This window comes from Cnephaeus nilssonii, assembly GCF_951640355.1.
Source record: "Cnephaeus nilssonii genome assembly, chromosome: 8".
NCBI lineage: Eukaryota > Metazoa > Chordata > Mammalia > Chiroptera > Vespertilionidae > Cnephaeus > Cnephaeus nilssonii.
In genome coordinates this window covers 16,226,733-16,298,821 of record NC_137079.1, presented here as the reverse complement: position 1 = coordinate 16,298,821, position 72,089 = coordinate 16,226,733, and the positions used below count along the sequence as shown (strand labels likewise).

At 40.8% G+C, this 72,089-nt stretch overlaps 1 protein-coding gene across 1 annotated transcript; it reads right to left on the bottom strand.

Annotated features, from left to right (window-relative positions):
• Positions 1 to 44,654: 44,654 nt before the first annotated feature.
• On the bottom strand, positions 44,655 to 63,539 carry ERI1 (exoribonuclease 1). The gene is made up of 7 exons (XM_079778964.1): positions 63,295 to 63,539; positions 60,328 to 60,506; positions 58,618 to 58,828; positions 57,113 to 57,196; positions 53,402 to 53,511; positions 51,360 to 51,474; positions 44,655 to 47,914 (listed from the first exon to the last, which is right to left on the bottom strand). Exons 1-7 carry the CDS (start codon positions 63,400 to 63,402, stop codon positions 47,672 to 47,674), a joined length of 1,050 nt encoding a protein of 349 aa, XP_079635090.1. The 5' UTR covers positions 63,403 to 63,539; the 3' UTR covers positions 44,655 to 47,671.
• Positions 63,540 to 72,089: the final 8,550 nt, after the last annotated feature.

Below are 72,089 nucleotides of genomic sequence, written 5' to 3'. Positions count from 1 at the left end.
CTAAAATTTCATATGTTGAAGTCCTAACCCCCAATGCTCAGCATGTGACCTTATTTGCAAATAGGATCGTTGCAGATGTAACTAGTTAAGATGAGGTCATACTGGAATAAGGTGGAACTCAAATTCCAATATGACTCGTGTGCTCATAAAAAGGAGAAATTTGGAAACAGACACACACAGAGCAAACACCACGTGAGCATGAAGAAAGAGATTGGAGCGACGTGTCCCCCAGCCGAAGAGCGTCCAAGAGTGCCAGCAAACCACCAAAAGCCAGGAGAGGGGTGTGGAACAGGTCCTCCCTCATAGCACTCAGAAGGAACCAAGCCTGCTGACACCTTGAACTTGAACTTCTGACCTCCAGAACTATGGGAAAATCAATCTCTGTTATTTAAACCACCCACTTTGTGTTACCTTGTTATAGTAGCCCTAGCAAACTAATACAAATTATATCTATAAATATATGAAGCACCACGTCTCAGGAACTCAAAATATGAGGAAGTAAAAATCTGAATCCAGTTCTAGTGGCAGACCACTACCCGCAGTCCTGGCTTCTTCCTGCCAGCTCACAGCCACCACATTTATCCTAATAGGTTGATAAGTGTGGGAAGAAAAAATTGCTCATTTGGTGCCAAGTACACTTCAGTTAAGTCCCATGTTTGTTTATCCACAGCAAGAGAAAATCTCTATATGCTAGTCTCTATTTCCCATGCTTGGCCATGTCAATTTTCCCCCAATAACTACTAACACCATTACTTACCTGACCAATTAACTAGTTTGTGGATATCAATAAAATATTTGCTTGTTCTACTGGCCACAGGTACACTGGTGAACCTGACCAGTCATCATAGGTAATATGGTGTAGATAGGGCGATCCTGAACAGAATGAGGGCTGATACCCTTCCAATTTCTCCTTAAATATCCAAAGCTCTTTCCAACATCAGAAATGAACACATGCTACTGGGTCCTTTTTTGGGGTATTTAGGAATGTCTGTCTCTTTAAAACTTGTGTATGGGTTCTGAAATACCATTGCAAGTTCAGAAATCTGCATTGAAATCTCAAATGCACATTCGCATTTTGGGGAACTTGGACAGTTTGTTCCTACGTGCTGCTATATACAAACCAGACAAACATTTTCCCTTGGGATTCTTTTGTAAAATCTCAGAACATTAGACCTTGACCTAAGAACCAGTGTCGAATTTATTTTCCCTGATGGATTCATTTCTAGAAAGGCAAAGTTCAGACTTCAGCAATTGGCACTCAAATGCACACACAAGAAAAAAAACAAAAAAACAAACCAAAAAAAACCCTCTTTGTTTGAGCACAATACCACCAAAAATTATTAATTAAAAATTCGAACTTTCTTTCTTGTATGTTGATTTAGTGGAATGTTGGAGAAGGGCTGGTGGGAGATAGAATTCATTTTCTGGGTATTCTAGAACAAAATATATTGGCCTGCAGTGTTATTTTAAACTTACACATGAGAATAGGGGAATGCTGTAAATATAAAAATCCTTGAGGTTTGAAAAACTTTGTTTAAAATCATTTGTGCTTTTTGTTGAATTCTGGACATGAATGCAATCTTTAGCTCCCTAAATGCTGAATATTAGAAAGTAATATTACACATTATAAAAAAATTAGAAAACACAGAAAATAAAAATTACCCTTAATTTCACCACTCAGAAACAGTTTTGAATATTTCTTTTCTATATTACTCTTAACTCGCCTCTCTTAAATTGTAATTATACTGAACAGTTAGGGTTTTTTTTAATGTGTGTCTTCCACTTACCATTACTTTGAAATCATTTTCTTATTTCACTTCTTTCTTTTCTAAAGCACAATCTATCACTGATGATAGGTGTCATTATCTATCGAGAAGGACTGGGGTCTGAGATGAGAGGACCTCCTCATTAATTCCCTTTTGCACTATTTAAACTTTTAAACAATGTGCACGTGTTGCTTTTCAGATTAGAAAATGAATGCATCTAAAACACTATTACATTGGCTATGTAATTCCATCCTATAGATGTACTTAAACATATTTAGATATTTCCCATGCTTGGCCATGTCAACTTTCCCCCAGTCTTTTACTCTAATATATAATGCTACAGTGAGTACCCTTAACATGCATGCTCAGTGGCATCATGGATTACTTCCTTTGGCTGGATTCCTGTAACTAGAATTATTGGATCAATGCATGGGAACATTTAAAGGCTTTTACATATTCGTGCAAATTGTCTTCTAAAATATGGCACCAAGGTGCCCTCCCACCAGCCAATACGCCTGAGCTCACCTCACCTGGCCTCTCATTGCTCCGGGACCCACTTTTTCTCTTCCAACATATCAGGAGGAGGAGGAAGTAGTGGTATTCCTGAATAACTGGGTCAAGCAAGTGTCCTGGGTCCTTGGATTAGGTTTGCTTACTAAGAGGTGGGACTTTCATAATCACTCTAGTGTGTGTGATGCCTCTGTGTTAAACACAGGCATGCAGATGGGAAGTATGATATGGAGTGAGACTGAGTCAATTAAAAAAAAATGCAAGTTGTGATCTTATCTTGCTGCCAGTCATCCTTCATTCAAAGGCAGCACACCCTCTTTCCATCAGTTGTGTCAGATGTTCTTATGGGTAATTTCAGGGAACTCTCATTGCTCACATTCACATCCTCCTCCTCTGGACTTCCTAGTACTTGCATTCCACTAGCAAATGCACCTGAATCCAACTCACCACACACCTCTTATTTCTTCACCAAAAAGTGAGATGGGTTCTCCTACCTAAACTCCCTCTTCTTCCTAATGGTGTAAAACAAACCACAAAAACCCAAGGATTTGTTTGCTACCCAAAACTTGTCATTGTGAGCTGCTGGTGAGGACGATGTAGGAAGAGCAACAGAGGGATTCAGGGATGTGCGCAGGACTCAGGTGATGACTAAGAGAAGAACCAAGAGTCCTCCCACCCGAGTCGGTGGTGCTTCTCTATGTTTCCTCCTCACAGGGAGACGTGAGCATCTTCTTGCCCGGAATTTTACGCCTGGAGAACCAATGACCCACCAGTGGTCCATGCAACATACTTTTCCAAACCCCTGCATCCAAGTCTTTCTCAGAAAAGAAAGATGACTCTAAAGCCCCCTGTAGAATAAGACCCAGGCTCCATGCTCGTGACCACTGTGTGCCATAACAGGAGAATAATCTGGAAAACCCGCTGGATCAACTGTACCCTCTTTCTGTATGTTTTATAGGCAACAAGGGGGCATAGGTCAATCAAAGGCAGAGGAGAAAAATGAGAATGAGGTAGGAAATATATTCTTCCCACTGCACATTTGAGGAAACAAACATTGTAATGCTATTGCCACGTGGTTGAGCTGCAGTTTGGTCCTAAGATCTGGCTAATTCCAAAGTCTGGGCCACTCCATTCTAGTCCAAGTGCTGATCCTGTGGATTAGGACATAACATAATTTTGCACCTTGGGGTGGAAGACAGAAGGAACACCTGTTAATTCACCCGCATGACCTAGGAATGTGCTCAGTCTGCTTTGTGGAAACGCTCACCTCCACACGTCCCCGACAGAGCACGTCAGCACCATAAGACCTGAAAGAATAATGTGACTGTGAGCAATGGGACCGGTTCCCTGAAATCACCCATGAGAATGAGCCTGACTCAGCTGGTAGAAATGAAGGTGTGCTGCTTCCAAATAAAGAGTGACAGGCAGCAAGATGAGACCACCGCTTCCCCTGCTGAATGGGCTTTGGTCCCACTCTGCACCATCTCACCCACCACCTATATATGTGTGCGGGTGCAACCCAGAGAGAGATCCAGTATTGACCGCCCAGCAGTTTACACAGACTTCCGCTTTCATCACTGCCCAGACTTCCTCCCCACGCCGCTGTGGTTTGCTGATCTCCGCTCCTGCCTCCTTTCTTTCCTCTTTCACTTTCATCAAAAAGATGTTGAGAGTTTGGGCAGGATGGGCACAATTGGGCTAAAAGGATCAAATAAATGCAACTTCAGCAACATGAATTAGTTGAATGTTTACTAATAATGGAAGTGGGAAATTAAGTCACTGAATGGCTCATTTGGCCTGAAGTATTCAGATAACACTCTTTTCATTTTACTTAGAGTCTCAAGCCCAGAACAGACGCGGGCGCTGGGATAGATGCAGAGAAGAGGAGGTGTCGCCTGAAATGAGCTCCGCTTTCTCCAGGGTCAGAAAGCCTCTTCTGAGCCTGACCCCACCCTGAGGAGCGCACAGCCTCTGCTGGCCTGGAGAGCCAGGGTCAGCAACAGTTTTGTACGTGATCGCTCAAGAGACCACACACCCTGGAGTGAGTCAGGCATGTACCTCTGCGTACCTGCCTGAGTCCTAGACATTCTTCCCAAGTCTGTCAGGCTTGGTGACTAACCTGTCCCAGTTTGCCTCGGGACTTTCCCAGTTTAGTATCGAAAGTCGCCCTTCCTAGGAAATCTTTCAGTCCCTCACAAACTGGGGTAGCCGGTCATCCCAGCCAGGAAGTGAGGGAGGAGCAATTCTCCAGTGTCGTGCCTGCCAGTGTCTGCCTCTTCCCCTCTCTACAGAAGCAGAGCAGCCTGTAACTCTTGTGGGCCTGCTGCGCCCAGTTAGCTGCAGGTGAAGGGCATTTATGTCAACTGGGCAGAGAGCAGGATATCCAGATTTAGCCATTTAAATTTTGTGTTACTGCTCTGAACTGTGATGTGTGTATGTGTGTGTGCACATGTGTGCTTTAACATACATACACAAGTAATACATGATCATTGTAAAAAATTTTAAAATAAAGATAAGACAAAGGGATCAAAATTATTCATAATCCTACCACCCAGCAGTAACCAATTTGATAATTTTCATGTGTACCCTTGTAGGTGATAATGTAGGCATACAGATAGGAATAAATAACAGTAAGTCCATTCCAGAAAAATATAGTAACAAAAAAATGATGCTTTGAGCTGTTGTTCACTCAATAGTATGTGGCAATAAATATATTTTTACAATATCATTTTCAATGGCCACATAATATTCCATAATATGTTTATACTACAGATTACTCAACCAAATCGATTAGGTAGGACATTTAGGCTGTTTTCAATTTTTCAAGGTTATATATACAGTGCTGAAACCAAAATGCTTGTTGCTATATCACTGAACACATTCTTTTTTATTTGTTAGAATAAGTTCTTAAAAGTGGAATTGCTGGGTCAAAGAAATTGCATTGTTTTCAAACTGAAGTCTCATGCATGGGCCCTTAAGGCAAAGGGGGCTGGACAATGTAGTTGTTTTTTTTTATTTGAGAATCAAGCAACTAGAGAACTGAAAACATAGAGCAGTGTCGAGAAGGTTTGGGGTAGATAGTATGCATACAATTCCATTACTGGGAAAGAAAAGGTACAGTGAGAAACAGGAAGTTATAAAGTCATAGAGCTCCAATTATCTGGGATTTGTTTCAAAATTATGTGGCAGGGTGGAGAGAATAGGGTGAGGCAGTACCGATTATAAGTAGATGGTTGTTGAGGCTGCTGATAGGTACATGGAGGGTCCTTGTTCTTTCTTTAGTGTGTGCATGAACCTTTTTATAATAAAAAAGTAATATTTAAAAAGGCATCAAAAGCAGAAAAAGAGTAGAACTAAGCAATTATTTCTGAACTCTCCGTGGTATGCTCTGTCCAGGGAGCATATATGATGTAATAAAAGACCTTTGGATGGTAGTTATTCACATAGCACAATCATTGTTTAAACAACATTCCTGAAGAAAAAGATAGATGACTTTTTCACTGACAGCAAGTCAAGATAAGGCATTATTACCACAGTCCTTGTGTTTGCTTCATCTGACAAATACACCTTGACCACTAGTTTCTTTCAATGGAGCAAAAAAGGGTCAGAATGACTAAGCTACTCTCCAGGTCACAAGCAAATTAAACCAAAGAAACCCAGTTAAATTTGAATTCCATGTAGATAGCAAATACATTTTTTAGTATATGTGTGTCCCATGTAATATTTAAGACATGCCTATAGTAAAAATGTATTTGTTATTTAATTGCAATTCAAATTTAAGTGGGTATCCCATATTTTACCTGAAATTCAAATTTAAATAGGTATTCCATACTTTATCTGGTTAACTCTACTTTATTTTTTTAAAATATTCTTATTGATTTTTAGAAAGAGATAGAAACATCAATGATGAGAGAGAATCATTGATTGGCTGCCTCCTGCACACCCCTTACTGAGGATTGAGCCCGAAACCCGAGCAAGTGCCCTTGATTGGAATCAAACCCAAGACCTTTCGGTCCACAGGCCGACACTCTATCCACTGAGCCAAACCAGCTAGGGCTGGCAACTCTACTTTCAATGGCTTAGCAGGGGTCCTCAAACTTTTTAAACAGGGGGCCAGTTCACTGTCCCTCAGACTGTTGGAGGGCCGGACTATAGTTTAAAAAAAATAAAACTATGAACAAATTCTTATGCACACTGCACATATCTTATTTTGAAGTAAAAAAAACAAAACGGCAAAAACACCCGCATGTGGCCCGCGGGCCATAGTTTGAGGACGCCTGGGGAGTTTCCCTCCTCCCCACCATTCTCCAACTCACACAACACCTTATCTCACTCTGAACTGTCTAAACTCAACTCCTATAATTATGACTCTCCAGGTATTTCACCACCAACTTTTCTTTTATTTCTGGCATTTTTTTCTGACCCTAGTCAAGCTGGACTGTCAGCCTGACCTTCTGGCCCTTGAAGTGGGAAGGAGAGAAGCCATTTGCCTAAACGTTCCCAAGCTCTCTCTCTAGATGGTGAAGCTAGTCTTAGCTGTCCCACAAGTTCCTTTCCATAGCCTTCCAACAGGGCTGAAATGAAGATCCCTGAGATGTATGGGTCATGCCTGTGGCTGCATGCTCTATACCAGCTGTCACCAACCAGTGGTCCGCGGACCATTGGTGGTCCGTGAGGTCCGAAAGGTTGGCGACTACTGGTTTAAGGAAACCTTTGGAGCAGCGGTCGCCAACTGGTGGTCCATGAGGTCCGAAAGGTTGGCTACCGCTGCTCTATACATCCAGATGGGCACCATGGAATCTGGACTTCAAAGAAAACACTCTATCCACTGAGCCAAACCAGCTAGGGCTGGCAACTCTGCTTTCTATGGCTTATAGAATGCAGGAGTTTCCCTCCTCCCTACCATTCTCCAACTCACGTCACACCTTATCTCACTCTGAACTGTCTAAACTAGACTTCTATGCTGAAACTAGACTTCGTGCTGAAAGGCGGGAGATACCCCCTCATTTACACTAACTCTGTCTCAGTTTGTCATTGCAAGTTCTGGGCTGTACAGTGTTTGTAACGGGGAAGGCCCTTTTGTCTTGCCTTGCCTATTGGTCACTTGACAACTCGCTAGCATCTCCGCTGGAAGTGAGCCAGAGGAAGGAAGTGATAAAATATCATGAGTCAACATGTTACTTGCCAGAAGTTCTGGTAAAAGGAGTAAGAGGAGTTTAAAGGAAAAGACATACGTAGAAAACAAGAGTTTGGGGGGGGATTCTGGGGATTTCTTTTCTCCTGTTCCTCTAAGCCAGAGACAAAGCAAGGGTCAAGTCTCATAGCTGGACCTCTCCTGGTGGAAGTTCCTAGACAGAGACTACATTTCCTTTCCTGGAGTCATAGAAAATGCCTGCCCTTCATGACTTCTGCTCTGAGGTTAAACAACGTTTAGAGTTCTTGTGGGGGATATACAGATGGGCTAGGACAGTGGTCAGCAAACTGCGGCTCGCGAGCCGCGGTTTGCCCCTCTGTTGACTAATGAGTTTGCCGACCACTGCATAAGGCATTACCCTTACCCAGAAGTTTTGACTTCAGGTTAAAGACATTAGTACATTATTCAAATATTTTTTAAGTGTTTTTCCCTAGGAGGAAGGCAGAATTCTTCATGAGATTAGAACAGCTTTTGTTCAGAAAAACAATTTAAGTGGGTATGCCAGGTTACAAAACAATAGGTACTTCAAATGTGGGCTGATGAGAAGTCTCAACAAAGAACTGAATTATTTGCTTTGCATAGAACGGGATTTTTTAAAGCATTCCCCTTAAGTGAGGAAGACAGGGTTTTAGTGGATCACAGAACTAGGGGAGAGAGGTGAAGAAGTGGGTGGCAGAGGGGAAGAAAGATCTGAGTGTTATCAGTACGCAGGGCCCTAGAGGGAAGGGTGGCCAGAGAAAACTTGCCGTGCCAGCGATGGCTAGGGGATTCTAGGACAGTGATATCTAGCATCCACTCTGAAAAAAATATTATCTATTATAGAAAATTTCAAGCATATACAAAAGTAAACAGAGGAGTATAAAGAACCTCCATGTAAACAGGCCCAACTTCAACAATTAACTCACAGCCAATCTTGTTTCATCTAAAATGCACCATCCCTTCCCATAAATTACTGTGAAGGAAATTCCAGACCTGGTATTTCATTGGTAAACATTTTAGTATAGCATTCAATTTTAAGTAGTAACCTATGCTGGGCTGTACTGTTGTTGGACATTAAATGAAAATTCACACCAGAAGGCTCCTGGAGACATGGAGGGCACATCCATTCAGATGGCAGGCTGCTCGGGTTATACAGACATTTGGACTTGAGCAATTCTTTCTGCTAGCTAATTCTGTACACATTTCAAATGCCAGCCACAGCCAACATTTTGCATTATCCGCACTAGCTTAAAGAAACCAGGAACCTTTTACAGTGTTGTTGTTTGTGGTGGTTTTTTTTTTTTTTCTCTTTAGAACAATACATTGGTTCAAGGAGAATGAAAACAGTTTATAGCTGAATTCACATCAGTGTTTCCAAAATAAAATGGTCATAGGAACTCAAGTCTCCAAGTCCGTTTTCTAGACTAAGGTTAACCTTGCCCTTTGGGCCTTCATTTGTGCTCTCGACACTTAGTGATCGCCCTGGATTGTTCTACCTGTTTATCAAAGGCCTGCTGTCAGCGTTTTTTGTTGTTTTTTTTTTAATTAATGTCATTTCTTTCCTGAATTAAAAGTCATAATAAATCTTTTCCCCCTCCCCATGAGTTTTTCTGACACCCATAAAGAATTTTCCTGTCAAAGTCCTGTCTTCTTACCTCCTCTCCTTAAAGCTTCCCTTGACATCTGCCTTCCAGGTAAGACAACACCCTTCAGAGCTCATAATCTTGCCAGTTTAGTCTTTTAAATGGTTTTTTCAATCACCAATAAAATCTTTGCTCACTCAGCACTCTAAGCCATCCTCTCCTCTGAGAACTGAGGTTTGCATACTTGCTAAGGATCCCATAATGCCGCCTAGCCTCTGAGGTGCCAGGGCCCCACAGAGAAAAGATAATCCTCTCCTGCCGTCCTGGTTCTCAGACTCGAGCACGTAACCGAATGCCTGCAGGGCTTGTCAGCACAGACTGCTGGAGACCCGGATTCAGCTGCTCTGGGTGGGCCTGAGAACGTGCATTTATATGCAAAGATGAAAATGACCTTGTCTCTGGCTTCTCCGAGATTGCAGTGTGATGGGTAAATCCCTCCTTTCATCCAGGTAGTACTTTAGAATTTGAAAATTGCTCTCATACCCCATAGATTTTTTTTAAAAAATCTAAACCACACCACAACCCTTGGAGGGAAGTAGGATCCAGATTTAGGGTCAGAAAAACCTGCATTTGTATTCCAGCTCTACCAAATATGAGCTCTGTGATGCTGGACAAGTTACTTAAACTCTCAAAGCCCGAGTTATCTGCAAGAAGAATCAAAACCTCCCAGGTAGATAATGCCCCGTTTGTGAAAATGCTTTCCAAGCTGCAAAGTGTTCTATGAATACATAACATTAGAAAACAGACAGCCTGTGGCTGGTGTCAAATCGGCCACCAGAGCATTTTGGGAGCACAGAAGAAGCAGTTGAAGAAGGGTGTTTTTATTGTTTGTTTGGGTTTGGATTTTTTTGGCATTTCATATGTCCCTGTTTTATGAGAGGCACTGTGTTATTGACAAAGGAGAACTGAAACAACTATTAAATAGCAAAGCTACTAATTTTAGACTGTGGACAAACCTTCTGGGCTGTGTGTCCATGTTCTCATCTGCTACTCCTCACCCATCTCCTTACCCGGGCTGCTGCAGGGGGAGGGGCCTCCAGGTCTCCCACCTTTATTGGAGCAGCTACTGCTCCAAGGCGCATGCCCTTCCCACATTCCTCGCTGTCTCCTTGTACCTGCAATCCTCGCTGAGGCCTCAGGAAGAATGCAGTCTGACCAATGTCCTTAAGGTTGAGATGCAAACGCATCGCAAGGACGTGGTTCTCTTTTCACTAGAGGGTACAGGTCAGCATCCTGGCATTCCTCCTCCCCTCTTTTCCCTGTGAACTGTCACCGTCTACTTTGGGCTGTTTCACAATTTGCGGAGCAGGCAGCGAAGGGGCAGGCATCTCGACATAGGGCTGACGTTCTTGCACAAGGGGAGGCATGCTATTTGTCTGCTTGAGGCATTTGTGAAAAAAAGTGGAATTGCCTCTAGGCTCTAAGTTTTCAAAAGACAAGGAATTGAGCGGATATAGACAGTATTAGGAGATGAAGGACACGAAGGAAAATGCATGAGGAGTTGGAGGGTACAGAAAAGTGGTTACTCTCATGACACAGGTGGACGAGGAGTTTAAAGCCACATTACAGAAAGCTTTGAGTAGCAGGAAAGGAAGGGAACACGATTCAGTGGGTAGCCAAGTAGTTCAAATCAGCAACTCAGTATGCTCAGATCACGAACACTGGGCTGTGGATTGGGGAATGAGGAATTATAGGACACACTTTCCCTCTCCTTCCCTTATTGCTAAACACGCCTGAATGTTTCAGCCATTTATCAGGCTCTTCTAGCTACCTTCTCTGGATATAATTTTCTTTTTCTCATCAAAAGAGAAGCACATGGCATTACCAAAGGCACTTGAATAATTTAAACAAACAAACTCTTAATGGATGGATAAATCTAATTCCCCACCCCCGGCCTCTTTATCTTACTGGGTAACTTTATTGGGAGTGCTTGAGAGAAGGTCAAGTTCAAGGTCCAAGTGGGTTCTCACTTGTCTATGATGTCACAGCTTGGAGCGTTGGTCACATTTAAATCCTTCATCTCATTCTGACTTGGGATTGCTCTGATTTATAGTTGAACCTGATACGTTGTGTGTTTTCCCCCTTAGGGAAGTTTATGGATGCCAGCCTGCAATTCACACCCTCTCTGCTGCACCCTAAAATGTGTCACATGATTGTTTGCATTTTCTTAAAAGTTTCTTTTTTTCCTTTCACGGTAATGATAGTTAAGCTCTCAAGGACCATTACATTGTTCCTTCCTTTCCATTTTCCCCGAGCTGGAAAGGTTAAGCTGTCTGTGGCTGATGAGTGCATACCTGGGGGATCATTTGTGGATTCACTAAGCCCATATTGTAAGTCTCTTTAGCAGCAACACAACAGAAAAACACTAATAAAGTCCCACTTCTCCTAATAAAGGGCCGGTGCTATTCCAAATGAAAACCATGATCAACCACGCTGTACACACACGTCCTACCTACCACCTACGGTTTCCACGGGAGCTCTCAGGAGTTCACAGCACCTCTGGATGTTTCATTATTGTGTACAAAACTCCTCAGTAGCTTCTCAGTCCCCAAACCCTGCTAACACTTTCCAGTGTGTGCCTCCGTCATTTCCTCTTACAACGGAACACGGGCGCCCGAGGAAAAATAAGAACAGATTGGATTTTCCCTTTGTGTGGAAACACATTTCATTTTGCTTACAAGAGCGAGAGGTCTGCCGGAGTTCGGCTGATGAAACAAGATGTTTTGATTTGAAGAGGTTCTTCTTTCACGTAGAGCGGTGTGGAGGCAGAGGCAGGGTCATTTGAAAACAATTTGTATTGCCTGTGACTCATTAGAAAGGATGTCGCGTCCTGGCATTTCATCACCGAGCAGGGAACCATTCCCTTATAGGGCCGCGGGCTCAGATGTGACTCAGGAAAGGGAAAGATGGACTTCTGTGGGAAATCTGTTTGCTCAGCCAGGACCCAGTGAATGCAAGTAAATGTGCGACAGCCTCTGCCGCTGCCGTGGGTTACTTCCCGTGGCATTGGAGGAGAGAACGTGGCTGTGTGGCTCTGAAGATTAGAAAGACAAGGAAATGCAGACTTTTCCTTAGAAGGACTAACATAAACCAAGAAGACTATGCCCTTTGTTATTGTTTTTTTACTAGTAAACATGTTTTTATTGATTTCAGAGAGGAAGAGAGCGATAGAAACATCAATGATGAGAGAGAATCATTCATCGGCTGCCTTTTGCACACACACCCCCGCCCCCGATTGGGGATCAAGCCCACAAACTGGGCACGTGACCCGATGGGAAATCAAACAGTGACCTCCTGGCTCACAGGTCGACGCTCAGCCACTGAGCCACACCAGCAGACTATGCCCTTTATTATTAAAGCTTCAGGAGTTGTAAGGCGGGGGGGGGGGGGGGGGACATACAGAAAGTACCCATATCTATGTGGGCACTATAAAAATAAAGCACATGTTTACTGAATCATGGTCTTTTATGAAAGCCTCTGAACGTTGATATTTTTCATGAGGTGAGTTATTAATAAGTGAAAGACCCTAAAACAGAAGTTTTATTAGACTAGTTTTATCCCAGTCTTCACAGTCCAGGGTGAGAACAGGTGATGTATGTCTAAGCTTATTTAAAAAGTAAGAGGCTTTCTAATACCACAAATACCTCACACCAGAAAAAGATTATTCAGTGACATTTTAAAAAATCTGAAAACATATGTCTTCATAGAAAAAAAATTGAATATACAATGATTAAAAACCTTGTAATTTATTTTTTTAATTTTAAAACAATATATATATGTTTTTATTGATTTTTAGAAAGAGAGGAAGGGAGAGAAAAAGAGAAACATTGATCAGCTGCCTCCTGCATGGCCCCCATCAGGAATTGAGCCAGCAACGCAGGCATGTGCCCTGATAGGGAATCGAACTAGTAACCTCGTGGTGCATGAGTCAGTGCTAAACTGCTGAAGCACACTGGCTGGGCAAAAAAATAACTTGTAATTTTTAAAATGAAAAATTCACTAGAAAACCAAAAAAAAAAAATCACGAACACTCTTCTATTTGTATTGACTAGTTTCTACCATGCTCTGGTCTCCACCATGATGTTTTCTAATGTGCCCACCAGTGATGAATAGGGCTCCCCCCCACCCCCCCACCCCCGCCCCCCGCTTCTAAACATCCCCGCACATGCCCTCTCTCATGCTATCCCTCCCGGGAAGTATTCAGAACCATAAGAGGCGGGGACAATACCCTTCAATAGAAAAGAAGTCTCTGTTTAGAGAATACATAATGCCTTGCAGTTTGGGGATGATTTGACAGATTAATGGTACTATAAGGTGGTTAAGATCCAGCCTTCAGTGAAGATAAATAATATCGACTCCCTGTTCTTCCAAACCCAAGGACAGAGCTGTGATACAGTTCATGGCTGAGAAGATAACCGATATTCAAAGTGACTGGCAGCCAGACAAAGGATTATACGTTTGTTCCCTGATGGATGTGGTAGATACAGATGAAAAATCCTGAAGGTGAGCAGGGTGGACGGTGGATGTGAATGAAAGAAAACCACAGACTGAAAGTGCAGGGAAGAGCTGAACAACAAAAGGCTTTTGTGCTGCCAAGAGGCAAAAAGATGAATGCTGTAGTCTGACCTCCACGAAAGGACTTCAGGCTGAGGAGGGTCTCCCAGCTCTGGGGCAAGATTTTCAGTTGGCGCGAGAGCACTCTGTGCGAACCCCGTGCTCAGCCTCCCTCCGGGGAACCGCTTTCACCGGCAGGTGGTTCTGCTCCTTCGTGGCTCCAGCTAAAGGAGGGAGTACAGCTGCTGAAGAGCTGATGACAACACAGGTGACATTTATACCAAAGTGCCGATTCCTGGGGGCTTCAGAGAGGAACCGAAGAAACAGAAAGTAGGCTGGTGGTTATTTAGGGCTGGCGCGGGTAAGGGGCGGGCAGTGATAGCCAAAGGAAATTAGGTTTCTGCTGTTCTCAAATCAACTGTAGGGATGGCTGCACATATCTGTGAATATGCACGTTAAATGAGTGACTTGTATGTGATGTAAACTATGTATCAATAAAGCTTTTTTTTCTAAGCCTATAAGAAATTAGAGAGAAGCGTCATGTGGTGTGAGAATAAACTTTAAGACAGCAACCTCGCAGGGCTAGGAGGTAAGGACTGGGTACCACTGATTCTGGCAAAGAAAGGTATTATCAAGTGCTAAGCACAGAACCGCAGGGAAACTTGAAATCGTGCTATTCCGTGTTTCACGCCTCCTTGGGGAGCTGTGCCTCTCTCGTGGTCTAGATACCACTGTTTCCAAAGTCCAATGGCCTTGCCCTGCTGGAGCTCACCAACTACGGGTGTGAGGAACGTGAACGGAAGGTAGAAGCTGTAGGCTAAATCACAAGGGAACGTTTTCCATGTTTCCCTGCAGAATGGGGGACCAATTAAAAGGGTCAATTATCCTGTTCTATCTGTAGGAAGCATTTCTCAGATGGGAACTGGAGGCTGGCAAAGGTTTTTTTGTTCCTTTACATAATTAGGACATCACTTACAAGACTTGTACTTTTTGGGTGTCCCCAAAAACTCCTCACATAGGGTTGGCATTAGTAGAAATTTAACAAATACTTTCTGCTTTTAATTATATTGAATTCCAAAAAGGGAGCTTAAAGGTTAGCCATTTTATGATGGGTGTGCCTTCTACTTCCAAATGTAATAGCTAGAATATAAACCGTAGGAAAGGAAAAGTATTTATTAAACACCAAAGCTCCTTTGAGGAATGACTGAGTCGAGTTTACTGGTTATCATTAGTTTTATTAAAATGGCTGGGAAAAGGCTGACCTAGCAGATGTCTGTAACCATCCAATCCTCGGTGTAGAATAATGTCCTGTGTTAGACTGTGTACACGCAAGGACTTTCCCTTAGAGTCCAATAGCTTTAGCAACGGCTCCCTTTTCAAATATGCCAAGAAAGATGTGTTGCTTTGGGTTACGGACACTGGAAAATCAACAGACCAAAACACCCAGAGGAACTGAGTAGAGAGAGGACTGAGCCCGGTCACCCCGCAGTCTCTGAAGAGCTGCAGAGTGACAAAGCTGACCACAATGCCCTTGAACAGTTCTCTGCTCACTCCCCAACCACCACCACCACACCCCCGCCGGGCCCTACGCACATGGTCTGCCAAAATGCTGAGGAAAAGAGATTCAACATGACATCAGCCCCAAGTTAGAGACATATTTCACAGAGCCACAGTTTAAACTAAAAAATTGAACTTTGACCTATTTGACCTCTACCCATGAGACTGGAGCCAGACCCTTTCAGATACCAAGTGTTCTTTCCGTGTGCCTCTGCGAGGACCAAATGCACTGGGTAAGTGGGTTAATTGGTCCCTTATGAGAAGGCGCTCTCATGGGTATTCATTGTGCATGCTCTGTGGGTAACTAAGTGGTTGGGGAAAAGCCAAGCAACTTCTTCCTTTCTGTCCACACTGGCAGTTCTGCGAGTTCTGAACACCACCGGTGCCTCACCAAACATAACGAGGTCTCCTTACACTGCCTTGTCTATGCTCTTTGAGTTAAGCCATCCTTGTCCTCTGCACACTCATCTTGAGGAGAACACATCACTATGAGGGCATAACTAGTTTATACTTCTTAAAATGCTTGCAGACATGTTTGATCTTCATACCTGACAGAGGCCTTCTCAGGGAAAAATTACTGAGTTTTCTTGACCACTAAAGTATGTTTCTTTATGTTACCACAATAAAAAAATTTAAGTCTCAATAAAAGATCTTTCTAAAATACATTGTAACAAAGAAATTAAAATAAGAATAATAAGAATTTTCAAAAAATGTTTGCCTAACATATTAACAAGGAATTTTTATTAAGTTATAATACCCACTAGAGGCCCGGAACATGAAATTCGTGCATGGGGGGGAGGGGGCGCGAGGGGGCCCCTCAGCCCAGCCTGCACCCTCTCACAATCCGGGATCCCTGTGGGATCGGGCCTAAACTGCCTAAACTGGCAGTCGGACATCCCTCTCAAAATCCGGGACAGCTGGCTCCTAACCACTTGCTTGCCTGCCTGCCAGATTGCCTCTAACCACTCTGCCTGCCTGCCTGATGCCCCTAACTGCTCACCTGCCTGTCTGATGCCCCTAACTGCCTCTGCCTGCCTGCCTGATTGTCCCTAACCACTCACCTGTCTGCCTGATCACCCCTAACCGCCTCTGCCTCGGCTCCCACCACAGCGGCTTAGTCTGGAAGGATGTCCAGAATGACATCTGGAAGGTTGTACAGGTGTCTGGTCTAACTAGCATATTATGCTTTTGTTATTATAGATTTATTATTATAGATTATAATACCCAGGTTCAGAGAGGAGCAAGGGAAAGGATCCCCATGGACAATGCCGAGGAGATTGTGAATTTTGACATTTGGGGGAAGTGATTGGATAATATAGATCCAAAGCCTTTACATGTTCAACTCCTTGATGTCATAATTCTTTCGTTCTTTTAATATTATTTGAATGCCTGCCAAATGCTGAACACTCAAAGTGCAGTGAGGGACAACACAGGCCAGCTCCCTGCCCTCAAGAAGCTTACATTTTCATGAAGAGAGAGAAAGACAATGAAAAATCACACAGGTAAAGAGAGAAGATAAATTCAGACAGTGATAAATCCTAGGAAGAAAAGTAAACCATAGAGATGATGGAGCCTGCAGTGAAAGAGGAGCTTGCTTCCCTTGGTGTCATGAAAGACCCCTGTGGCCAAGAGGACCTCAAACAGTCAGCTTCCCACTCACCCTATTAAGAGAGCCCCAGAGAGAAAAGAAAACACAAAACCAAGCCCCCCTTGCCTGGCCTTCCTGAAGACCAGGATAACGTGAGAAATGTAAAGGCAGTTGTTAGGTAGAGCTTCCAGAAACAGTTATTCGAAGGTGAGACAGTGTCAGGTCAACCACATGTAATAAGATTTCAAAGATAACTGGGGAAAAAACTTGAATTTCAAAAGAGATGCATTAATGGTAAGGAAAAGAGCAATTCTGGCTTAGCTACGGCTCTGAAAATATTTATCTTCTGCATCCTCTACCTTTTTCGTTACGAAGCTTTAAGTGAAATTGTTCAAGGTTTGGTAGATACTTCTTGCTTGGAGGAGTTGGGAGAGAATACTATGGAATATATAGATGCTATAATTCTCTGTGCTAATATATATTGAAAAATTGTATAACACAGGATAGCAGCCAAATGGGGTAGAAAGAATATTGGAGTGGGAGTCCATCGACCTGGCTTCCAGCCCTAGTTCTTCTCTAAAAGGCTGTGCAATCTTGGCAATCAGTCACCTAACCACGGATCCGATCCTCCTCCACTTCAAGTGAGGAAATTGGACGAGCTTGTCTCTAAGGCCTCATCCACCTTCTGTAAGCCCATTTCTTCTCTTTTCCCTCCCTCTACTATTAACATTACACACACACACACACACACACACACACACACACACACACACACACACACAAATATATAGACTGAAGATTAAATCCCACTAGAACTTTAGAATGAACCGGTCCAAAGAGAGGAAAAATCGTAATCATAAAATAACGACTATTTATGCCCAGAAAACTTAGTACAGATTTTAGGATGATAAAAGAATGTGTCTATAATCTTTGCATGTAACATATTTTATATGTATGAATAATGTACCTTGTAGCTAAATCAATAATCAAGACTTATATTTGTAGAATGCTTTAGTGTTTCCAAAGCAATTTTATGTCATATTGCTTTCACTTTTGAGCCTCCAACAACTTTAGGAAATCGGTAAGGCAATGAGAATTATTTCTTCACAAATAAATAGATGGGAGACTTCAAAGTGTTAAATGACTTGCCCAAGTTTACATAGCAACTGGGACCTTGTCCGGTTCTCTGGCATTTATTCCCGCCTGCCACATTGCGGGGCCACGGGAATGACTGTAGCCCAAGGGACTTCCCTCGCCCCTCACTTCACCGTTCGGGGCTGAAATCACTGAGGACACCAGAACAGTGAAGCAACAGGATACCCAAGCTTCCCTAAGATAGAAGCTATCACAGAGACACTCAACTAGCTGCTCCGCTGTCAACTTGCAGAGAAGTCACATCTCAGTGTCTTTTCTTTCTTTAATTTCAGAGAGGAAAATAGAATGCATAAAATAGGTTACACCCCTTCGTTTAAAAATAATGGCTAGCATTATATATCCATCATTCATCATGGAACTCATCTTGAATAACAAAACGGCCTACATCTGCACAAAACAGTTCATTTGATTTCTTTCTGCCCTTGGTTTGTCACCCACTTTCAGTATGCCTAACAACCCAGAACAATGTGAACTCTAAATCAAATCACTGCACGCATTGGTGAGTTAAAATGACACCAGGCATAAGTGCTATATAAGGACCACAACTGGCCCTGGCAGGGTGGCTCAGCTGATTGGAGCATCGCCCCCTACACCAAAAGGTTGCGGGTTTGATCACCAATTGGGTACACAGGGGAGGCAGCCAATCAACATTCATCTTTCTCTCTCTCCCTTCCTCTCTCTCTCAAACATATCCTCGGATGAGGATTTAAAAAAAAAAAAAAGAAGAACCACACTGGTTGCCTAGATAGCAAATATTTATTTTAATCCAACTAAGTTAAACAGGAATATATGAAAATCGTAAAAGGGTAAACCAAATGCCACAATCTTGTTATCATTTTTGTCAGTCATTAAAATGGATAAAACCACTGCCCCTTCTGAGTTCTCAGGACAGGGATTAATTCCCATGGCCTCAATACCTGGAACTCTTTCCATGAGCAAATGTGCAATTTTAACAAAATCATTCATTAAAGCTCCATTGCCCACCAGGCCACCTAAGAGGTTTTAAAAAAGAAATAGTCCTTAACTCCACCTTTTTCACACTTCACATTCACTTCAGGAAATCCTGGGCTCTACCAGATTCCCAGGCCTTCTCAGCACCTCCGTGGCCCAGAAGGCCTCTGGATACTTGCATCAGTCTCCTAACTGGTCTCCTTGCTTCTGCCCTTGACCCCCTGCAATCTGTTTCTAAGGCAGCATGGGACAGGTTGTGTATTTCTTCTAGTCCAAAGCTTCCAGGGTCTGGCATCTGACTCTGAGGAAGGCCCAAATCCTTACAACCGCCCCCAAATGCTGCAAGATTCGGCCCTGTGCCTTTCCTGACTCAACTTCTATTCCTCCACCTGCCCGCCACTCCGTTTCAGCCTCCCTGGCTTCCTTGCTGTTCTTGACACGCAGCAGGCAGACCTGTCACCTTGGCTGGTGCCTCTGCCCCAAGCAATCTAATCCCTGAGTTCCCTGCACATTGTCTCACCTCTTTCAAGTCTTTGCTCCAATGTCACCTTCTCAATGTCACCTTCTCACCCTATTTTAAAATGCTGCAGGTACCCCCTCTCCCCCAATCTCTCATTCCCCCCTTACCCAGCAGTCCCTTCCCCTAGTACTTACACCTTCTAACCCTCAAAATATTTGACTTATTATGTTCATTCTCTTCCTCTCCTCACTAGAAAGTACACTCTACAAAGGGAGGGATTTTTGTCTGTTATTTTTCACTATGTCTAAAACAGTGTTCGGCACATAGGAGGCCCATAATAATTATTTGTTGAAAATGTGAATTAAAAAAATAAATAAATAAATAAATAAATAAATAAAAAGAAAATGTGAATAAATGTAGATGGCTAATCCTTGTTTTGCAAACCACAAACTAGTGTGCTTGCTAAGCATGGATCCCCAAACTGTTGAATTTCTGATCTGCATGCTGCGTTTTCTATGTGACTACTGAAGTGTTAGCCAATCCCTGAGACAATGCTCATTGGCCTCCTTCTGCAATTAGAAGTTATGAGGAGAAGAACAGACCAGAGTTGGGCAAATGTATGAAAAAGAAGAAATAAGGAGCTAACTACGAAAGGGCGTTTAACTTCAAGAATAATTGAAGAAATATATAGCAAAGCAATAAGACCATTTTTAAACGATTAAGTTAGCAAAGGTTTTTTTAAAAATTATAATACTCAGGGCTGGCAAAAGGACAAAGAAAAACTATTTTTAGACACTGCCCTTTAGGAATTGGAGCCCTTTTAGAAACTTGTTTGGTGAGTGTGTCAAAAGCTTTAAAATAGTCAGGAATTAATTTGTGCAATTTTACCCTAAATGTGGAAAAAACTTTATGGGCAAAGATTTTATTACAACTGCATTTATAAAAGCAAAATTTGGAAGCAACCTAAATGGTCCATCATAAGGAGATGATTAAGCAAACTATACATGGCTCATCAACTTGATTCCATTTTTAATGACTCATTAATAACTTAACAATGTGGAAAAGTCCAAATGTGATGCTATGTAACCCCCCATCCCACCAGAGCAGGGAAAAAAGATGGGGGAAGAGGTTAGTTGAATATGAATAGGGGTGGGCCCAGGACAGAGCCCCGCTCCTGGATTCAGGCTGTTTGACACCATCCACCTTATCCCAGATCCTCAGACTGACCACAGATCTTCTCTCTCCTGTATCTGAGAACAATAATTCCAATGCCCAGAAACATTATGTTTCCCAACTCTTATTCGCTATCTCTCCTTGGAGCTGAGGAGCCCTACAAATGTAGGCACCCAGTGACCTGCCCTGAGACCCTGCTGTTGCCGAGGGACATGCATGAATGAGGCCCCAGAGTGACCTCCCTCCAAATAATTAAAAAGTAAATACAAACAGAAATGAAAGTGCGGAGGTGTTAGACAACAAATGTATTTGTAGAAAAGTAAACCTGAATCCTATAAAAAATTTAATCAAAATCAGGCCTAAGTGGGCACATAATGGTATATTTTGATGGGTCTAATTTGGCCCTCTGGTTTTGTTTTATAATAGGAATCTACCAAAAATGAGTTCAGTCGCAGGTTATTTTAAATACGCTCCAAATGCCACTACCACTACAAATTTATACTACCTTTGATGCATCCAATTCCATGGCGTTGCTTTTACACAGTAAAATAATTGGATCCATGCGGAGGAGTTCCGGCAGAATAGATCACGAATCAGCTATGAACGTGGGAATGGGAGCTCATTTTCACACCAGGTAGCATATTGGGCCTTAGAACCTTGTATGTTGTTGTTTACTCACCTCTATGGATATATCTTCTTTCACTTCAGAAGGATCTGCTGAATATTATGCTCGGTCTTCAACTGTTTTTGAAGTGCCTTTGTGGAGACAGCTGAGACTGGGTGCTTGGCCTCTTGTCAGAAGGGAGTTTTTAGGGTCGGTAGCTCCGAAGTTCTTACCTGGTCCCTCAGCAATTCTCTAACACCAACTGGGTGTCCCACAGTTCAGTCCAATTCTGACACGAACCACCAGGAGTAAGCATTAGACCTGTAAGTGAAGGAAGGAATCATCTCACAAGATCGTCCCCACTTCAGACGCCAGAAACATTACGTGTAGGTGGGGCCCTGGGCCACCCTGGCTGACTACAAATTCTGGTTTCTATACAAACATCAAATCCTTCTGCTGCACATCTGAAGCTAATATAATGTTATATGTCAATTATATCTCAATTTTTTTAAAGTCCAAAAATTTGGGAGTTTCTAAGACCCCCCCCCCTCAAGTTTAATAATTTGTTAGAACAACTCACAGAACCCAGCAAAGAGCTGTACAGTAGGTCCTCCTTTTCCATGGCTTTGCTTTCTGCTATTTCATTTACCCCTGGTCAATCTCCATCTGAAAATATTAAATGGAAAATTCCAGAAATAAACAATTCCTAAGTTTTAAATCGCAAGCCACTCAGCTCTGTCCCACCTGGAACATGACTCATCCCTTTGTTCAGGGTCTCTACAATGTAGATACTCCCTACCTATTGGTCACCTAATAGCCAACTGGATTATCAGATCAACTGTCACAATATCAAAGTGCTTATGTCCAACTCACCCTTATTTTACTTAATAAGGGCCCAAAGTGCAAGGTTAGTGATGCTGACGATTTAGATATGCCACAGAGAAGCCGTAAAGTGCTTCTTTTAAGTGAAAATGTATCTATGTACAGGAAAAAACATAGTATATATATATATATATATATATATATATATATATATATATATATATATAGGGTTCGGTACTATTCACAGTTTCAGGCATCCACTGAGGACCTTGGAACATATCCTTGAATAAGGGGGACTACTGTATTTATAACTACAGTTTTATCTTAAAGGACACAACACGAATGAAAAAGATGTACAAGGCAAGTAAGGGGGCAGGCGGGGGTGGGGGCAGAGCCCAGAACTTCCGAGCCCTCAGATGCTCCACCCTTCCAGAACCCCAATGAGTTCATCAGCCGGAAGCTCCTCAGAACCTCATTGTTCAAGTCTTTATCGAGGTCTCATTACTTAGGCACAGAGGATGGATTGAACTCAATCTCCAGCCCCTCTGCTCTCCCTGGAGGTTGGCGGTGAGGCTGAAGCTCTAACCCTCCAACCCCCTGCTCGGTATTTCTGCTGTGACCAATCCCTCCCTTGAAATTATCTAAGGGTTCACCATGAGTCACCTCATTACTCTACACTCAGATTGAGCCAGAAAGGAGCTCGTTATGAAGAACAAAAGATACTTGTATCACTCAGAAAATTCCAAGGGTTTTTGAAGTTCTGTGCCAGGAACCTGGGACAAAGACCAAATATATTTTTTATTATATCACAGTTCTGAAATGTTTTCTGGGTAAAATCCCTTTACTTCAGTTTTCTTAAATGTAGCCTGAAGTTACTGAGTTTAACTTCCTTGACAACCATGACCCAGGCTTTTACAATTCTGAAGCTAATACATGCTTAACACAGTTCTTTGTGCAAAGCATGCACCTCAATTATGTGTGCACTTAGTGTGCTTCTCAATTAATAATCAATCATGCTGGTATGTGCTACTTGGGCCAGAACACAGCTGGTGTTAGTGGGAGAGCATGGCCAGGATCCCAGGAGACCGAGGGCTCTGGGAGAGTTAGATCAATTAGATTAAGCATAGGAGTTGACTCTTCTCAAACTAGTGGTGTTCATTCAGATTCTTCCAGTATCAAGAGATAGAAACCTGACTCAGATTTGTTTAAAGAAGATTTATTTTTTTTTAATTATATATAATAAAAGTGTAATATGCTAACTAGACCCAACATCCTTCCAGATGAAGCCAGGGCTGCAAGGGAAGCCTGGGTCCCGGGTGCCAGAAGGAAGCTTGTGCTGGCAGCTGGAGGAAGGAAGGCCTACTCTTGCACAATTTTTCTGCATCGGGCCTCTAGTATATATATAAAAGCCTAATATGCAAATTGTCCCCTCGGGATTTTGACTGGGAGACTGGGAGTTCAATCGCTCGCTATGACATGCACTGACAACCAGGAGGCAGCATGGAACAAAGGAAGGCCCCAGCTGGCAGCTGGAAGCTTGGGAAGGGAGGCCCTGGCCAGCAGCTGGAAGGAAGACCCCAGCCGGCAGCCGGAAGGCCCCGATCAGCCTTGATTGCCGGCCAGGCCTAGGAACCCTACCCATGCATGAATTTCATGCACTGGGCCTCTACTATATAAATATATTACATAAGTGTAGCTCATGGAATAAAAGAAGAGCTCTTTGTTCATCCATGATCAGAAAGACAAGAAACTCTGGGACTCCAGACATGGAAACCGTGATTCCATACCATTAGGTCTTTGTCACTTAGTCTCTCAGTGTCTGTCCTTACCTCTTTCTCAGCTCCTATTCTCCCAAATATTGTTTCGTTTCTTTTTTTGTATGTTAGCTTTCTTCTCTCTTAGCCAATCAGCTTCTTCCTTGACACTGTAGCAACAGCTTTGGGACTACAGAGAAAAGGGTCTTCTCAGCTAAGACTTCAGTTAGAAATATCCAAGGCTTGGGTTCATGTTCATATTCTTTGAGAAGCAGGAGAGGCCAAAGAAAATATTGCACCAATTTACATTCATTACATAAGGCAGAGCCAGCCACTCTTAGGAATACTTAGTAGCCCCAACCCCAAACTAGGGAGTCAGGCATGCTCAGCAATAGGAGATGAGTTGTGGTCAAGGCCAAGTAGAGGTCAAGGAAGAGGGCCAATGGTGCCATGGGAGAAAACCAAGGAAACCCTCCATAGAGTGAGTCAGCCTGGGACACTGCTGGGATCATAGTTGAGGATACATACAGAGGTTGCATTCAAGGAACAGCTGGAATTCCTTCAGAGCTCCTACTGGGAAAGCCACAGGATGGTGTTAACTTAAGATTCCCTCAGAAATGCCTTGACTGAGCTGTGATTTAATGCCGTGCTCTCGGCTTTTATCAAGAATTCAGACAAGAAATGGCATTTAAGAAACATTTGTGGTCTTCAGAAAATCCGAAACAGAATACATTGTTCTTACCTCTTATGTAATGAGCACAATATTCTGCCCACAATTTAGAGCCAGAGAAATATCTGTCTCTCCAGGCAAACGTGTGCTGATTTTTATCAGACAATATGAACTATACGGTGTGTTTCCCTTTTTGCACTGGCCCCTGCAAACCAGAAGTTAAATTCCGTGCTTCATTGTTCTAATATCATCCTAGGTTCTTGGATGCCTTCTAATGAGTTCTGGTTTTCCTTTCTGTCTTGACCCACTTTGTGATGTTTTTTCTAACTTTTTAATTGAGAAGTAGAGTACACATACAAAGACACACAGCACAATGATGACCTCAAGATAAATACCCATATAAACACTACCCAGGTCAATAAACAAGAATTGCCAGCATCCCCAAAGCCCTTTTTATCTTCTTCCCAAAAACCATGCGTCCCTTTTCTCCACCATTCCTTCCTTATTATTCTGACTGCTTTGCTTCTCTATATATTCCTATCCCTCGACACTATAAGTTTAGTTTTTTTCTTTTAACTTCACATAACTAGAATCACTCAATACGTATTCTTTTGTTACTGGCTAATTCCACACAATATTACATTTGAGTATATATACAATCCCTTATTGTTTATATTTCCTGTTCATTTTTTTCATATCTGTATAGTATGCCATTATATGGCTAAATCACAACTCTATTTTGCTATTGATAGACATTATTTTTTAATTTCATTTTCTTGAATTACTAAGGTGGCTGAGTACGCCCATGTTTATGGGTCATTTGGAAATCTTCTCAGCTGAACCATCGTTTTTAATTCATCTTTCTGAACCAAGGAAATGGATTCCCCCCTAGAGCCTCCAGAAGGAACACAGCCCTGCCAACACCTTGACTTTAGCCCAGTGAGACCGATTTTAAAGATAATAAATTTATGTTGTTTTAAGCTACTAAGTGTGTGGTAATTTGTTAGAATAGCAACAGGAAATTAATACACAAGGAAAGGGAAGAAGTCTGCTTAGGTACTTAAAATAGCTTATATTTTTTAAATGTAAAGATATATTTGCATTATTAATATATTACAGCATTGTCCATTTTCCAAATTTAATATCCCTTCATTTAAAGTAAAACATGATTTCTAAAATTGAGGCATAATTTACATACAGTGATATGTACAGATCTTAAGTGCACAGTTCGAAGAGTTTTGACAGATGCCGACATCTGTGTAAACAACACCCAACTCAAGATATAGAATATTTCCACTCCTCCCGAAATTCCTCATGCCCCTTCCTAGTCATTCCCCAACACCTCCCTGCCTCCACCACCCAGGCAGCCACTGATCTGATTTCTATTCCCACAGATTAGTTTTCTCTCTTTTAGAACTTCAAATGAAAGAAACACACAATATCTACTTTCCTGTGTCTGATGAGAATGCTCACTTTGAAGTTAAAGACTCCAATACAAATCCTGGTCCTTCCACTTACCAACTCTGTGAACCTGACAAAGTGCCAGGCTTTCAGAAGCTGCTTCCATTGAGAATATCGACTGCCCACCTCAGAGCTGCTGTGACAACCGGAGAGCATATGCTGAAACGGTATGTCGTTTCTCAAATGGAATACTGTTATATCCAACTCAAAACAAAAATTGGATGCTGACCACCTTTGGGTAATGGTATAATAAGTGGCTTTTTAAAATACATACATATATATTTAGCTATCTCAAATTTGTATATTACCATATATTCCTTTTCAATTAGAAAAATAATTTTAAAATAAATTAGCACAGGAATGTTAGTCAACTATTTTATATCACAACCCTTTCTTTATTAGATTTTTGTTTTAATATTCTGTTTCAATGAATAATCGTAATCCTCAAATATGTACTTGTGCAAATCCTATCAATTATGATGTCACACTTCTAACTTGACCATCCTGTCGTCAGCTAGCCCAAAAGGTCCCTGTTCTGGTAGCAGGATTTTACAGCCTCTATCTCTCTACCACTTAGAACTGTTTTATTTTTAATTTTATATATATATATTGATTTTAGAAAGAGAGAGAGAAATTTGTTGTTTCACTTATTTATGCATTCATTCGTTGATTCTTATATGTACCCTGACCGGGGATTAAACCCATAACCTTGGTGTATGGGAACAATACTATAACCAACTGAGCTACCCAGCCAGGGCAACTGAGAACTGTTTTTAGATATGAATACTAATTGCACTTTTACAAAAATGAGTTAGCTTCCATAAACTGCACAAATAACTGAATGTTAATGACACCAACCAAATGTCAACTGTTTTACTAGAACTTTATTCTTCATCATTTACAAAGTGCTATTACAGACCATCCATAATGGACAGAGGACTGCCGCGTGATAGAATTGTCAGTAGCTACAACCAGTGGGTGTATGTTTAATATTATGAACCAAAAGGGAATGACTTCCTAGAATTGGTCTATGCAACCATTCCCATTGCCGCTGTGATGAGAGGAAGAAAGCAGGAAATAGAGAGATAAAAGACATTGCCAGGAAGTTTAATAGGGAGCAGTAGTTGGAATTCACAGAAATTGCCCCATAGAACAAACCACTATGTCAGAATTGCACAGATCGGTGTAATAGCGAACTTAAATAGGAGCAATACAATAATAGTTTGCATTTATTGAGTGGTTACTACTTGCTAGGCACTATATTAAGTAACTTTATAAACATTAATTCTTTCACTTCTCACTACCACCCTCCGAGATCAGGGCTATTGCGCCCCATTTAACAGAAGGCCACTTACTTGGCAGCACCGCATGGCCTCAGAGCCATGCTCTCCATCATTACACCGTGCTCACTCTCTAATGATGGCTGGAAAACGACAGCATCTCAAGCTTGAATTGTAAGCAATTACAGTAGAAAAGACAACATTCTCATGAAGCCGTGTGTGAAAAAGACGTGGTTATTCAAACACATCCCTGTGGAGAATACGTAATTACCTGGGATACTCAAGAAGATCAAAATATGCAAACTCAGGAAACGGAAGAAGCAGCTGCAGGCAGGATGAAGAGGCAGTCGGTCTTAGAAGTAACCCCGATGCCCTGTGGGAAAGTAGTGTAGTTACTACAAGAAGTCATGTTATTCTCTCTACTTAAATTAAGAAATTTAGCAAATAATATGTAGTTCATTCCATAGTCCAAGTTTTGTTACTCTCAGTTCATCCTTTCTGCTATCGATTCAAAGTCCCAAATAAAGGATCGACTCCCAAGGCTTACTGGAGTCCAGTATCAGAACCAGGTGAACTGAACTCACCTGAAGAAGTATACCCTGACAAAGTTGATTTCCACCGGAGTGTGCAGCTGTGAGTAACTTTTGCACCATATCTCTTTGATCCCCACAACAGGAGAACAACAGGACAGATACTATTATCTGCATTTCATAAGGAAGAAATAAAATGGCCCAGAAATGTGAAGGGATGTACCTAACACCAGCCAGCAAGTCCAAAACCTGCAACTAGAATCCTGGCTTCTCCATTTCTTCTCTAATCCTGACCCATTTTAGTGACAACTTTCCAGATGTATTAATAAACCAAAAAACTGGCCGATTTGCCCTAACTGGTTTGGCTCAGTGGATAGAGCATTGGCCTGTGGACTCAAGGGTCCCAGGTTCGATTCCGGTCAAGGGCATGTACCTTGGTTGCGGGCACATCCCCAGTGGGGAGTGTGCAGGAGGCAGCTGATCGATGTTTCTCCTCCATCGATGTTTCTAACTCTCTATCCCTCTCCCTTCCTCTCTGTAAAAAATCAATAAAATATATTTAAAAAAACAAAACAAAACAAAACAAAAAAACTGGTCGATTTGGCCTACCCGCTGGGGAGTTATCAGTGAATGGTGAAATGTTCTGAAGGTGGACTGAGATAAGAAGGTAGAGCTTCTAGAATAAACTTAGAAAATGAAATAGTCATATAACAACAAATGCCATGTTTTTAACACTTAGAATGTACCAGAAAGTTTGCAAAGTGATATATATTTAGGATGCCCCCCAAAATTGTGTACACACACTTTGAATAATTATAAAGACAGTGTTTATTAAAATGCATTTCATTTTCAAAATTAAGCTATCAGTTGTTAAGATGTGTATATATTTTGGGGGAACATATATATATATTCATACTACATGTACTGTTAATAATAGTGGATTTTGTAATCAAAGAAAACATGATAATTTCAAGAGAAACATCAAAAGTGCTTATTCAAAGTAATGTCCATCACTAGCTACACATTTCCCCATCTTTCAGGTAATTTGTGAATACCGTCCCAATAGAACTTTTCTTGTTTTGAGGCAAACCATTCAGAGACCCAATTTTCCACTTCTTCTTATGTTTTGAAGTGCTGCTCAGAAAGTGCGTGTGCCATCGATCAGAACAAGTGGTAATCGGAAGGAGCAAGGTCTGGTGAATACAGCAGGTGGGTTAATACTTCCCAGGCAAGATCTTTTAACATGTCTTTAAATGGTTTTGAAGTGTGTGATGGTGCGTCATCATGAAGCAAAATTACTTTGCCGTGTCTTCTGGAAAATTCTGGTCATTTCACGATCAAAGCGTGGTTCAAATTGATTATTTGTTGTCAGTAGCGATCAGTATTAATGGTTTCACCTGGTTTTAGAAACTCGCAATACACCACACGTTCCTGATCCCACCAAACGCAGAGCATTGTCTTCTTTCCGAAGCAATTTGGCCTTGCAGTCGATGTTGATGGTTGACCTGGATCAACCCATGATTTTGTGCCTTTGGGATTCTCAAAATAAATCTACTTTTCATCGCCAGTCACAATTCGATGCAAAAAAGACTTTCGTGCCGTTGAAGCAGCATTTTACTGATGACTTTTCGGTTTTCCATTTGTCTTTCGTTCGGTTGAGGAGGCACCCATTTCCCTTCCTTTAAAATCTTTCCCATTGCTTGTAAATGATCGGAAATTGTTTGCTGAACAACGTTTAATCTTTCTGCAAGTTGTTTTTGAGTTTGACACGCATCTTCATCCAATAATGCTTGTAATTGTTGGTCTTCAAACTTTTTCGGTTGACCTGGACGTCTTTGTGTTTCACATCGAAATCATCACTTTTAGTGTTTAAACCAGTGTTCACAAGTATCTTGAGCATGTTCCCCTTAAGCTTCCTGAAGTATTCAGCAGTGCTTTTCTTCAAAATAAAGTAATGAATTAAAACTTCCCACAAATGCTCTTTTTTTGGGCACAATGTTTGACATTTTTAAGTGTAAAAATATCTATGATGTTAACACCTTCATAAACTTTGACATATAAAGTTTTGAAGCTTGTAGTCAATACAACAAAATAGCATACATATCAAATCACATATATATCAACATATATATAACTCCAATTGAAAAAAATCCGCATTATTAACCGGTATATATATATATATATATATATATATATATATATATATACACACACACACATACATACAGGCAGTCCTCAGGTTACGTCAAACTCGACATACATTGTTTTGTGGTTACATTGCCATCTCCCATTTATTTATAAAAAAAAAAAAAAAAAAGTCCTGTCATTTCAACGTATATACATATGTGCTTTATGTTTTTTATTATTTATTTACCACAAGTAAAGGTCAGGTATTGTTATCTTTCTTTTAAGTTTTTTTTTTTACTGTTTCACTTCATTACTGCTGCGTATGTGCTCCATGTGAGTGACGTGTGTGCTTATGTAGGTTCCTTCTGACTTACGGCAAAATTCGCGTTATGTAGCACTGTAGGAATGGATCTCCAACGTAACCCGAGGACCTACTGCATATACATATATATCTATAATAATAAGAGTGTAATATGCTAATTATATCAGACATCCTTCTGGACGTCCTTCCTTCTGGACAAAGCCACAGGAGGTGGGGGCCACGGCAGAGGCGGCAGAGGCCCCTGGCCACAGTGGTGGTAGGTGGGGGCCACGGCAGAGGCCCCTGGCCAGGGTCGCGGCAGGTGGGGCCGGAGCCAAGGCCCTTACACAAATTTTGTGCATATCCTATCTAATAAAAAGGAGTAATATGCAAATTGACTGTCATTCCAATACACAAGATGGCTGCCCCCATGTGGTCAAAGATGGATGCCCCCAGGTGGACACAAGATGGCCGTCACAAGATGGCCAGCAAGGGAGGGCAGTTGGGAGGGGCCAGGCCTGCAAGGGAGGGCAGTTGGGGGCGATCAAGCCTGCAGGGAAGGGCAGTTGGGGGGACCTAGGCCTGCAGGGGAGAGCAGTTAGGGGTGACCAGGCCTGCAGGGGAGGGCAGTTAGGGGCAATCAGGCTGGCAGGGGAGTGGTTAGGGGGTGATCAGGTTGGCAGGCAGAAGTGGTTAGGGACAATCAGGAAGGCAGGCAGGTGAGCAGTTGGGAGCCAGCAGTCCTGGATTGTGAGAGGGATGTCCGACTGCCCGTTTAGGCCCGATCCTACTGGGATCGGGCCTAAACGGGCAGTCGGACATCCCTCGAGGGGTCCCAAATTGGAGAGGGTGCAGGCTAGGCTGAGGGACCAGGCTTCTAGTATATATATATATATATATATATATATATATATATATATATATATATATATGGCTACTCATCTATCCTTAAACCATCCCTGTGGGGATATATTATTAGCTTTATTTTACAGACAGGGGAAGTGAATGTTAAACAGGTTAACTTACCAAGGTAATAGTCTGAATCCTATGTAACGGGAGCTGTGTGCTCAGGTCCAAGCTCAGCCCAGCCTAACGCTTCCACAGAGATGGGAACTCTCAGTGACTGGGCTGACAACCTGCGCTCAGCGTACCTCTCTTGCATGGCTGTCCACTCTCCCTCTCCTCTAACCTGCCCGCCCTGAACTATGAGGCTATTTGTTTGTGCAAGTGTTCACTTTGATGCAGGCAATCCCTCCAGTCCTCTGGGAGGCCAGTGTTCTGATGCTTTTGTGGCATCCCACTCTCTCAATTCAGGATCTGAATAAGCCCACGTTTATTCCCTGTGTGGGAATGTTTACCGGAACTCACAGTGGGGCACACAATTTAAGAAAAACAATGCTTGCCCGGCCAGCGTGGCTCAGTGGTTGAGTGTTGACCTATGAACCAGGAGGTTATGGTTCAATTCCCAGTCAGGGCACATGCCCGGGTTGTGATCTAGATCCCCATTGTGGAGTGTACAGGAGGCAACCAATCAATGGTTCTCTCTCATCATTGAGGTTTCTATCTCTCTAGCCCTCTCCTGTCCTCTCTGAAATCAATAAAAATATTTTTAAAAGAAAAATATAAAGAATGCTTTAATATAATATTTTGAAAAAAATCGAAGTTAATGTAAAAATATTTATTTTAAATAAAGACGGGAGATCCTCCCCACACCTGCACCACTCCGCCCACCCCCTTACCTAGCCTCAGCCCTGTCGGATCCTGGGTATGTTTAAATTATTGACATTCTGTTCACTGTGGATTTTTTTGCATTGATATATTTTTAATATGGCACTAAAACATTATGTATCTTGAGACAGAGGGGTTTTGATTTTGTACCCCTTAAATTTTGTACCCGACGCCTCCCTCGCCTCACCCTACCCCCCAGTCCAGGACTGAGTACACAAAAGACAGAATTGCAGACAGCAGGCCCCGATTCCCAGTTTTCCCAGGTCCTTCCCTGTCTTCTCTTTATGTTAGTTGTTTGCCGTGTCGCCGCACCAAATAAGTGACCGCCACATGCACTCAAGTGCCTAGCGGAGCCGTGAGGAAGGAGGAGAGAGAGTCTCTGTGGTGCGGCAGAGCCGAGGAAGGGTTTGGCCGTGTTTCTTTCTTTCTCACAGGACACTGCTTATTCCATCAGCTAAGCACTTTGCCGCGAGGGAAATTCCTATCTTTGACACCCTCCAGTCAGCGTTGACAAGTAATTTTAATTATTGAATTCCTATCACTGTTTCTCTAAGGCAGGGGTTCTCGGTCTTTAAAGCACTAATCCCTGTGCCCAGGCTGCTTCCAAGATCCATTAAGTCAGTGTCTCCCGAGGCAAGAGCCTGGTGTCCACAATCTAAAGCCTCCTGCTGAGTCGGTGTGCAGGCAAGGTTGGGAATGCTGGCTCCAGTGCATGGCTGACTTCTCCTTTTCCTCTGTCGGAGGGTCCTCTCTGTGGTCCCTCCGGGAGGACATCACCCAGGGCTCCAGGGCCGAGGGAGCTGCATTCAACCCCTGGCTTTCCCACATACTAGCTTTGTCATCTTCACAAGATACTTGATTTTTGTTTCCTCAGCTGGACTCCGGGGATAGAAACAGAATTTACCCCGTGGAGTTGTTTGAAGGAATCAAGCCGAGGCGTCGGAGCCACTGAGCCCGGCTTGGTGCGTGTGCCTGCATGCACGCTCCCTGGGAGCTGTTAGCGTGATGAGTTATGAGTCCATCCTGCCAACTAAATGGCAAGGAGCCAGCGAATAAACAGATCAAGGTGGAGCTGCTCTGGGAAGCCAGTGGCAGGCGACACTCAGACCCCACTCTCCTTCCCGGGGTGCTCTGCAGAACCCCGAGGGGCGCTGGGAAGTAATGTGAAGGTCACTGGGACAGGGCAGAAGGACATTACGGACCCAGTTGTACAGTGTGGGGTGGCTTTTTCTGCCTCAGCACTCCTGTCGCCCATATCTGATCTCTCCTCTGGTGCCAGGCATCGGCTTGGCCCCAGTGGCCTCAGGCTTATTCGTGGAGTAAGCCTCCGAGTTCACAGACCCACCGAAGGACACTGCTCTAAATGCCCCGTCCCCTGGCTGGTGAATGGCCGTTTGGCTTTGAGGTGTGTGGTGGCGGCTGGAGACCTGAACCTGGTTCCTGTTGGAAAGCAGAAGGGTATTGAGGTGCCACGTGGGGGAGGATCCCGGGGGCGTCCAGGAGGGGCGAGGACGCTCCCTCTGGGAAAGACGGCTCTTTGTTCCCACCTGAGAGGGGCTGTGCTCGCTATTCATTCCGTGGGCAGTGTTGATTGTCTCACCCCGACCAGTCCAAAGCCTCGGCCCAGTTCAGAGACCCTGGCCAGCCTCGGGCCGACTCAGAAGGGGAGGCAGAAGAGATAGACGGGGGCCAGTGTGGCAGGTTGGCTCGGCCTCAAAATCATCTGTGGTTCCTCTTCCCTGAGGGAGGCCCACCTGGGTCCTGCTGGCCCAGTGGTCGGCAAACTCATTAGTCAACAAAGCCAAATATCAACAGGACAACGATTGAAATTTCTTTCGAGAGCCAAATTTTTTAAACTTAAACTATATAGGTAGGTACACTGTTATTAACTTAATTAGGGTACTCCTAAGCTGGCCTTTGCTAAAAACTCAAGGGGCCAAAGAGCCGCATGTGGCTCGCGAGCCGTGGTTCGCCGACCACTGTGCTGGCCTATGTGTTACTCCCATGGCTTCCTTTCTCCCCACCAACCGAGTGTCTTTCTCTTTTTTGCACTCCTTGTACGGAGCTAACCGCTGAATACTCTACCCAATAGTAAGTGTTTTGTTTTTTCCTCCCCGAGCCCATTTCCAGACCTGTTTGGGGAAGAAAGTTGATATTGCACCCCAGCCGGAGTGGAAAGTGTGTGCCTCGATTGTTCTTCAGAGGAGCTATTTTAGTGAGACGCGCAGTCGTTGGGCCCTTTAATTGCAGGTGACAGAAGCCAACTTGTGCCGGCCGTAGCCACCGAGGGGAATTTATTGTAAGGATAAAGGAGCATCTCATGGAAGCGACGACAGGAGTGTGGCCGGGCCTCAGGAAGGAACTGAGGGCTGGAGAGCTGCCAGGACGCCTCCGCGTGCTTCATCTCTGGCGCTTCCCATGTGTGCTCTCTTTGTCTCCCTCGCTCACCGGCTTTCACTGCCTCTGTCCACAGGGAGAAACGCTGCTGTCACTCAGGGGGTCCGCTCTTCCCCGCTGCCCAGGATGACTAGTGGCTTTCAGTAAAAACTCATGGGAACAGGAGCCTGGTGGGTCAGATTCCCCCAGCGCTGGTCTGTGGACAGACGGCACAGTGACCGTCTTCTCATCCAAGGTTTCCAGATCTGGCCGGCGATTAGAGTCCCCCGTGGGAGATTTTTTGTTTTTATTTTTACATACAGACCCGGGTTCCACCTCAGGATCTATAGCAGCAGGAGCTGGGACTCTGCACTAAAAATTCCTCCAGAGATTCTGATGATAAATGAGATGTGAGAGCCAATGAAACCCACGTCTTAGGCACCCATTAATCTTTCTCCTAAGGACTCATGAGAGACTGCCTTTTAAGCTGTCTGTTTGTGGAGGCTATTACTCTAGGGCTGGAATGCGCAATTCATTTCAGTGCAAATATACGTGAGTGGGAGGGGGAACTCCCCACCCCACGGAGCACTTGCAGAAGAACCAGTCTAGTGGAAATCTGAGAAGCGGGCTCAGAGCTGGATCTAACATCACTGTTCTTAAAGGCTTCGTGTTCAGCACTTTTAGACAAGATTTCAAGAACCGTGCTTACCAGGTGAAATCTGGCTGAGTGTTAGCCAAGCAGATGATACAGCAGTGCGGGTCAGTGTGAGTCAAGAACAGGTTAGAACCTAGGGCTTCAGAAGGAGGAAAAATAGAACTCGGCAGGGAAAACGCAATCGTAGAGAATCAAGTTGTGTTTTATGTTCCCACGTTTTTATTTCTCACACAGGCTGTTTCTGCTGCCTGGTAAACCATCACCCCTTGTAACGTCGACTGGCTTGTTCTTTAAGACTGGACTTGTGTCTCCACTGAGAGAAAGCTTCTCTGACTCCTGAGTCCCCTGATCTTCGCTTCTGCCCCTGTAATACCCTCTGCGTACCTTGACCACATAGTGGATTGTACTCATTTTACTTCTCCATCGCCTCCACTTGATGATGGGGAGTTGGCACTTCGGTGCCTAAACCTACATGAGGGTTGGTGTGAACTGTCCTCCTGAACATTGTAGGACATGCCTGCTAATCTGGCCCCTGGCAGCCCTTCTGTCCCTCACATCCCCTTATTCCCACAGTCAAAGCCATTTTGCTTTTGCCAACAATCTCAATACCATTCCAGGTTCTGGGGGCACTCATCCCTTAATCATGGAAAATTTAGGGAGCCCTGCATCCAGTGTGCCATGCTAGTATGACACTGATGAATTTGGAAGATGTTTTACTCTACGATACTCTAGCTCAATCAGCCGTACTTCACTAGAGGGGCACGATTCAGATACTACCTCATTTAATTCCCACAATAAGCCTACAAAGAATGCTTCATGGGAAAAAACTGGGAGTCAGAAAGGTTAAGTAACCGACCTAAGCCACACCACCAGTAAGTGTCAGAACCAAGATCAAAACCCAGATCTGACCCAAAACCTTATGCTCTGAAACACCAGGCTGCACTTGAGTCCCTTTTTAAACTCACTTTACCGAGTCAGTTGCTTAGTTAACTAGGTACTTTATATAGCTAGTTATCGTTCCCTGTGTATGCCTCATAACTGAGTGTCTGCCTCATTTTCTCAATTAGAATGAAATAGCATTTGTTGGCTGAACATAAGCAATATAATTATATTGATCTAAACTAAAAAAAAAAAAAAATAGTGCCTAACCTTCTCTTACTGGTTATCAAGTACAGAATGATTTCCTAGACATAGCTATTTGAAAGTTTCTAACAGAATGTAAGCCTAGGCCTATTTGCATCTCATCCACTTGCCGTGGCTGAGGAACAGATTTCTCCTAGTTGTCCCCATTTTCCATAAGACATTCCTGAACTTCAAGGAAGTCCACTGTGCTGCTTTAGAAGTGGCCCTACACAGTAGGGTCTGAAAATACTAATAAAGAGAGGTGACGGAGCCAGCCACAGCTCTCAGAATAGTCATAACTGAGTCGCAACAGAACCACACAAGCTGGGTCTGAAATTGGGCACTTAGGGGAGGGCACAGTATACAAATTTTCCAACATACCATCTACATATCTGACAGCCCACACAAGAAAACCTTCTCCTCTGGTCTTAAAGAAGCAGTTCTTGAGACACGAGAGCTCCAGAGGATATCAGAAATGGTTTGCATCAAGGACAAGTCGGGAAGTCGAAAACTCAATTTTAAATAAACCATAATTATGCAGCCTCTCCTCACTGAACCGTGGTTCAAAGGCTAGAAACCTAAAGAGATGAACTTGGACCTAAGAGCAGAATCAACCCCACCTATACCGACAAAGGACATGAAACAGACTGCAAGCGGGGAGGGCCAGGCCTCTCTCTCCAGAGGCTGCACTAGTCCAGAGCCTTGCAGAGATGACATGCACCAGGCAGATACATGACCCTACCTTTGGGAGCAAAAGGGGGACAGGCTGATTCAAGCAGGCTCAGGTGTCACCTTCTGAAAGCATAAGGTTTTCCTCCAGCTTCATGAGCAAACTTTCATTCCAGATGCAAAGAACAATACATCGAGGCTTCCTCCCAGGGCAGAAAGCCACAGCGGCCTGCAGTGGGCAAGTGAGGCATCCCCATAAGCATAAAGAACAGGTAACTGGCAGTTTTACCCCCGATTCTGAATGTGAGTGATGAGCAGGTGACAGAAGTATAGGTTGGGAGGCGGGAGAAGGGAGGGGACAGCCACGTGTTTGTTTCTTAATATATCAACTCTAAGTGCTGGACACACTCATAACATATCCAGTAAGCTGGTAGAAAGAAGTTCTGGAACTCAAAATAGAGGTCTGGGCATCAGATTTTAGGAACCATTTGCAGGGAGGTGAGAGTATCCTATGTGTCACCGAAGACAAGAAATCAAGGTGAGGACCGAGGACATGAGCTTAAGGGAACATGCACTGGATGAGGCCTTCTGGTTACGCAGTCTCCACGTTCCTCCTCTTGTTTCTACAGAGATTCCTCTCAGCCCCGAGAAATCCCTAAGGCTCGCCTTATTCTGTTCCCTTCTACCTTGAACAGAAGTAGTAAATTTTCTCTCCAAACCTGACAGTCAGATAGAGCCTTGGAATAAATGACTTCACTCTGGTTTGTAAAAGGCCATAAAAAATGTTGTAGTAGAGTGATCTTTGAGTGGAGTAATAACCTTTCTCCAGAATAAAGAACTGTGGTGTCTAAAACAGCGTAAGATTCTTATTGCGTCCCATTAATCTGTATAGTTGAGGGGGAAAAATACTTATGAAAATGGTTTAAATTGTTACATTGGTACTTTATTACATCTAATTTTCAAAAGCTCCCCTTCCTTCTCTCCTCCCCACACACTAACTGGTAGAACAGAAGGAAGTTGCCTTTGTAAGGAATGTAGGACTTAAAGCAAGTTTTATGACTGAAGGCCTATTTATTATATTTTACCTGTCTTTCCTGAATTTCCTGAACCATCATTAAGTTATTGTTTGAAGTTCCCACATTCTTCTCCCTAGACACACAGAATGAATGAGAAGCCGTGGTCACTGTGTTCTTTATACATTTGGCGCAAGCTCGCAGAAGGGCCGTGTAATCACTGGGACACTCAGCAGAGCGAGCGATTGGGTTTCAGCTGTCTGCACTGGGAACTGTTTCCTAACATAATATATACCTAGCATGTGGGCAGTTTCAACACGGCTCAGGACTGAATAAGCACTAGACTGAGGTGGGAAGAATGCTAACCCAGGTTTCTTGACATTATCAGATAAAGGGAACTCAAGAGGCTTGGTGTTGGCTGGTTGACAGATAAGCTTTCTGACATTAATGCAGGTTAGTTTGTTTTACACTCCCCCTACAAAAGATTAACCCAGTTTTCCCAGTGCCCATGAAGGAAGTCCTGAATAAAAGCTTTTATCAAATGTGAACTTAAAAAACAACAACAAAAAAACACAAATCACTGATGGAAACATTTTACAAACATACAGAGAAAAAAAATACTTATGAAGGTCTTCATATGGAGTATGTCTAACCCTATCAATGAAACCTCAAAACCTTCAAGGGGGCCCTTGAGCAAGGTAACATCCTCACCTTTTACACATACCCTTCCCTGAAACTGAACGATGTGAAAAACAACAGAACACCACATCCACAATATTTCTTCCCTTCTACAAACCAGAGGCACTCAAGTTTACACGGGGCTCAAGTTGCTTCCTTGGGGCTTCCTAGCCTTCCCTGTTCTGTATTTCTATTAAGAGAGATTTAGAGATGGGGTATTTGAGAATTGTTAGGATGTTCAAAGTGGGATATGAGGTAAAAGGGGGTACCGTGGAAGTAAAGATTTTTATTTAACAAGTGGGCCACTGCCATCTCCAGATTCCTGCCAGGGAAGAAATATATCACTCCTGATGGAAGCCCCGCCAGCAAAGCAACCAAGAAATATAGAATGCTACAAATAGTTTTTCTCATACGTAATTTTCCCAGAATTTAAAATATTCATGCTTACAATACTCACTGACTGATAAGTACTTTTGAACGGTCAAAACAAGAATAGTTTAGTGATGTCAATGATTTTTAAACGTAACTTGGAATACTTTTCAGGACTACCAGAATTTTTATGATGCACTAAATGAAATGTACGGAAAAAAACTTTTCATGATGTTATCATGACATATTTATTCTAAATACAATGAAGCTCCACTTATTTAGTCTCATGAACTTATTAATATCACCTATCAACAGAAAGTAAATTAAGATTTTAGTTGCCACACCAGTTAATGAAAAATAACATATTGTGCCCTAACCGGTTTGGCTCAGTGGATAGAGCGTCGGCCTGCGGACTGAAGGGTCCCGGGTTCCATTCCGGTCAAGGGCATGCACCTTGGTTGCGGGCACATCCCCAGTGGGGGGTGTGCAGGAGGCAGCTGATCGATGTTTCTCTCTCATCGATGTTTCTGACTCTCTATCCCTCTCCCTTCCTCTCTGTATAAAATCAATAAAATATATTTTTTTAAAAAAAGAAAAATAACATATTGTATTATCTTGTTTTTTAAAAAAACATGTATTCTCTGTGATTTTTTACTGCTTTGAGTAATCTTTTACCAGGGGTGTTCTGTGATAGTCTTAATGATTTTTATAATATTCTTCAAAATTTATTAACACAGCATTTGAATTTTCAAGTCAGACTTTTTCTGACAGAAAGGAAGTCTAAATTGGTTATTTGAGTTGGTTGGTTATTTGAGACAGTGGATTAATTCTGGTTTTGATGAATTATATATTTAATGAAATATATATTATGATTAAAATATATTTAGAACATTAATCCTATCCAAATATATCTGAAAAGGTGTTTTGAAGGTAGCAGGTTGGATTTTCCAACTGGATTAATTTACTGGATCAAATAGTTTTTCTAAGTGAAAAAACTAACAGTTACAATTAATAATTATTTGAGTCTTGGTAAAACCTATTGCGTTTAAATGCCCAAATTTGAGAATGAACAATTCTAAATAACAAAGTCTTCTAAAAGTCAGGCAGCTTCCAATTCTGTTTTCAACAAAAACGAAAAATAAGCTAATCATGTCAGCTGAAAGCTGACTAAAATCAATGTGACTTTTAGTATTGAACTTAAGGAATTGAATAAAACTATTTTAATGAAGCTACTTCCATTCCCATCTCTTTAGTTAGGAGCTTTTTTCAGCATCACATAGATAGAAATAAAAGACATAAATAAAATTGACACTGAACCCTCTTTCATTCTAGCAGTGCCATAATCATCCAAGTGCACATAAACTAATCAGAAAAATTAATCTCATTAAAAGAGGACCTGTTTCCCCCTTTTTATTGAATTTATTGGGGCGACACTGGTTAACAAAATTATACAGGTTTCAGGTGCACAAATCTACAACATATCATATGTGCACTGTATTGTATGTTCACCACCCCAAGTCAAGTTCATCATCATTTATCCCCCCACACCCTCTTCCTTTAAAAAATATTTTGTCATTTTAGTTGCAAAAAATATGATAGTAATCAATATGACCTTCAGGTATAAAAATATATAGTAAATCCTATGGCAACAAACTCCACAATATGAAAATCTGGTCTAGTGAAACTGGCCCACATCCTCCAACCCAGCCCCGCATTCCCAACACTTTAAGTTTCTCTGGAGAAAGCATGTGGTATTAGTGGTGGTGGTTAGAAAGTGATGGCCTTGTGATCAGTGGGGACTTTCTCAATTTAGTGAGCAGTTTGTACAATAAGTTTTAGTACCTTAAAAAAAAGTTTTACTACCTTTACTTTTGTCCTTTCTGTGATAGTACAGACTAAAAGATACTTTTAAAAAATTATTATTAGCCCTACTGGTTTGGCTCAGTGGATAAAGTGTTAGCCTGCAGACTGAAGGGTCCCAGGTTCGATTCCAGTCAAGGGCACATGCCTGGGTTGCAGGTTCGATCCTCAGTAGAGGGAGTGCAAGAGGCAGCCAATCAATGATTCTCCCTCATTGATGTTTCTATCTCTCCCCTCTCCCTTCCTCTCTGAAATGAATAAAAATATATTTTTAAAATATTATTATTATTGCTGTAATATGACCCTATATTTTCACAATTCAATTTTTGGGCCCCATCTAGGTATTATATCATAATAGAATAAAATCTTGTGGGGAAAGTTGCAATGAAAACATAAGATCAAAGAGAAAAAAAGATGTAAAACTTTAAACATCTTTATGTATTTTCTGTATGGTTGATGGTATTAGGACTCCATTGGATATATTTGAAAGAGCGATGAACACTTTTTAAAAATGTCAATATTTATTCTATGCTGGAAATTATATCTTTTGCCAGTGTTTAAGAACAGCTTTTAATGTGCAAAGGAACAGAATATCTTTTTTAAAACTTTTTTTTTAAATGATTTGCACAGGGAGTGCTCGTGAAAAACAAAAAGTTTAAAAATCACTGCTTTAGAAAGAGGAATCTTAAGCAATGACCCTTTTCAAGGCCAAAAATACTAGGAGCAAATTCTTTTTTATCAGCAGTACATAGACTGAACAACTAGGAAGGAGAGCTTAACATTTGTTTGCTTTTTCTGGCCCCTAGAGGCAAAGCCAAGCATAGACAGGATTAAGAATTTCTTCTATTGATTTGGGGTCTCTAAAAATGCATTCATGAACCAGTTACAGGGAAGGGAACAGCCCATATCTCTAATTCTACCCCAGTAGCAATTCCTTCTTTATCAGAGTAATCAAGACCTAAGCTCTCTACCCTCTGCAATTTCAGGAAAAGGTGCTGACCTCATGGGATATATTTTATCACCACTAACCATTTTTAACCAAGCACCCCTTATATGTTAGGTTCTAGGGATACAACATGTAAAAACCCGCACTTGAGGAACTTATAATCTCATTGGAGAAACATAAAAGACAATGAGATCAATACAAATCTGTGTAGTACAAATTAAGGGACCAATGAGTATAACAAAAAAAATGTAATGAACAGCCCACCTAGTGTGGCTCTGTGATTGAGCATTGACCTGTGAACCAGGTCACAGTTCAATTCCAGGTCAGGGCACATACCTGAGTTGCAGGCTCGATCCTCAGTGAGGGGTGTGCAGGAGGCAGCCAATCAATGTTTCTCATCATTGATGTTTCTCTCTCTCCCCCCTCTCCCTTCCTCTCTGAAATATATATATATAAATGTGATGAACAAATGGAGTTATTGCCAAAGGTCAGGATAGTCTGGAAAGGAGAAGACTGGAATCCAAGTAGGTCTTTAAAAAACCAGGACCAAGACAACAAGATTGATGGGCTAATTTGCTGGGGACAGAAGTAGGATGGTGTAGGTGTGATGCAGGTATGATGGTGAAAGGAATAGTGATGAGTCCAGAGCAGATGGCTGCTAAAAAACTTGGAAGGGAGATAGAAACCAGACTGCGGAAGGTCTTAAATGCCAAAGGAGCGCTGTGTGTTATCCTATGAGAAATGTGAAGGTTTCTGAGATAAATATGCAACATTTTAGGAATCTTTTAAAAAATCACAGTCATATAGGAAGAGACAGCAAGAGATAGATGAGTCAGTTCCATTTTAGCAATAGCCTGGGTAGCTAGGATGGAAGCAGCCTGTTGCAAGGATACTGTGAATAAAAAATAAAGGTCATTGTACTAAAAGGGGCAGGTAATTCCCAGGTTTCATTCCCTATGATAATCACTGTCCCACTGACAATAAATCCAAAGGGAAAGCAGGTTTATGTTCGAAGGAGCAGGGCCAGCAGGCAAGAATGAACACATGAAGGGGAAGGCTCAATCTCCAACTCATCAGCCAGCACCAACTATACAGAAAATCATACATTTTCTCCTATTTTGTTCCCTTGCTCAATACAGGGGGAAAAGAATTAGTATTCTAACCTGGCCATTGATCATACTGCACCCACAATGATTTATCAGTATTCACCCTAAAGAAATTTTCCTTGAGAATATTCAAAAACAGGTCTAGCTAACGCCTCAGACTCATCAGCCTCTTACTTGTCTTGCTGCACGATTCATAAAAACAATTACCTCCATCCCTCAGCCCCTCATCATCCAAGCTTAAGTCCTTTGACCTCTGTCTCATTAGACTCATTATCGTCCTCACTTTCAGCATGCTGGAAAAAATTTAGAACGTAAGTCCTTTTCTTTTCCCACTGACCCCTGTCTCCAACAAGCCTTGCAGGCTTGTTACCTTTGAAGCTAACAGTATTTGTATGTTTGTTCCATTCAAAGAATGAACATCAAGTTATTTCCTGATATACATTTAGTACAATCAGATGATGAAAGTGTCTAGCTTAAAATGCAGCAGGAAGATATCCAGACTATGTAGGACAACGTATCTGTTCATAGAATATCAAATGAGCTGAAGTCTATCAGGGAAGACGGCACAGCAAAGGGTAAAAGTGCAAGGCTCAACTAAGACTGCCTTAAGTTTGAAACTCCCACTACTTCCACTTTGGCAAGCTAACCTCTCTGAACCTCCATTTTTCCACCTGCAAAATGGAGATAATCCTGCAGGATTCCACATTAGGAGAAATTCTTATTGTGCCTTAGCATCCTTACTACAGTTGAATTCTTGTTTGATGGAACCTTACATTGCTCGGTCAAAGAGGGAGGAATAGGCCAACCTTTTCTGCAAAGGGAGAGACAGTGATATTTTCGGCCCTGCTGGCCAGATGGTCTCTGTTGCAACTACTCAACTCTATTGTGGCACAAAGCAACCAGACAGCATGCAAACAAATGAGCATGGTAGCTGTGTTCCAAGACGACTTTATTTGTAAAAACTGAAATTTAATTTCATATAGTTTCATATGCTAAAGTACAGCATTCCTGTGAGACCATCATGAACTGAAATGGCATAAAGCGAAGAGTATACCCACTTCCCAAAAATTCACATTATGCCCCTTTGCTTTTACCAAAGACCTGCTTTAATATGGTAACAGCTTTTTTCATAAAAGCAAAAACCTTTGGTTTTCACTCAGCTAGTGAAAACAGGTACTAATGTAGGTCTTCTATAAAAGTGAAAAGGCATAATGTAGACTTTCAGAAAGTAAAGGATACCGGTATTATCTCTTAACTTTTTTCAGCCACTTAAAAATGTTAAAGCCATACTTGGTTTACAGGCCACAGAAACAGTCAAGGGGCCAGATTTGGCCTATGGGAGGAAGTCTGCCAGGCCCTGCTCCAGATTAACCAGTTTATGGGCTTTGGAAGCTTTCTGGAGGCAGGGAAATTGAAATACAGGTTCATGGTGCAGAAGAGGAAACTTCTAAGTATCATTTTTAACAAGGACATTTAAAGTTATCATTCATTTACTAGCACTAAACTTCACTATGGGCAAGGCACTTTTGGAATCACACTCCGTGGGAATCAAAGATGGAGAAGTACTAGTCCCTGCTCTCAAGGAATGCACACTTCTTCACAGCTTAGATACCGAGTCTTCCTCCAAAACACAATCTATCCAATCTAGCGGCACATACAGGCATATTCACATCAGGGGCAGTAGTTGCTCTGGTGACCCCACCTACAGCCTACGCCAAACAGTTATTCTGACCACCCTGCTTCCTCCTGTCTTCAATTTTACTACCAGTTCTTTTCCTCTCCCCCAAATTACTCTGTTTTGTATGATCACTGGGGATAATATTCATCATGTTGCACTAAAGAGAGCAAGACAACTGGCCCCATCTTTAAAAAATGACCATAAACTAGTCTTCAATTATACCATATCCCTTTTAATAGATAATATGTTAGTGATGGCTATGGTTTTTCGTTTCAATCCAGGTAGGAACTTGTCCCTAAGAAACAGGTTAAACAGGTTTATTTGGGGGCAAAAAAAAAAAAAAAAAAGACCTCAAAAAATATTTTTCACAGCAAATGTTTTCAAGTATTTTATCCAAAAGAACACAAAACAAACCAGACAAAATACAGTGCTCAGGTATATACCTCAGTTGGTTCTAAAGATTGTGAATCTGAAATAATACAATAGAAACTTAGTATCTCAATATATCAGAACAAGTGAAAAGTAGAGAGCAAAAACTTAACACAGCTAATTGTTAAAAGAAAAAAACAAAAGGTTTTTTGTAAAGAATAAATAATGAATATTAATATCATTATAGTACATAGTATATATTACAATACTAAAGAAAATAAAACCTGATGAATAAATTATTATTATTGATTTTCTGAAATACTAGATGGCATTCATCTCTTAAGCATTTCCCTTGCAAAACTCAAAAAGTAGAAAGCAGTATTCCCTATGTTTAATTTCATCTCATCAGAACAGGCATGATTAAGTTTCAGCAAAATCCAATGAAAAGTCCACTTGGCCCAACCTGCGTGGCTCAATGGTTGAATGTCGACCTATGAACCAGGAGGTCACAGTTCAATTCCCAGCCCGGGTTGTGGGCTCGATCCCGTCCATGCGGGGCATGCAGGAGGCGGCCAATCGATGATTCTCTTCCATCATTAATGTTTCTATCTCTCTGTCCCTTCCTCTCTGAAATCAATAAAAACATATTAAAAACAAAAGTCCACTTGACACAAGATATATCCAATTGGAGGGAAGGGCAGAGACTCAACAAAGCAATTAAAAATGAGTTCAGAGGAAGGTGAAGTTAGCAAGATGAAGGGCTAGGCAGTTCCAATGCTCATCTTCCCACAAAAACAATAAACAACTACAAACCAACAAGGGCTGGGGATGGGAAAAATGGGATGACGTAGGACAAAGGGTACAAACTTTCAGTTATAAAAAGAATAAATTCTGAGGATCTAATGTACAACATGGTGATGATGGTTAATTAAACACTATTATATCCTTGAAAGTTGCTGAGACCTTAGGCATTCTTACCAAAAAAAGAAAAAAAAATTAATATGAGGTGATACCTGTGTTAACTATTTTGATCTTGGTAATCCTTTTACAATGGATATCAAATGATCACACTTACACTTTAAATATACACAATTATATTTGTCCATTATTTCTGCATAAAGTCTAAAAAAATGACTTAGGACTATAAAGCATCACAAGATAAAATATTTGTTTGAGCCAAAGGATATTGAGAGCTTATAATGTTGAGGTCTTAACAATAAATACAAAATGAGCTTCTTGGTACTTCGGTACTTAGCAAAAGAAAAATCGGCAAAGAAATTAGTAGCTTGACTTAAAAACAAACAAGAGGGTAATGTAGTATTTCTTTGCCATTCTCAGATTTCCCACTCGCAGCTTCAGCTATTGATGAGCCACTCTGGAAGCTGGTGAGAGGTAATTCCAGTTTTACCATGGCATGAATTTGATTTCTATGGTAATGTGGTTAATGTGGCAAAATCACCCAAGGAGTATGTCAAATGGACCTCCTAGCATCCACATTTCAATAGTGATTTGCTATTCTCTACTCCTCTGCCATGGCACAGTAGCTCAGCAAGGATTGGAAGGGAATTCTTTAAAACTTTCAGCAATATTATATGGTGATTTTTGTTGTTCAAAAATCTCAGCATATATTCACTTCAGCTCCAAAGTTTACTGTAAAAACCTAAAACTTCTAGATGTTTTACTATAATCCACATCAGTTTGTCTAAGGGCATCATATACCCCTGTGTCTTCTATTGTCCACCTGTTATTCTCTAATTATGCTGATTCTACTTTTACATGAGCACTGTGTATATTTTCATACCAAGAAAAATACCTACTTTTATCCTATCCATCAGGGTTGAAAAACCTCTATAAAATTCATTTGATTATAACACATAAATCATTAAAATAAAGTAGCATCACAATTATTAAAAAAGCAAAAAGCAATGTCAATGAAAATGCTCCATGGAAAAAAACAAAAATGCCAATAAAATTGTTCAAGAAAGCTATAGGGAAAAATGCAAGTCTGAAAATACCTATTTTTAGCTTCTAAATAAAAAGAGTTTTCCTTTCTCAACTCTGTGAACACATTTTTGTTTTTACAACTAGTTAAGAATTAACTGTTCAACATTTAATAGTCACTATGTAAAATCAGTTTTTAATAATAAAATATAAAACATGGTAGAAAGCATTACTTGACTTTATTAACCTCACTCACAATGTTGAGTACAAATGAAAAATTCAGTAATGATCCTTAGTTTTAAGTCTACTTCAAAGCATGGTCTCTTAGATTTAAGAATTAGGGCAGATATATGTTATGAGAAGGAGGGGAATCAAAAAGCCCAGTCCCCAAATCCCACGGATTTATCTGTGTATTATAAAGTCTGAGGTATAGCCCTGATATTCCTCTAAATGGTATTTTCTTCTGACTTTGCATTGTCATCAGTACTGAATTTTTAACCAGACCCTATAATCTATCACAGGTCTTACAATTATAAATGGAAAACAAGCACAGACAAGTATGTGTACCAAGTACTTTATGAAATTCACCACAAACAGTTGAACTTCACATATAAACTTCAAAAATCAATAGGATTATAATATGCTTAGAAACCAAAAGCTATATAAGGTCCGCCTTCCAATCTTTTCTGCAATTTAATAATTTGATCTAATGATGTTAATGTAGAAATACATTATATATTTTAACTCAATGAGATGACAATTAAAGGGAAACTCAATAAACCTTTGCATTTAAAACCAAAAGAAACACATCTTAGACACCTTAAAATATAAAATTCAGTTCTAAAGGAACTGTTACCGTGTAATAATTACTGCTCATATAAAAGTGCTGGTGACAAATAATTCAATATGCCCTCTCCACAGAATCTGTTCACATATATGTATCTATAACTGTAAGTAAGATTTTATATCTAAGGTGCTTAAATTTTGCACTGCAAGACTAGTTCAATAAGTATTCATCTGCTACCCCTTTATAGCAACTCCAGTTATAGTGAATGATCCATGGGCAAAAGGCAAAAATGCTGTTATTTTCTAGAATGTGGCATTTGTGGAGGTGGAGCGCCCTCTATTGGTAATGAGGAAGACACACTCATTAACTGTCCTGCATGCATTTTCTCATTAATTCGGAGTTCACATCCATCCTGAAGCATTCGAACTGCTATTCGGGCAATATTCTTGGAGTCATCAAGGCCACTGTGAGGCCGCCCATCATAATCCATTCCTAGTTTTTCAAGCATTATTGTCAGTTTGGTTTGGCCTCTAGGAACCTGAAAAATAAACAAGCAATAAATAATTCTTTATTATTCTACAGCGACTATGAAGTAAAAAAATAATAGAAAATTAATAGTAATAGCTAAATAAAGTTAAGCAAAGGGCAAATACTCCTGGTTAATTAAAGTAAATTAATAATACAAACCTCCAGGGCTCTAGTGTTTTGGATGAAAATATATATACAGGTGGAATCCTCAAGACATCTAAAAAGTTTACAGTTTTATAATTTAACAAATCATTTATGAAAGGAAATGTGTTGTTCTTCTAAACTGAAGCTCTACCATTTTAACCCAAACTAATTCTTTTTCACATGGTATTTTTCTGTAATGTATTATTTTACTTGAATGACTCCTAGACAGATACACGAAACATATCTGGCATTTCTGGATGATGAAAATAATGAAGATCAAGAATAAAAGACGCCCTGGCCAGTATGGATCAGTTGGTTGGAACATCGTCCCGTGCACCAAAGGGTCTCAGGTTCGATTCCCAGTCAGGGCACATACCCAGGCTGCGGGTTAAATCCCGGGTCGGGGTATGTATGGGAGGCAACTGATCAATGTTTCCCTCTCACATTAATGTTTGTTTCTCTCTCTCCCTCTCCTTTCCTCTCTCTCTACAGTCAATAGAAAACATATCCTTGGTGAGAATTTTTTTTAAAAAGAATGAAAGACAATGCCACATATTTTTCAGCCCATTTAAATACCCACTCCATTTAGATAAATATAAAAATCTCACACACTCCTTAAATTTCACTTTTGAGAATCACTATTCTATCTTTAGTATATCCTTCTCAGAAAGACTGGTTAGGTTTTACATTTTATATAAATAGTTTATATCACCTACACATCTAAAAGCCTCAACTGCTCATCTTCACAATTTCAGTTGTACTGTTTACTCACTACACAAGGAAAGACTAACCAATGTTTTTTAAATGGGTAGATTTAAACAGGGACTCCATAAAAGAAGAAATCCAAATGGCTAATGATCATAGGAAAAGGAGCTCAACCTCATGAGTAATTAGGCAAATGCAATTTAGAACCTCAACAAGATGGCATCACACATCCAACAGACAATGTATTTTTTTTTTTTTAATCCTCACCCGAGAATATTTTCCCATTGATTTTTAGGGAGAGTAGAAGAGAGAGGGAAAGACAGAGAGAAAAAATGAACATTAATGTGAGAGAAACACATCAGTTGGTTGCCTCCTGCACAGGCCAGGGAGGAGCCTGCAACCGATGTACATGCCCTTGACCGGAATTGAACCCAGGGCCCTTGGTCCACAGGATGACACTCTATCCACTGAGCCAAACCGGCTAGGGTAGACTTACATTTTAAATGTATGGTAATACCAGATGCTGGCAAAAACATGAAACAATTACCAATTCATATATTCTTCAGGTGAAACGTGCAAACTGATGTAACTCCTTTGGAAAACTCTGTTTGCATTATCTAGTAATGCCAATGATATACATATCCTATACCCCAGCAATTCCACTCCTAGGTTTATAGCCTAGAAAAATGAGTGCACAAAGACACCAGAAGGCATACACAAGAATGTTCCTAGCACTACTGTTCATAAAAGCCTCAAACCGAAACCCAAATGGCCAGCCAAAGTGCATCAGATACACTCTGGTATAGTCACACAATGGGATTCTCAATAAATAAATGAACTACAGCCATATACACAACTTGGAAAATCTCAACCATAAGGTTGAGAGGGAAAAGCAAAATAAACAAAACAGTCAGTATGGTGTTAATTATATCATGTTCAAAAACAGGCAAAACCTACCTTTATGATATAAAGATAAACATATACATATTAAGGCTGTACAGAAAAGCAAGAAAATGATTCCTATTAAAAGTATGGATTAGGGGAGCTCTGGGTGGAAAAGGGGGCTGAGTAAGTGGAAATTACAAGGGATTTCACTTTAAACAACCTGTCAAACTCCACTTTTCTATATTCATAGTTCTCAGTTTTAAGAAATGTTAAAACCACACACACAAAACATTTTAAAACAAACAACTTTTCTCATGAACCTACTTTAGGATGTGTTTCACCAAAATGAAGTAGTAAAGGAAGAGAGATGAGAGAGATGATAGAGAAGAAAAGGAAATCTAGATGATTTTAGAAGCCTGAACAACAAATAGTTCAGATCAGAACAGGATTAAAAGCTCCAGGAAGTTATTCCCCAAAGGGAAAAAAACACACACACAAAAAAACAGACAAACTACCCAGATGTTCTGAATACAGATGCTGAGAAGTGATTTGCAGTTTCAATGGAAAGGAACAGGATAAGAAAGCTAAAGAAGTTAATTATTAAATCTGAGGAAAAGCTATGAACACAATCCATCATCATCTATAATAATGAAAATGTAATATGCTAATTAGACTGGACATCCTTCCAGATGTCCTTCTGGACAACCTTCCAGACGAAGCCATAGCTGTGAGGGAAGCCTGGGTCTCAGGTGCCAGAGGGAAGCCGGTGCCAGCAGATGGGGGAAGGAAGGCCTACTCTTGCACAAATTTTGTGCATCGTGCCTCTAGTAGGAAGATAAACACTGAATAATGATTCAGTTGAAGAGGTAATGTAACTATATCAGAAAGATGCAGGGAGAAGGACATGCAAAACGGTGGCTTTCCAAGAGAGCTAAATCTTCATCTTCCATTGCAGGAGCTTAAGGCTACCAGACCGCTGTACCGATTTTTCGGTAATTTCCGAATCTGCCGCTATACTGCTTTACCTAATTTTCTGTACTTTGCCTAGTACCTATTTTCTACAATGTCTCCAAGTTCCATCTTATTCTAACCACTTGTTTGCATGTAACTAACATTTTTCTATATCATGTTGATTTTTTCTCTTTAATGCTCAGGAGCCCAGGTATAGGGGACAGTTAGGTTCAGGGCCTCAGGTCTGGTAGGGTTAATAGATACCTCAAACTCAAATTCAGGAAATAGTATAAACACATAATTTAGAACTATTAAGGTCAGTATTAGAAGAAATAGCTTTAAAAAGTTGCAAGTGTTTGTCTCAGGAGAACAGAAACCAGTACTGATAAGGGCCATGTTGGAAAACTGCCAACTGTTAACAGCTTTGCAATATTATATTTTAAAATTTTTCATTTAATAAATGTTTTACATGTATTAAATTTAATAAAATTAAAATTCAGTGGTGATTAACTGTTCCACAAACAATCCACATATTAATACCCCAACAGTTTCAAACCTTTCATTGACGATCATATTAACCTACTTACATAACAGATTAAAAGAAAAAACAGCTTCTCTTTCTAAACTCATATGAACATAACTAATTTGGAATCTGAAAAGTAACAACTAATTATATGGCCTTTTCCTGTGAAACATAATTTAATGTGCATGCAAAAAATTAATAAACTTATCAAAAGCTTAAAAATATAATCAAAGTATAGAAATTGTACCTTGTAAAAGTTTCCATATGACTTTCGAATATTGATCCACTTTTTAGCAAAAGGAGGATATTTGAGCCTGCTGAGCCGGCACTGAATGTTCAGGAACTTACTCATATCCCACGAACTTGTAAATCAAAAATAGGAAATAAATGAATAAAATAAATGCTATACTATCTTTACAAATGAGTATTTTAACTCATTCTATGTTTTTTATTTACACGACACCTTTCTTTCTTATACTTACACATAACATAGAGCTTAGAAAACTAAAATCTCTTCTTCTAAAATACTAATTCAAAAATAAACTTTAACAAAAAATAAAAAGTTGGGTATATCAAATTTTTTTCACGAACTAATCTAGTAGGGTTATCGTGATTATCTTTATGGTTCTGATTATTTAGACAAACCTCTATCTTGTTGAATATTTTTTCATAATTCTAAAATAATTCTGCTAAGCTTACTTTTAGTGTCAGGTTTATCCTACTGGGAAGTTTTGTGAGGGTATATTTTGAAATACAATAAAAACAAATGAACAAAAATACTTGAAAGAGATAAAAGGAGCTGGTATCAGGTAGTTAGAATACAATTTGGTCTGCTACATTATGTTCCTATAATACTAATCAACCTGTGTAATTAAATTGTGTTGGTTCCACACGTGGGTTTTACTAGCCAGAGGGAGTCAGAATAACAGCAGTCAAACTTATAACCTTCAGCAGGAAAAAAACACACACAACTCTCAACTCAGCTACTGTACTGGCAACAGGAGTACTTTCAAATGTATTTTAAGAAAATTAAAAATAAGTGCCTGTCCCCAGGATCCTATTATTCCACACATGTGTAATATCCTCTCATGCAACTTTAGTAAAGTCCCCACCTAGAGAGATGCTTGCCTGGCTGTCCAAATTACGTCTGCAGTTATCAATTACTGCCTTTATTAGTGCTCTGGCTAATTGCACAGGTTTTGAATGGTCTGTCCCAGAATGTGAGGTTTTTACAGAATCACACACACTGTGCTACAACAAAAACACCTGTTTACTTGAGCAGGAACGTTGATCATTCGTGTTTGAAATCAATGAGATTTCTAAAGAGGTCCATCAACATTTTCCCAAACGTGCATTGTTAAAGCATCATTACAATGTGATGAAATGCAATGCTCTTTCCTTGTTGTTTGTGAGGGTCTCTAAACCCTTTAAGGAGGTGACATCATAGCTGTAGTGTACAATCTGAAAACGTAGTGTCCACAGTTTGAAACAGAAGTTGTTTAGAACTTCCTTCTTGAACCTGAATGGCATTATGGGAGGAGCTGCCTTGGCACAGCTTCTTTTGATGTTCCTCATTTCCCAGTTAATCTTTCATTTCACAAATGCCTTTGGAGCATACATTTTAACTCAGCACTACAGTAAGCGCTACATGAAAGACCACCAAGCAGCCAAAGTCCCTGCTCTGAGAGGATTTTTAATCTCTCTGCAAACCTAAGTCTTATGTACATCAAGTTTAGATATCAGAATAGTCAGATGCTAATATGAATGGTACACATCAGAGAGATTTTTATATGACTTCAAGGAAAAAAAAATCAATGTGAATTGTAGTGTCCAGAGTAAACATGTGGCAGGCTTTGAATAATAACAACAAAGAAGTGGTAAAGAAAGAGAGCCTTCCAGTAGAGAGAAAACCGTAAGTACATAGGAAAAAGATAAACCACGTGATTCATGGGCCAGCCTGACTAAAGTAAAAAAGAAAGGCCAGGTGCCTTAGGCTACACAGGTAGGGTAACATTAGGTGAGAGATCCTTGAACGCAAGACTGAAGAGTTGGACTTTTCTGAGCAAGAAAGTGTCCTTCTGAAAATAGTTTTAGTTTTACATATTAATATGTATCTTTTTCTAGCCTTCCAGTCCTGGATTAGACTGTTTTTCATTGCTTTCAATTATAACAAAAGGAAAAATATTATCTCCTTTAGTAAGTAATATTCTTATGGTTATTCTAAAAGTTAAATAAGGACATCCTTAATCTTAAACAGTAGATAAAAATACTATAAATTCTCCTACTTACCCATCTGTTAATATGCAATACTTATACTTTGTTCCTAATTCCTTCAATTTCATCCAGTCAATTACTTTTTTCAGTACCTGAGGGAAGGTATCAGCTCTGTCTACCTGATCCTGAGGATATAAAAGTAAAATATACAAAAATCAGAGTAGCTACATGTAGTCATACAAAATACCCAGACACAAACACTGGAGGGAAAGGAACAGAGTGAGAGTCTTATCTATAATGTTTTAAATTCTTCATGATTTCCTTGGCTGAGATACACCTAACACTTCATTTTTAAGATAATTAAAAATTGTTTATAGCCAAGTATTAGGGGACTACTTTCAAGTGAAGCACATAATCCTCCCAAAATTAAGATTTAAAATAATCCCCAATGGTTCTCTTTTTGTAGGTCTCAACCTAATAAATAGCTTACCAATTCTCTGGAGTAGAGAAAAGGGAAATCTCTTCTGGCTGAAAGACATAGCCCTCTACACTAATCTATCTCGAAGCTCACACCTTTCTACCATGTACTACATACCACTGCCAAACTGATCTTCCTAAAATGTAAATCTTACCCATCACATCACTTTCATACTTAAAATCCTCCAAACACTCCCCAAGGCTTTCAGGATAAAAAGACACACAAGGCTCTTCATGACATGGCAGGCCTCAGCTACCCTTTAGGTTTATATGGGAGCATATGCCTGTGAACCATCATGAACTACTTACAATCCTGCTGTTACACCTAAAATGCCCAGTCATTCTTTTCCACCTATTGACCTATCGTGACTCGGCCCAAGTTCACCAACGTGAGCAAGTTTCTCCCAGGACAAACCCTCTTTTTTTAGATGCCTATGATACCCTGACTTGTCAGCCTTCGTAACCATATTGTGACCACTGGTTTCTTCTTTGTGTCCTCCTGAATATAGATTGTTAACTGAACTGAGAGAGAGACTGACTTGACCATCTTTGTAGCCCTAGTACCTTGGCAAATAGTATAGTAGGCACTCAAATATTTGTTGAGTGAGTGAGTGAATGAATAAATAAACAAAGGAGCTAAATAAATGAACAAAGGGCCTGCCACATTAGAATACAACCAAAAATCAGAGACTAAAAAAAAATTATCTATCTATCTATACACACACATATATACAAATACTAGAAACCTGGTGCACAAAATTCGTACATGGGGGGGCGGTGCGGGCGGGGAGGGGGGGGAAGAGGTGTCCCTCAGCCCAGCCTGCACCCTTTCCAATCTGGGACCCCTCAAGGGATGTCCGACTGCCCTCAAGGGATCCCAGATTGGAGAGGGTACAGGCTGGGCTGAGGGACACCCCCCCATGCACGAATTTCGTGCACCAGGCCTCTAGTTAGATAGGATAATAGAGAAATATGCAAATTAGGTCAGGATGCCATAACGGTCACGACCAGCTCAAGAGGAGGGGCCGGGCACGGCCCCGAGCCTGAGAGAATAACATGCAGGTGCAGCCAAGAGCCTGAGAGAAGAACACACAGGGGCACCTGCTCCAAGCCTCTGCGGCACGGATGGGGGTAGGTCCCCAGCAGACAGACAGACACACACACGCGCGCGCACAGCGCCTGCTCCGAGACTCTGTGGCACAGTCTGACATGCCCTCATCCTTCTCCCTATCTCATATCCTGGAATTATTGTTCCTTATTTTGACAGTCACTTGAGTGAACCAAGTAATACCATCACATCCCAGTTAAAAGATCATCAATTACAGTGAAACTACACTTTCACTTCATCTCAGCCACTATTTTCAAGGCTGTACTCTGAGCCTTATCACCACCTGCAACTGTTAACATCAGAAATCATAGCATGGTCCTAGCCAGAGTTGCTCAGTGGTTAAGAGCGTCCACCTGCCCACTGAAGGATCTCAGGTTCAAGGGCACAAACCTGGATTGCAGGTTCGATCCTCAGCCCTGTTCGGGGCAGATGCAGGAGACAACCAATTTATGTGTCTCTCTCACATCAATGTCTGTCTCTCTCTCTCTCTCTCTCTCTCTCTCAAAATCAACGGAAAAATATTCTCTAGGGAGGATTAACAAATAAAAAAATAAATCATAGCATGTTGTCCCTGACGTCCTATTATATGATTTCTTCTTCTTTTTTTTTCTTCTGGCTTATCAATGATCTCCTCCTCCTCTTCCTCCCCCCCATTCATATTATTCTTTGCATAGGCTGGGCTGTGGGTTCACCTGCATCAGAGGAGAAATAGAGCCCCCACTAGGTATTTCAAACAGATAGAATTTAATATTGGGAATTGGTTACCAAAGAGTTGGAAAGACTAGAAGAGGAAAAAAAAAAGTGAAGTTAGAGATTAACCTTTTGCACTCGGATACCAAGTGTGACTCGACAAGGTTAGCATCAGAATAAAGGAATCGAGAAAAAAGCAAGCGAGTGCAAAGGGTTAATAGCTATAGGAAGCCATTCTCATTCTTATGGATGAAGGAGCCAGACCATGCCCTGCTGAGGCTGCTGAGAACTTGCTGCTGCCATTGGAATGGTGCTGCCAAGGAAGACAGCAGCCTGCGGACTGCACTGCCCCTGCCCCTGCCCCTGCCCCTGCCCCCGCCCCCACCCCTGCTGAGCCCAGTGAGGAGCAGAGAGCGGAGCTTCTCCACTGCGTCCATGCTCCGCAGTGAGAAGGTAGCTGCCAGGGGCACCTAGGAAACGCAGTTTCCCCTGAACTACAGGAAAGCACAGAAGGGCATAGATGGAGCTCTGAGCCAACAGACAAAGCCTACCCTTTGCCTATTCGGCATTTTTTCTCACCCTTTACCCTATATTAAACTTCCAGGAAAAATAGCAGGATCACACAAATACCCCTTAAATAATTGAAGATGCTATCACTTTCCCAAAAGAGAGGCACAAGGCCTCATCAGTCATTATTTCCATCTCTAGGTGATCTGTTCCCATTTGAATTTTCTTAGAATAAAAGTAATTATCAGTAATATTTCTTATCTACAATAATAAAAGCCTAATATGCTAATTAGACTGGATAGCCAAACAACCTTCCAGACATCATTCCGGACGTCCTTCTGGACAAAGCTGCGGCAGCGGGGGGCAAGGCAGAAGCAGTTAGGAGTGATCAGGCATGCAGGCAAGCCATTAGGGGCAATCAGGCAGGCAGGCAGAGTGGTTAGGGGTGATCAGGCAGGCAGGCAGAGGGGGTTAGGGGAGATGAGGCAGGCAGGCAGAATGGTTAGGGGCGATCAGGCAGGCAGAGGGGTTAGAGGTGATCAGGGAGGCAGGCAGAGTGGTTAGGGGCGATCAGGCAGGCAGGCGTGATTAGGTGTGATGAGGCAGGCAGGCGAGCGGTTAGGAGCCAGTGACCCCAGATTGCGAGAGGGTGCAGGCCAGGCTGAGAGACCGCCCCTTCCCCTGCACGAATTTCGTGCAGGGACCTCTAGTACTGTATATAAAGTCAGGTTGAAAACAGATATATTTATACCCAAGTTCAGCACAGTAATAATTATTTTACTAACACTGCAAACAAATGAACCTTTAGATTCATCATTACAACTCCTTCAAAGGAAAAGTTGAGAAAAATTTTAGATATAAAATTTGCTTTTCTATTTCTTAAACATTACAATATGAAAAATCTTTACCAAGCAAGCAAAGTACCTATTAACTTAAACTATGAAATAAATCACTAATTTCAAAACAACTTTCAAACTCTTGAAAAAGGAACACAGAATTATAACCTGAGTAATTCCAGTTAAATTCATGCAGAAATCAGAAAGCTGGGTGTTAACCTCTGGTCTCACATACTGCTGAAACGTATCTTCCTGTAAGAAAAGGACAGCAAATTAATGTCTTTTTATGACTTAAGATATGTGACACATGATACATGACAAATGCAATCACACAAGATTATAACTATAGGTGCTTACAGCATAGAACTTCTAGTTTTAACAATTTAAGGGTACTTCCCTATTCCCAAAGCACTCTGATTTTCCCCCTCATAATCCATTTTAATTAAGGCAGAGCTGATAAAGTCTCAAGAAACACTGATTTTTTATTTTAAAAATTATGTTTCAGTTTTAAAATTTTTACAGTAAGCAAGTATCTGCAAGCAAGCCAGCAAACTGAAGTTTAAATAAACATTTTCCAGAGAAACATGATGTAATTTTGTTTGTAATATTTTGAAACTGTCAGACTATTAAATGCAACCTCTACTTCAGGATACTAAAAGCTTTTCAAATTATAATTCCTTTAAATACCAGTCTTCACTTAAATTACCTCCAGATTACTGCTCTCTTATTTACTCCTCAATAGTCCTTACTATTATACTAAGATTCAATTAAACTGAACTCTGAAGTCAAAATTGGACTCTATGACATCTCATAGTATTTGGAGTAACTTTTGGATAGATGAAATGTTATGATATATTCTCTCTCAGATTTTACAAGGCGAACAGTATTATTATGGAGAATTCTTGGTGACTTCCTGAACTAGTAACATGGATAACTAGTATCTAAAGCAGGGGTCCTCAAACTACGGCCCGTGGGCCACATGCGGGTGTTTATGCTGTTTTGTTTTTTTACTTCAAAATAAGATATGTACAGTGTGCACAGGAATTTTTTATAGTTTTTTCCAAACTATAGTCCGGCCCTCGAACGGTCTGAGGGACAGTGAACTGGCTCCCTGTTTAAAAAGCATATATATTTACATGGCTTAGAAGCCTAGATTATGAGAGTTGTTTCCCCCATAAATTTTTCACCAGAAAAATGGCCAGTTCTAAGATGAAAGGTGATTTCTGTAAATTATCATTTTCAGAGATCAGAGGATACATTAGCCTATAGCAGTGGTTCTCAACCCTGACTGCATATTAACTGAGAAGCTTTAAAAATTATTGACGTCAGGGACCCCAGCATAGAACAGCTAACCCAGAATCTCTGGGATAAGGGCCAGGCATCAGCACTTTTTTTCACAACCCAAGAGATTCTGAAGTCTAGCCAGATATGTGTTCTAAGCAAACAGAAAAAACACTATAATTTTAGCTACTGGAAAAGGAAAAAGCAGACTCTAAAATTATTTTATTATAGTTTTTCTATTAATCAAGCTGATACAAAGCACACAGCAAGAGCAAAAGGCCCACTTAGAATTCTAAATCTAGCTGAAACAGCAACTGAGATTCTTTGCCTTACTAACCAATCCCAGAATAATTACTGCTAAAAGTAAAATTAAAATATAACAATTCACTTACTATTTCTAAGGTACCGGTATTCAGTAAAACAACAGGAAATTCAATTATTTCATGTATGAAGTCAGGTGGGTTACCCTCTTCACAAGTGGCTTCAAAGTCAATAATACAAATGTAGTCATAGTAACTGTCAGCACAATTGTCCTCTTTCAACATCAGCTTCTGTTTCTTATAATAGTTTTTCAGCCTCTTCTTTAGTACATCCTTTACTCCTCTAAGGAAAATAATAAAATTAACTCTTAGGTGAATTTCATGGTCAAGAATCTGAACTCTTACCTGCTGTCACTGGATTGAACACCTACTGTGACAGCATAATTTAGTAAACGTTAACTAAAATAAATGTAAAGAAAACAAGACTCAAAGCTCATTTAGCAAAGAACAAATTAAAATATTGTGTTTAATACAACATCAATTTTTTCTTTCGCAAGTACCTTTTCATTTTGTAGTATATAAGAGCATTTTCTTCAATATATTCTGGTACTTTGAACCATAAGCCTTGTCAGCATACACCACCTACGTAGCCATATTGCTTTAAGATTAAGATGACATACATGACACAAAAGCTGAAAATAATATTGACTTATTCTACTGGCCAAATACAAATTTCAGAGTATAAAAATTCAAGTAAATTGAACATATTGTGCTATCTCTTTCTTTTGGTTTTTGTAGGTTAGACAACTAAAAAAGTCCATATGAATATGCAAACATAGGAGCCTAGTATATAAACCTGAATGTCTGTTAGTTATTTAACTAGGAAAACTAATTCAGAAGGCACATTAGGCCCTGGCAGTGTAGTTCAGTTGGGAGCAGCGTCCCAATTCGACTAGGTCACGGTTCAATCTCCAGTCAGACCACATACAAGACTTAACCAATGAATGCATAAATAAGTGGAACAACAAATCAATATTTCTCTCCCTCTCTAAAAATCAATACATTAAAAAAAACACAAAGATACCCTAGGGCAGTGGTTCTCAACCTTTCTAATGCCACGAGCCTTTAATACAGTTCATGTTGTGGTGACCCCCAACCATAAAATTATTTTCGTTGCTACTTCATAACTGTAATTTTGCTACTGTTATGAATCGTAATGTAAATACTTCCTGGTAGGCGAATGACTTTTTAAAATAACCTGGTTTCAAAGAACCCTCCTTACAAAATCTATATATATAAAAGGCTAATATGCAGTGTCCCCTCAGGAGTTCGATTGCTCACTATGATGTGCACTGACCACCAGGGGGCGAGCAGAACAAAGGAAGGCCCCTGGTGGGCAGCCAGAAGGCCCTGATCAGCCCTGATTGCAGGCCAGGCCTAGGGACCCTACCCGTGCACGAATTTAGTGCACTGGGCCTCTAATAATACATATGGACAAAAGAAATTATTCAATCTCATTATAAAATATTATCCAGCAACCAAATGAGCAACTGAAAGAACTTAAAACACTTGGCATAATAAGATAGATATTCCTATACATTACTGGTAGGTTGTCAAAATATTCAGAGACTTCAACTCCCCAGTCCTAGTCAATCACCTAAAAGACTGACAGAAAAAAAAGAGTTGCACACACAGATTCAAGTACAGACAAGAATATAAATTACACTTGTTATTTGAATTTTTAATAATGGTTGTTTCTTTATGGTAAGATTATTTTTAACTTTTTCAGTGTTTTCAAGATTTTCTAGGATAAGCATGTACTATGTTTATAATTTTATTTACCTGGTTTCAAGCTTGAATTCTGAAAGTTTAGCTCTGAGTTCATCCTTACTCATTCTATTAATGCAACCATTTGTAATAGCAATCTCTTTGTAAACTGGGTCACTGAAATCACTTGAATTGGAGGTAATGAACTTAGGTCCTTTTGTTTCTTGGCCATCATATCTACATCGTTGCTTTTTCTACAAAAAAAAAGAAAAAGATATAGTTTAAAATTAGTACAAGCATCTTAAAGATTCAAACTTCTGAGGATGGGGTCTCTTTGTGCTCCATGTTCAATGAAACATGCCTGTTGCTATCACTGGAAGGAAGGCAGGTTAGGAAGAGATGTGTTTCCAATACAATTGCGAGTGTTCTCTCCTGAGTCAAGAAGTTCCTTATAAACAATGAAGCTAAGTAAAAAGAGCACTGATGTTGAGAGTACAGAGCCACAGCTGACCATTTACCAGCAGCATGACCTTAGGTAGTTACTAATTAACCTCTGGTTATCCATTTCCTTATCTATAAAACAAAGTATAATAATAATTGTCTCAAATGGTATTTGGTATTGGTAATGGTAAATAGTATTTAGGCAAGATTATCATAAGGATTAAATGAGATTATGTGTATCAGGCTCCTAATACCATACCCACCTTGGCTATTAATAAGTGGTAATTTTACTTATTACTACCACAGATTATAGAACAGACCTTTTCACTAACAATATTCTAAAATTTATGAACTAATTTTTAAATTACTCATTACAACATTATGCATGTATAAAGCAATGACTTCCTGAGGATTTTTTCACCTGTCTTCATTTCACAATGCTAACAGAAATTGCCCAATATAAAAACAACATAGACTAGAAATCTAATTCAAAATTTCCTAGTACCCAAGGTAAAAAAGAAAATGTATTCAGTTTCAAGCAGACTATTTCCAAAAGTCACATATAACAGTTATTCAGGATAACTATATTATGTTATAAACCTTTCTTCTTTTCTTAAATAAAAAATTTGGGGGTTTTTTTGTTTTGTGATTTTTTTTTGCCTGGCCAGCATGGCTCAGTGGTTGAGTGTCGGACCTATGAATTAGGAGGTCGATATTTGATTTCCGGTCAGGGTACATGCCAGGTTGCCAGCTTGATCCCCAGTGTGGGGCATGCAGGAGGCAGCCGACCAATGATTCTCTCTCTTCATTGATGTTTCTATCTCTCTCTCCCTCTTCTCCATTCCTTCTGAAATCAATAAAAATGTTAAAAATAAAACTGCATCCAGACACTAAAAAAAAAACACCTTAAAATAGCAGAATTTAACTGAACCAATACTCTTCCCAAAGAAGCGTTCTGATGGAATTTAAACCTATTTGTTAAAAATATAAAAATGAAACACTCACTTACAAATACAACTGATATTAGGAATAATGGAAATTTACTTAGCTAACTTCCAACAAAAAAAAAAACTCTGCTTGAGAATGAAAACAACAACAACAACACAACAACCCACATCATCATTTATTAAGAGTATCCAACAACAGATCTTCAACAAATATGGCAGTCACTAAAACCAGTCTGGAACACAGACCCAGGCCTTACTACGTCACCATATCTCAAAGCTTTAAGACTGAAATATCATGAAGTGTATTCAACTATACTTCTCTTATTAAAATAAACTTTAAAAATTATTCTTAAACTGACTTACATGATGCTGTTGTTGGCAGTGCCCCAGACGGAAGAGGGAAATGAGGTGAAAGAAGAAATGTTCTCTAGAGAGAAGGCACCTGGAAGACCTTCTTCCAAGTAGCATGGAAAGGAGAATGAGATAAACTGTGCGAAAACCCCCAGGAAGAGCATGCGGGGCAAAGGCAGCACGCACACCAAGACCCTTCAAGAAGGCAAGGCAGCCAGGCGCCCTGGGAGCAAGAGGAAGAACTGTGAGCTGAAGCAGTGACTATGGACACAGGAACCAAGCCCCGCGGGGCAGCAAACTGGAGCCGAAGGAGGGGAGCAACCCAGTCAGATGGGTCAATTCAAAAAGATCACTCCAGCTGCTGCTTGGAGAATTAGCTGTAGGATGGAAGCAGCACCAGCTAGGAAGCCTCTTGCAAGCAAGCATTCACTCTATGAGGTACTCAGCATTAATTTGTTATTAACAGGAAATGACGAATTCTAGTATTAGATTGTTTTTACACTCCGCAGCGCTGGTCAAAATAACTATATTCACTCAAAAGAAGATGAATAACTAAGCTCTTAAGTCCGTTTTTACAATTGTGCCACTGTCACTTACCAGTGAACCGTCGAAATCATTAAGAAAGTTGTACCCGGCCGAAACCGGTTTGGCTCAGTGGATAGAGCGTCGGCCTGCGGACTGAAGAGTCCCAGGTTCGATTCCGGTCGAGGGCACGTACCTTGGTTGCGGGCACATCCCCAGTAGGGGGTGTGCAGGAGGCAGCTGATCGATGTTTCTCTCTCATCGATGTTTCTAACTCTCTATCCCTCTCTCTTCCTCTCTGTGAAAAATCAATAAAATATATTTAAAAAAAAAAAAAGAAAGTTGTACCCATTAAGAAAGTGAGTCACACGTAGGTCTGTATGAGACAGTAATAAATGGACAAAAATGAAGGACGAAGCCCTAACAGACACAAAAGGCTGGAAGGCGATGGGCCCAAAGGTCTCCAGTGACATATACATAGTGTGGTTTTTAGGAAAACACACAGCCTGCCCATCACCGACACGGGCTGTGCAGAATGCCCACAGCGACAGTGTGCCCAGCACGTTCAGATCACAATTCCCACCCCACTTCTCAAACCCCAGCCCCCGTGCTTCTCTCCTCGCCTGTGGACTCTCACCCGGAAGGCAATTCGGACCGGCGAGCGCTCCAGGACAACCACCCCGAGGAAAGGCTCCCGGAGCTGGGGCAGAAAAAGCGTCCGGGCCGCGGACCCCGCGGAACACCCAGGAAGAAGGAAGGGGCGCGCGGGCGGGCTGCTCACCTCGGGATGCCGGGGCTGCGGCTCCTCCCCGGACTCGGACCGCGGCGACTCCTGCCGCGCGGGAGCCACGGCCTTGCCTCCAGGCTGTAGGCTCTGATCAGCCTCCATGCCGGGTGTCACGTAAGGAGAGGACTGTGGAGACCGACACTCGCTCACGCTCACGCCGCCAAACTCGAAGACCTCGCCTCTCTCTACGCGGAAAAACTACCGGCTGGGGTTCCCGCGGCGGCGGCCACACAAACTGGAGCAGACACCTCCTACTTCCGGGAGCGTGCGGCGTCTACACGCCGCGCAGGCGCAGTGAGCCGGCGCGCACGGAACGCGAGCGTCTGGGCCGACGCGGACGGGAGGAAGGCGGAAGGAGGCGCTCGCGAGTGAAAAACGGGCTTTCCCGCCCCTACGCGGAGGCGGGCTCCTATGGAAGGTACTCAGGGGTCTTGAGACCCCAGTCATTAGAGGATACCACAGAGTAAATGATCCCATCAACGTGTTCTGAGAAGGAGAGGTGAATTTTAACCATAGCAAATAAAATAAGACGTCTTCTTCGGGACAACTACAAAAACAAAACAAAACCTGAACATAATGTATGAAACAACTGTCTTCAGACGATGGGCAACAAGCAGTCTGGACTGTTGGACCTGACAGAAAAGAAACAAGGTGACCCTTCTCTCACCTGGCTTTCCACCTAGAGGTAATTTCCAGTCTGAGGGGCAGGGAACAGGAACTCAGAGGAAACTGAGAAGACAGAGGCCTTATTGAATTGAGAAGAATGGGATGAGTTTTGGGGGTTTGTAGGCCAATTGGTTGGAATTTATGATTTGGAGTTGACGGAGAAAGAGTTTCAGAAATCTACGTAGAAATACCCTCGAATCTTTATTAGAATAAAAATCAGTGACTGCGTCATGGGAAACCACAAGGCCGGGAAAGAACAATGTTGGGGGAGCAGTAAGCCAAACACTTCTCAGAGCTCACCCAGGACTAGGAATCATGAGTTCCCTGCAGCCAGAGTTGAATATGTCTCATTCCCTCCAAAAGGCTGGGACAAAATCTAGGACTCAAGAACATTAAATTCAATATACCAGGCATCCAGTCAAAAAATTAATAGACATGCCAAGGAATAAGAAAATATATCACATAGGCGATAGAACCATTCAAAAGGACAAAAATGATGATATTAATAGGCAAGGACTTTAAACACCTATTATAAATGCACTCAATATGCTCAAGTATTTAAAGGAAAAGATGGCAGGAGAGAAACAGGAATTTTTTTGTGTTGTTTTTTTTTTAAGTCGAAGCAAGTTGAATTTCTGGAGATGAAAAATACCTGAAATTTCATGACTCTCTGGGTGGGAGCTTTAGCACATCAGGCACTGCAGAACAAAATAATGAATTTGCAGAAACAGCAATAGATACAATCCAAAATATAGCAGAGACAAAATAGACTGGGGAAAAAAAAGACAGAGCCTCAGTGACATATGGGACAATATACAAGAGGCTAATTGCAGCCTCAGAAAGGGGATGAGGGTGAAGAAAAAAATATTTGAAGAAGTAATGGGAAAAAGTGTTGCAAATTTAATGAAGCATATAAACTACAGATCCAAGAAGGTCAAAGAAACAAGTAGAATAACTATAAAGGAAACAATAGGATAAATCATAATCACACTGGTGAAAAACTGATAAAGAGAATATCTAAAAGAGGTACATTATATACAGAGAACTGATAATAAGAAATTTTATAACTTCTCATTAGAAACTATGCAAGTCAAAAGAAAATTAAATGACAACTCTAAAGTTCAAAGCAAAACAAAACTGTCAACTTAGAATTCTATACTCAGCAAGGTGAAACAGACTTTTTCCAACAAGCCCAGGAAAGCCACCTCCTGAAGTAGAGCCATTTCAGCAGACTTGCATGCCTCTGAGGAAGAAAAATAGATGCTTATTATAGCCACTGGAATTGTTTTTATTCAGCATTATTGTAAAAATAACGAATACAGGATCACTTCAAGCCACATGGTAATGGGTGAGGACAGATAATTCCCTAATAGAGAATGGGATACAATTGAAAATTTACCACAGTTATTTTACTTCTGATATCACCTGTGTCTTCCTAAGTGGACTGTATTTTTCCCCTTAAAACTACAGACTTACCTTTGTGTTTATAAACTAAGGTTTATAGACTCAGAAATTATAAAGACTTCTAAGGTACAACTCCTGAACTAATATTCTCTTTTTACTAGGATTTATTCATTTTCTCCTCAGATAATGACTTTCAGTCTTGACACACAGCTGCAGAGGAATTAATGAGAATTGTTCCTCTCATTTCTCTTTTCTCTAAAGATATCTTTACTCTTGAAGAAGAAAAACAATGACCCAATGAACATTATCAGGACCCACATTACATGAACATTAATAAGCACTAGGTATAAACTGTTTCACTTGAACTTCTTTATTTGATACATGTGACTCAACTGTCAAGAAGATTCACTATCAAGGATTGATAAGGTATCTATACTGCAAATGATGGGCTCATACCTTAGTACTGTTGCCTGTATCTATGGGGATGCTAAGATACAATAACCATTCATTCATTCAACAAATATTTATCGAGCACCTTTTATGTGCCAGGGATGATCATTGAACAAAATGACAAAAACTTTGCCCAGGTGGATTTCACATTCAAGAAGCGGATTACAGACCATAAACAAAAGAAATAAGTAAAGTGTTTACAATATGGAGAGAGATTAAGCAGGTAAGGGGGGGGGGGGGGTTGCAATTTTAAATAGAGTGATTATGGGAGGTCTCCCTAATGATATGCTGTTTGAACAAAGACCTAAAAAGAGCAAACTGTGAGGATATCCGGGGAAAGAGAATTTCAGGCAGAGCAAGCACCAAGTGAAAGCATCCATCCCTAAGCTGAGAACATGCCTGGAATGTTCAAGAAGTAACAGTGTCCCATACAGATGCTCCTTGACTGAAGATGGGGTTGGGTTCTGATAAACTTATTAAGTTGAAAATATTGTAAGTCAGTATGCATTTAATATCATGCTATCGTATGTCGGCTGTTTACCCCAACAAGGGAGAAATCCCAATGATAGTGCCTTTTGCCTAAGAAAGTATGTGCCCAGTTAAACAGCTAAAGGGGAAAGCCTCCCTAAATGTTTCAGGCATGGCACAAACCTAAAAGAGAATGTTTACAATTGGTTATTCTCTTTAAATGCAGTTGAATTTTGTATTATCCACTATTTCATCTGTATATTAAATCATTTCCTTGCAAAAGGACCTTTTCCTTCTGTATTTAAACAGGCTTAACTCAACAATTTCCAACTTAAAAAGACAAACCAAACCAAGCACTTCCCTCAACCTCAGAAATCCTACAGCTACTAGGCACTCTTTCTTTCTCTCTCTCTCTCTCTCTCTCTCTCTCTCTCTCTCTCTCTGTCTCTCTCTCTATCTTTATCTCTCTCTCTCTCCCCCCCCCCCCCTTTGGAGATGAACCTCTTGGAAAAAAGGTCTCTTTTCTCACATCATCACTCATTATATAACCTACCCTAATTTGGATTCCATCCCCACTGTCTAGGCCCTTTACTGTTCCATTGAAGTCACCAGTTTATCTCCATGTGGTTAAACCCTGTTGGCTCTTATCAGAGCTCATCCTGGATGAGTATCCAACATTGTTGGCCCTTCTTTACTTAATGAAACACTGTCTTACTTTGGTGTCCATGACAACACACTTGCCTGGCTTCCTTTATTTCTCTCTGGCCATTTCTTCTTAATCTCCCTGGTCAGTTCCCCCTTCTTATATTCAATTGTATGGTGTAGGAATTCTTTCAGAGTTGGATATTAGACCCTCTTCTTTTCCATTATATTCTTTTTTTGGTAGTTTTTTTTAATCTTTATTGTTGAAAGTATTACATATATTCCCTTTTTTTCCCCATTGACCCCTCTAGCCCACCCCACCCTCTGCCCCAGGCCTTCACCACCCTATTGTCTGTGTCCATGGGTTATGTATGTAGGCATACAAGTTCTTTGGTTGATCTCTTCCCACCCACCTACTCCCACCTTCCCTTTGAGATTCACCAATCTGTTCCATGCTTCTGTATCTCTGTATCTGTTTTGTTCAACAGTTTATTTTGTTCATTAGATTCCATATATGAGTAAGATCATGTGATACTTGTTATTATATTCTTTTCTCAGTATAAACTTTCACCCTAGGTGTTCTTATCCATTCTTGTGGCTTTATTTACCATTCATTTGCCAATGGCTTCAAAACTTGTATTTCCATCCAAGATCTTAATTCTGACCACCAGATCCACATATCTCATTGCCTACTTACAAACACCTCAAACTCAACATATCCAAAAGTAAACTCATCTTTCCACCAAAACCTACAATTTCTCTGTTGTTTCTTTTCTCAGCAAATGATTCTACAATCTGTACAGTTGATCGGGCCAGAAATATGGAATTCACTTTTGACATTTCATCTTCTTCACCTTCCTTAGCCAAGATGCCTGTAATGCTCAAAATGATCTGGGTTGTGCTTATCTCTCCAGGTTCAGCGTGAGATACCTTCTATCTCCTTCCATATTAACTACTATCAGTACCTCAATATCCTATGCTAGTTCTCCTGTTGGAGCTTTTCCAGGCTAATTTCTGTGATTCTCTAGATTAGAGATTAAACTTTACTTCTCCAGAATGTTTCCCCCAAATCTCCAGATTTTACTGGGTTCTGCCCTTTATGAGATCTGCCTTTTTCGTTGGCACATTTTTTGTTTTTAGAATAAAGATTTAACTGTGTAAGAAAAATGTCAGTGGTTTAAATAACATAGAAGTTTATTTCTCTTGGAAGTTAAAGCTTGGCTCTATAAGGCAAAGATGTCCAATGGCCCTCGGTTCTCCTATCTTGCTGCACGATTTCTAGTGTGTTGGTCTCATCCCCATGCTCCCGACAGTTCGGCATTCTGTGTGCAGTCCAACCAGTGGAGAGAGGAAGAAACTGAAAGGGAAAATGTGCATTTCCTTTTATGGTCACACCCAGAATTATGCACATTATTTATGCTTCTATTCCATCTCTTGGAACTTGGTCACATAACCACACACTAGTTGCAAAAGAGTCTGGGGGAAATGTTGCCATGGTTCTATAAACAGTTAACTGTTAACAGTTGGAAGTCTATTGTTGAAAAAGGGAAGATCAAATATTCTGATAACTAACAGTCTCTGCCACAATCCTGGTGAACATACATGTTCATGCACACCCTTATTCCAGCACATAATGCACGCTCATCCCTTCCCCAGTGGAGACAGCCCCCAGATCCTTTTCAGCTAGTGCACCCAGCTCAATACCTATTATCTCTTGGTGATGATGTTGGGCCTCTCCATCAGGCCCAAATGGGCTCGTCTTGGCCCAGGCACTTATAAACCAAAAGACAAGTTATCCTCTCTGCCCATACCCAATATAAAATAGTAGGAGCAGCAGCAGGATAGCTGGAATAAGAATGCTTATTAGGGGAAAAATAAGAATGGAAAACATAGTTACTGGGCCATAGAAATGAGCAAGAACTGAAAAGACTCTAGACCCAGATTGATTAAGCACTATTTTTGCTCTCAGCAAGACTGATAAGAGAGGGAGTTATCTTTCCCATCCCTAACTTCCGTGGATCCCATCTGGCAATATATATTTCTCTTATATTTGCTTAGCAGGAACTCCTTTGCTATGTCAAATACTTAAAAGTAAAAAAATAATTTAATTCAGTTTAAATACAAATATATATATGCATATGAGATATACTAATATATATATAAAATGTGTCAGTTAAATAATTCCTTATTCTAATTGGTTCTTTTCTCGTCTAATATTATGCAATTGCTTAGAAACATTTGCAAGATCTGATATACAAATTATGCCCTTTCTCATCTAGAACACAAAACAAACAGGGTCCTCTTCTCTACCCACAACATGAGAATGTGTAGCCTTGCTGACAAGCACAGACCTGCCTGACTATCCAGTGACAAGGGAGGGTGTACAAATTTTGAGCCTTTTTGTTAAATAGATCATCCAAGAACATGTATTTTGCACAGTTTTATATGTGCTTGTTTAAATAAGCATGCTTAAATATGCATATGAAAGATTTCAGATTTATTTTGAAATTGAGCAGAAGAAACAATTTGGATTTTTGGTATATAAAACACAGTGGATTTTTAATTATAAAGAACTTCAGATATTTATTTATAAACTAGAGGCCATAAACATGAGATTCATGCACTGGAGGTGGGAGGGTCCCTCAGCCTGGCCTCTACCGTCTCGCAGTCTGGGACCCCTCAGGACAGTGGTTCTCAACCTTTCTAATGCCACAACCCTTTAATACAGTTCCTCATGTTGTGGTGACCCCCAACCATAAAATTATTTTCGTTACTACTTCATAACTGTAATTTTGCTACTGTTATGAATCGAAATGTAAATATCTGTGTTTTCCGATGGTCTTTTCTCTGATTACAAAAATTGTGCATATTCAATTGAGAACATTTTTTAAATAGATGCATTCCATTGAGATTTTAATAGCAGTAACAGCAGGTAGCCTCTCTTTATGATGACTGACGGGCTAGTTTCTTGAATGCCACCAGAGGGTGATAAATCCATAAACTGCTCTAGCTGAAGTATAAGTAGGCTTCTATGCTGTGGAGGTGCTAACAGGTTTTCAGTTTTAGTTTGGGAAGGCAGCAGGGAAGGGATGGGGGGGTGCAGCGGGGGGAGGAATTAAAAATTTTTTTTAATTGGTAAAAAATTGTATCTAAATAAATGGTAAATTTTTGAAAAGTTTTATCACTACTCTTTTTGGAACCTAATAATATATTCCTGAATATAACAAACATTTATTGAGGGCTTACTGTTAATTGTGATAGATGCTGTTGATAAAACTTGGTCCTGGCATTTTAGGATTAATATTCTTTCTGGGGAAAGAGACATATGAAAACAAATGAATTAGGATCCAATTTCTTGTGACCACATTAAAAACCTTTCAATGCAGTAAAGAACAGGGTAAATTCTGCTAAAAGAAAATGTTTCAGAAAAATGCTTCACAGAAGAACTGGATCTTACAGAATGAGTAGACACTTTTGAACTTCCAAGTTAAAGTGGTAGATTGAACAAATAAATTTAATTTTCCTCCCTCTTGAACAAGCATAAAGATGGGAAGTGTTTTGTTTCAAAACCTACACCCACAAGATTAGGAGAATAGGAGAGAAAACAACAGCAACAAAAGTGTTTGTATTATTATTATTATTTTTAAGTCTTGTGTGTGTATATGTTTCACAATTTAAAAAGCACAGAAGAGGAAAACATCATTTGCAAAAATTATAAACATCTACTTTTCTTTTAAACAATATAATTATAAATTTGTATGTTTTATTAAGCCATGATGGAAATAATAACGAGAAGTGATTTTGCAGGCAAAGTAGGCAAGAATACATTTCAGGGGACATTCAGGACAGTAGGAATACAGGTGAGGAGGCTTGATGGGATGTGGCATAGTCAAAGATGCAATGGAAGGAAATTATCCTATGCTGAAAACAGTATTATAGTATATTTGTGTTACACATTCTTAGTAGTACAACAGGCCAGATCAATGGCACATGTTGGCAATTTTTAAAAATTTAAATATAGCCGAAACCGGTTTGGCTCAGTGGATAGAGCGTCAGCCTGCGGACTGAAAGGTCCCAGGTTCGATTCCGGTAAAGGGCATGTACCTTGGATGCGGGCACATCCCCAGTAGAGGGTGCACAGGAGGCAGCTGATTGATGTTTCTCTCTCATCGATGTTTCTAACTCTCCCTCTCCCTTCCTCTCTGTAAAAAATCAATAAAATATATTTTTTAAAAATTTAAATGATAAAAGATTATGGAAGCATCCAGGCAGAAAATTAATACTAGAACTCTAAAAACAGAACAAAACTTAGGCCTTCCTCAGATTTCTCTGAGATATTAAATTCCAGAAGTAAATTGACAATATCTACAGCTTTCTTAACCAAGTTTTCTGTCATGTGTAATGTAAACAGAAATTCTCAGGTATGCAAGGACCCAAAAATATATTTGAATATGTTCTCCAGACCATTGAAAAATAATTAGATTAAAATCAGGATTTCATGATATAATTTTGTGTGTCTTAAAGGCATTTCTCTTAAATTTTAGTGTGAATAAGAATCACTTGAGGAAGCTTGGTAATGATGTAGATTCATGGTCCTTGTTCCAGTTTTTTACTTCATAGATCTGGAGAGCCTCAGACTCTTCATTTTTACCTAACATTTCAGAGATTCTGAGTAGGTATTAACACTGCCCATATGTTGTAGTGAAATAGGACAAGAATGGACTACTAACTTTCAAACTTGGTCACAAAACAAATGATCTATATATATAAAAGCCAAGAGACCTGAACGACCAGATCAACCAATTGCTATGACGCACACTGTGGCCAGCCAACAGGCCTGATGGGGGCAGGGCCAGCCGGTCAATCTCCCATGGCCCCTCTCCCTGGCCGGCCCGGCCCCCAATTGGCGCCCCCAACCCTGATTGGGGGCTGGGCCAGCCAGCCAACTTTCCACAGCCCTCCCCGCCCCCCCCCCCCCCCCCCCCCGCTGGCCAGCCCCCGATTGGGGCCGCTGGCCAGACCCCACTGGTGCACGAATTCTCACACCAAGTCTCTAGTATTAAGATAAGAAATAGAAACTTAAATAATATTTAAACTCTATAATCAAAGGATCACTGTGGCTCTAGAATACTGTTAAGAGATTAGCTAGATGGTGAAAT

Coding starts and splice junctions, on each gene's coding strand:
- ERI1 (XM_079778964.1), bottom strand. CDS start 63,402: ATGGAGGCTGATCAGAGCCTACAGCCTGGAGGCAAGGCCGTGGCTCCC. Junction 58,829..60,327: donor GAATTCAAGCTTGAAACCAG/GTAAATAAAATT, acceptor TATTTTCCTTAG/AGGAGTAAAGGATGTACTAA. Junction 53,512..57,112: donor ATTTAACTGGAATTACTCAG/GTTATAATTCTG, acceptor TTATATCCTCAG/GATCAGGTAGACAGAGCTGA.